This window comes from Phragmites australis, chromosome 21 (assembly GCF_958298935.1).
Source record: "Phragmites australis chromosome 21, lpPhrAust1.1, whole genome shotgun sequence".
NCBI lineage: Eukaryota > Viridiplantae > Streptophyta > Magnoliopsida > Poales > Poaceae > Phragmites > Phragmites australis.
Genome location: NC_084941.1, coordinates 10,344,348 through 10,415,467, shown reverse-complemented (window position 1 = coordinate 10,415,467; position 71,120 = coordinate 10,344,348). Strand labels below are relative to the sequence as shown.

At 45.4% G+C, this 71,120-nt stretch overlaps 3 protein-coding genes, 1 long non-coding RNA gene and 1 pseudogene across 9 annotated transcripts; 4 read left to right on the top strand and 1 right to left on the bottom strand.

The window, feature by feature from the left end:
• Positions 1-19,847: 19,847 nt before the first annotated feature.
• LOC133903381 (acylamino-acid-releasing enzyme 1) lies at positions 19,848-27,379 on the top strand. Of its 2 annotated transcripts, XM_062344737.1 has the most exons (19): positions 20,051-20,127; positions 20,517-20,584; positions 20,684-20,874; positions 20,952-21,261; positions 21,393-21,614; positions 21,701-21,925; positions 22,125-22,199; positions 22,779-22,917; positions 23,338-23,489; positions 23,578-23,660; positions 23,751-23,866; positions 23,961-24,039; positions 24,738-24,906; positions 25,054-25,114; positions 25,213-25,335; positions 26,212-26,409; positions 26,557-26,625; positions 26,791-26,867; positions 26,964-27,379. In XM_062344737.1, exons 3-19 carry the CDS (start codon positions 20,715-20,717, stop codon positions 27,028-27,030), a joined length of 2,325 nt encoding a protein of 774 aa, XP_062200721.1. In that variant the 5' UTR covers positions 20,051-20,127; positions 20,517-20,584; positions 20,684-20,714; the 3' UTR covers positions 27,031-27,379. The 2 variants fall into 2 exon arrangements, with proteins under 2 accessions (XP_062200720.1, XP_062200721.1); XM_062344736.1 differs by lacking the exon at positions 20,517-20,584 and having other exon boundaries at positions 19,848-20,127.
• A 573-nt stretch (positions 27,380-27,952) lies between these two features.
• On the top strand, positions 27,953-29,987 carry LOC133903384 (acylamino-acid-releasing enzyme 2-like; annotated as a pseudogene).
• Positions 29,988-30,238: 251 nt separating this feature from the next.
• On the top strand, positions 30,239-38,629 carry LOC133903385 (uncharacterized). Of its 5 annotated transcripts, XR_009907241.1 has the most exons (7): positions 30,252-30,300; positions 30,399-30,616; positions 37,485-37,584; positions 37,711-37,897; positions 37,972-38,040; positions 38,328-38,404; positions 38,484-38,629. It is a non-coding gene; the product is annotated as an uncharacterized LOC133903385 (long non-coding RNA). The 5 variants fall into 5 exon arrangements; XR_009907242.1 differs by lacking the exon at positions 30,252-30,300 and having other exon boundaries at positions 30,383-30,616; positions 37,485-37,581; XR_009907240.1 differs by lacking the exon at positions 30,252-30,300 and having other exon boundaries at positions 30,383-30,616.
• A 136-nt stretch (positions 38,630-38,765) lies between these two features.
• On the bottom strand, positions 38,766-45,518 carry LOC133903383 (histone acetyltransferase GCN5-like). Its single transcript, XM_062344738.1, has 13 exons — positions 44,894-45,518; positions 44,744-44,808; positions 44,571-44,651; positions 44,371-44,442; positions 43,757-43,925; positions 43,285-43,328; positions 43,074-43,173; positions 42,853-42,921; positions 40,389-40,443; positions 39,907-40,022; positions 39,576-39,669; positions 39,328-39,469; positions 38,766-39,071 (listed from the first exon to the last, which is right to left on the bottom strand). The coding sequence occupies exons 1-13, from the start codon at positions 45,353-45,355 to the stop codon at positions 39,008-39,010; spliced, it is 1,533 nt and encodes a 510-aa protein (XP_062200722.1). The 5' UTR covers positions 45,356-45,518; the 3' UTR covers positions 38,766-39,007.
• A 23,352-nt stretch (positions 45,519-68,870) lies between these two features.
• On the top strand, positions 68,871-70,035 carry LOC133903539 (chitinase 2-like). Its single transcript, XM_062344955.1, has one exon. It carries the CDS (start codon positions 68,899-68,901, stop codon positions 69,817-69,819), a length of 921 nt encoding a protein of 306 aa, XP_062200939.1. The 5' UTR covers positions 68,871-68,898; the 3' UTR covers positions 69,820-70,035.
• Positions 70,036-71,120: the final 1,085 nt, after the last annotated feature.

Genomic DNA, 71,120 nt, shown 5'->3' with positions numbered 1-71,120 from the left:
TCTTCAGGGGCAGGCTCTAGCCCCTGGGCCGCTGTGAGCTGGTCCCAGCCTCCGCCCCGGAACCTGCTCCCAAGGACTGGCCAGTTCGGTCGCTAGCCGTCGGCCGTGGTCCTCGGCGCGGGGATTGCGGGGGTGACGGCGATGAAGAGGACGAGGACAGTTGGGGGATAAACACCCAGGGACACTTCCCCTTGTCGCCCCGGCTCGGCGGCCTGCTGTCGTCGGCGGCGGCACCCCGCCCTCCATTGTCGTCCGCCCCAGGGATGTGCAGAGTCCCGGGGTCTCGACGCCCTGGGCGGTCAATAGGCCCCTTGGCGTTAAAGGCCAACATCGACTCTTGCAAAGCCGCCTGGCCCTGGTCTGCGCAAAGCGCCAGGTCCTCGCGTGGCAGGACCGTCTGTGCAAGGTCTTCAACTCCAGTCACCACCTTAAGCAGCGTTGCCAGGGCCCCCTCATCGAGGTCCCGTCCTCGCCTGCGCACATCTTCGTCAAGTCACGAGGCCCGGTGTACATCCAGGCGAAGTAGGCGCGTTCCCTTAGGGGGGCCAGCAGGTAGCGCAGGAAGTCGACGACCACCATGAGCGAGGTAAGCCCCGCCCGGCGCAGGTCTTTGATGCGGTTCAGCACCGGGCGCAGGCGAGCATCCTCCGTGGGGGCGGACTCCCAGACCGGTTTGTTGGGCTCCGCCAGTGATCGGGGCAGTGAGAGGTGATCGTGGGGACTGACGTCGACGTAGACCCAGTTTCGGTGCCAGTCGTCCCACTTACCGCGCAACACCTACGGGATGTAGGCGTCACCGAATCCCTCCCGCAGGCGGAAGTTGCAGCAGTCCACGACCTTCACGTCGTCCGGCCCCTTCTTATTCCCGGCCGCTCGAAGGATGAAGAAATGCCGAAAGAGTGCGACCAATGGTGGCACCCCCATGAACATCTCGTAGAGGTAGGTGAAGACCGCCAGGATGACTATGGAGTTTGGGCTCAGGTGGGCCAGCTGGACACCGTAAGTGTCCAGCACTTGCACGAAGAACATCGAGAACGGTGGCACCAGACCGGCGGCGACGAAGGAGGCGAAGATTACGATCTGCCCAGGCCTACACGGGGCGGACGGATGGGTGACCGGCGTCACCACCGACGCTCGTTGCTGACTAGTGGGGACCATCAGCTTTCGAACCTTCTCCGCGTCCTCCTCATTCAGGAGGCGGGACTTCGACAGGATGCCGCTGGCACTCGACGCTTCGCAACGGCCGCTTCCTGCCCTTGGCATTTTCGGGGGTGGGAAGTGCGCTGGAGGAAACTAGAGACAAAGTGCACTGAGGGCTGGAGAGAAGGCTCCCAGTGCGCAAGAAAGACAAAGGCAAGAAATGGCAACTGCAAGAATGGAGAATGAGGGGGTAACGGTTCGTTGCCCCTCCCCTTTTCTATCGCTGGGAGTTTAAACGCCTTATTCCTTGGCGCAATATGCGAGGCGCATCTTCCTCGATCTGCACGGTTGCTAGGGGCGCCTCCTGCCTCATCATCACTTTCCTCGAAAGTCGGAAGGGCACGCGCCCTTTCGGTTCCTCCTTGGGCTATACCGAGAGCATGGGCCAAAAATTTCATAGCCCACAAAGATTTTGGTACTAGGCGACAGAAAGCCACGTGGCACCAATGCTGTGATTCGGCCTCGAAGAAAAAGGGCCCCATCCGCAGTCTCTGGGCCATCGCCTGCTAATGGGCCCGGGGGCTACTATCGGTGATATGGGAACCGGGGGTTCCCGAGTCCCGAGGCTAGGACAGCACAGTGCCACATGGAGCCATCCCTCGGGGACCATCTCCCCGTAGGCCCGAGAAAAGCCAAGTCCGGGAGGAGGTGCTTGGGGCCAAGAAAAGTTGGTCCCTAAGTACCCAGAGTTCCCCGAGGACCCGAGAAGAGCCAGATCCGGGAGGAGGTGCTCGGGGCCAAGAACAGTTGGTCCCCGAGTACCCAGAGTTCCCCGAGGACTTGAGAAGGGCCAGGCCAGTAGGGGGTGCTCAGGGCCAGGAACAGTTGGTCCCCGAGTACCCAGAGTTCCGTGAGGACCTGAGAAGGGCCAGGCCGGGAGGGGTGCTCGGGGCCAGAAACAGTTGGTCCTCGAGTACCTAGAGTTCCCGAGGACCTGAGAAGCCCCTTGCCGGTGGACCCCGCAAGGGCTCCACGATGAGGTGTCTATCGGTGGGAGGCCTGATGCTGCATTTAAGGGGGATCGTGGCCGGTCACATCCAACCACTCCCCCCACGCTTATCGTACTGAGTATGTCAGTCCCTACCGCCGCCTGGCAGGGAGGCGTGGGAACAATTAATGTGACGAATCCCATTGCATGTCCTTCGTGGGGCCCATACAAGAAGATAACTTGAAGATATCGTCGATGGGCTCGAGGCGTATCGCCTGACGCCCTGCTGCGTCAGACCGTGTCAGATCTACTCTGACCGGACGGGCATGAGAGGATACTCAGTGGGTGGCCGGTGGGCCCCCCTGCACCTGCTAAAGTTGGGGCATAAAGACCGACGAGACCGTCCGAGGGGCGCGTTTTCAACCCCTGTAACATCAAACTGTAGACCTATGATGGTTGTTTTCCATTTATGGTTTACGGGAACTTGGGCCCTCGTTTTGGGCACGCCGAGCCTCCCCCTGGTAGGATAAAAAGGGGGGGGGGAGCACTTCATAGAGAGACAGACCAGAGTTAGAGACCGGCACTTGAAGCTGAAGCTAACAAGCTCTCAAGACGACCGAAGTTCAAGACTTTATAAATAGACAGAAAACCTTGTAACATAGAGATCCAGAGAAAGGCATTCCAAGGGTATTAATAACACACAAGGCATACAGGAGTAGGGTATTACGCCTCCATGCGGCTCAAACCTGTCTAAATCCCTTGCGCTTTTACTCCTACTAGCCGACGATCATTCGTCTCGCCTAAGTCCCATATATTCGCATTAACCCCACATACGAGGTATATTCAGAATAAGCCCCTCGGCTGAATCTCAAAGGGGGTCCCTCAGGATTCTCACTTGCGGTGTTCATCCACTGACAACTGTAATTCTAAACATCCTCCGGCCTCAAATGATTCATACATTTAAAACTGACAACCCTGTTTGTTTTTGACAAAAATATGACACCAATATTATCACTATCAGTTTATCACATGAACCGATAGCGATATGTCTTTGTAGATTAATAAGGTGAAACAGAAGTGATATATCACTATCGGCTCGAATTATGAACCGATAGTAACGTATCAATGCCAATTCATATCGTGGCCTAATAGTGATAGCCTATTATCACTACTATTATTGTTATGAACCGACATTGATTAGTTGGTATTGTATTATTGAGCCTTGGATCACCTTTCCCAAGCCTGAGATGAGCATTTCTTTCATTGGTGCTCGGTGCTTGAGGTGATTTTCGCTGCCACCGGCCATCAAAGGTGATTTGGTGTTTGGTGGCTTCAAAATTTGGAGGAATCCACATGCCATTCGGTGCTCCATGGTTAAAACATGTTCTACCTTTGATCTGTAGTTAGCGTTTTGATTCGTATTTACCTTTACCTTCTAATTTTCTCTAGGTTGGAAAGTAGGCATTTTTTTCATTGTGATGCATATTTATGAAGCTAGAGCTCCAATTGACCCTACATTGAAGTTTGGATCTAGTTCAATTGTTTTTATGGTGGATGAGCTCAAATGTGGAATTTTCTTTGTTCGTTCATATGGGTAATATAGATAGCTAGGTTAAAAGCTAACTAGACATATGAGTCACCTAGATCTAAGGTTTATATCTAGTTCAATTGTAGTTTATGGTAGACGAGCTCATATGTAGAATTTTTTTAGATTGTTCATATGGGTAATATAGCTAGCTAGATAGATGAGTCACCTTGATTCTTTATATTAATTTACATTAAAATTGCAATGAACTAATGTGCATATTTTAATTTTAATTAATTAACATCACATTATTAAATTTTCATTATTTAATAACTAAAATTAGATTTTTAATTGAGATTTTAATTGATTTTTATTAATTCCATGGATTTTAAATAATGAGTAAAACATTAATTGAGAGTTTAAATTTTATCAACTTTCATTAATTAATTAGCATATTATTAATTGATATTTATTAATTCAATGGATTTTAAATAATGAATAAAACATTGTGTGACCATTTTTTAATTGTAAACGGACCAAAGATGTATTTATGATGTAGACAGTCGTGGCCTAGAGTACATTAATGGCGTGTTTGCTTTCCAAAGAGCTACTATGGACTACAAGTCAAATAAGAAAGCAAAATTTATATGTTGTCTATGCATTGATTTCAAGAATGAGAAGAAGTTTTTAACCACACAGTAGATACATTCTTCACACATGATTCGCAACCACACAGTAGATACATTCACACATGATTCGAAGGAGTTTTAAGTCTCGCTATACATGTTAGACTGAGCATAGTGAACAGGTTATTCTACAAGAAGGTCATAACATTGTCGATGACAAAAAAAACTATATGCTAGCTGACATCCGATATGGTTCCGATATGCCGGCTAACATGGGGATATGGATTTGATATGCAGATTAGCAACAAAGATGATGTAGATTAGATGTTGTACGTTGGAGAAGGGGACTATTGTAACACATGGTGCTTTAGCATTCAGAGAGTAGCCCAAGTTCTCTCCTTTTTAAAAAAAATCCTAATTAAAACCAACTTAAAGTTAGGATATATGTATATATATAACATGTTGTGCCTTAAATAAGTATATAACGCACCACGCCTTAAATAAGTATTTAATGCGTCGGCCAACCCATCATCGTTGAATCAGCCCGTGATCAGAAAATATCTATTCAATGACCTAAAAATAGCCATTCTAAAACTGGAAAATCCCTATTCCTTGAAACAAAACCTTTTGCTTGACCCAAAAATCCCTATTCGTTGACCCAAAAATATATGTTTTGTGACATAAAAATATATATTGGTATGACCGAAAACATGGCTTGGCAGGACCGAAAAATATATGATGGTTCACCAATCATCGACAGCTAACGCCGTCTGTGGAGATCATGACATTATGTGTTGAAGATTCTACACAAAATATGTCGTCGACTTCGTCCAAACCTACACTGAGGTTTTCGGATGAGGGGTTCTACGACAACTTCACCCCTCCCATCGACGAACCGACGATCAATCGGGTGAATTTCAATGAAGATCGTTTTGCCGATGATTCTACCGATGAGGTAAGTCGCTTTATGGATCAATGCACCAATAACTATGGCATCGAATCAGCCCGTGAATGCCCAATTCACCACAAATCAGGACCTTCCCCTAGCAACTTCCGACAACTTGGTTTGTTGAGACACCTATCCGGAGCAATCCAATGATAAATCCAGGATGGATCTAGACACCTCCTCTAGCGGAGGTTACCCTCGAGAAGTCTTTGCCATCGGAGATAGGGGTGACGGTCTAGACAATCGTGATGATGACCCTGCAAATGTGCATGGCCCTCCTGCTCCAGGTCCGGGCGATGGCTAGCAACAGCTGGGCACACCGCCCTAGACCCTGAACCCTAACGGAGCGTAGGGTTTACCATCTCCCGATCATCAGCAAGAGGCTCAACGCTTTAGATCTGCGACAGCTTAGAGGCTCATCCTTCTACAGGAGGCCCTCATGTGTCCTCTGGCTACATATCTAACAACCCCAACTGGTAAAGGCTGGATGAACTCGGCAATCGACATGACAAAATAAGTTCTCATTCAGGCCAAGAATTCCCATCTAGCCCTAGTCGAGAAAAGCTCTAATCTGGGGAAGTCACGCAATGCCCCTTCTCAAGAAGGATCGGACTTAGAGAGGCGTAATCCCTGGAATAAGGCATCCTGAGATGACAACCGGATGACCAACCACCATAGAACCTCGCCAGTCAAAGGTCATCTGATCAATGACTTGCGTGAGGTTATCGATTAGCGGATATGCCAGAGGACACCGGTAGTGGCATCGTCCGCCCCACGACTATCTGAACGAGGGACGTCCTGGCACTATTTGAGCTGGGGCCCATCCCCGACCCCCATGGGTAAAACCCGAGGCCACTAGGATCAAGCAAGGTACCTTCAACAGGTGCCTAGCCTTTTTCTCCGGGCATGCAAAACATAAGTTGGCCAGCTAGGTTGCATCCCGAGTCGATCAAGAAGTACAATGGGAACACGAATCCTATTGAGTTCCTCCAGATCTATACCACGGCCATCCAAGTGGCTGGTGGAGACAAGATGGTAATGGCAAATTACCTTCGTACAACCCTTGAAGGGGCAGCCAATACATGGTTGACCAATCTATCACCGAGGACAATCTACTTGTGGGAGGCTTTGCGACATGTTCTAAGCTAACTTCCAGGGTACGTACATCTGCCCTAGAATGAAAAATGATCTCTACTGTTACGAGCAGACATAGAACAAAACCTTGCACGAGTTTATGTGCTGCTTCAGCAACACCCATAATACCATCCCCAAGATCAGTGACTACAATGTTATCCAAGCATTCACTCAGGGGGTTAAGAGCTAGAGATGCATTGAAGACATTGCGAGAAAGGAGCCTGAGATGGTCAAAGAGCTCATGAAGATCGTCGATAAGTCTGCCAAAGCCGAGGACATGCTCCTCTTCATCAAGGAAAAAGCCCAGGGCATCAAGCATCCTTAACCTAGGCTCGACGGTGACATGATCAAGAACAAGTGCAAGAAGAACACCAAGGGAGGTAAGGGCAAGAAAGCTAAATCTAATGAAGTTTTGGCAGATCTTCCCGTCATCCGTCTCGACAAGTGCTTTGATTATTTCTAGGGCAAGAGCTTCACCAAGCTTCGGCGAGCGTGACGGTAAGCCTTAGTGCAACCTCCATCAAACCGACAACCACACCAGGGTGGAGGTCAAGAAGGCGGCCAAAGGAAAGAAGACCCAGGTCATGGCCTACACCACCCCTGGAGTAACCGGGTCCCTGCTTATCGGCTTAATCTAGTCTGTCTCATTTAGGTTTAAGATATTAAGTCTACAATAGCTCATGGGTCGTCAATAAGTTCTATATGTCCCAAGTGTAAGTACTAAGAGTACCTTTGTAATAATAAAAATCATATTGCCTAGGAAGTCGCCTAAATTATTTTCATGCCTTATTTGTCTTTCTGCGCATCCTCATGCCCGATAAACGGGGTAAGTCTCTTCTCAGGTCCTTCACCTCAGACACGCACCCGGGGTGGCGAAAAGCTTTTCTCAACCCAAAAGGCAATATGAGCTCTCTTCGCTTTATTATGTTTTTTCTATTTAGACTACCTACCCGAAAAACTTCTCTAGGCAGACAGTTAGGGGCTTAACAAGTAGTAGGTGTTGGGAACAAAAAGCGACATATTGTGTACCCTTATCGTTATGTTGAACTCAAGGTTGTGGAAAGGCTCCTTACGCGTTCCACTAGTGATCGGAGGCTACGACGCCTTTCGCTCAAGCAAACCTAAAGTTTGTCATAATAAGGGCTCCGACTAGTGACTAGTGCGTCCTGAACTAACCAAAGGAAGAAGCAAGTAAGGTAATCATGATATATTGTTGAATGCATCCAGCACAGAGTACCCCCATCGAATGTGAAAAGCGTTTAAATTCCTACAAGTCTAACAAAAGGTACCAAGTGTTTATGGCAGACCACAAGGTAAAGAATCTATGGCGAGGATCTAATTCTGAAGTCCATTACATCCATGAAACCCTTAGCCAGCCCATTCACCTCCTCCACCTTCTGCGCTGACCACTGATCTGACTCCTCCCCAAAGCCATCGTAGAGAACATCGGCGTTGATGTTCATGAAGTGGGCCTTTAGTTGGCTAGCACAAAGGCCACTGCGTGTTCTGCACTCCACCTGGCCTGGCTTGAGGAGGTGCTCAGCCTCCTTCCCTTGGAGTCCCCCATACACCTTGGTGAGCTGGGTCGCCCAGGTGGCCTGCCTGGCTACGTCGCCATCACGACAGGATCCACCTAAATCCCTGCTCCAGGAAGCGCCTCCTGGAAGATGTTGAGGACTGTGATTAGTTGTTGTCAGGCGACTGGCATTTGGGCCCCTTCCCGGGCCATGGCTTCCTGGGTCTCAGAAAGTTTTGCAAAGCATCATGTTTAGAGCAATGAGGTGAAAAGATGGCATGTTAGAGCTATCGGATGCTTACCCTTTGTCCGGCCCACTAGTTCCGTGCACGCCTTTACCTTTTTGGTGACTTCCTGGGAAAACCAATGGTGTAGCTCATCAGCCTCCTTCTCGAATTCGGCTACTTCAGAAGTAGCCTTGTCAACGTCATTATGCAACTTACTCAAGCGATGCTAAAACAACTACACAATTTTAGGTCAGTATCTATCAGTTCATTGACTAAGATGATAACTTGCATGCAAATGCTTACCTCAAAGAGGGAATTGAAGACCAAGTTCGGGTGGGGACCCATCGTCCCTTCAACCATATCCCTCCATGTGTCTCCGGATGAATCCCGTACATCCCTTTCACGAGTGTTGAGGCGGTCTCTGGGCAGCGGTCTCTACATCCTAGCTATTGACGATCAATGCCAGGGGCTTGCTAGGCTTGCTCCCATCTCCTTTGTAGGAGGTGACAGCTAGAGCCTGAGGGGGCCGGGGCTTGGGGGCAGCAGGAGGCACTCTGAGTATCCTGCAAAAAGAGGGATTTGAATGATGTGCTCCTATCAATATAGGAAGGACATTCACGGCAACAACACATACTTGGGCCATTTCCTAACCAAGGAAGGCTTCACCGCGATCAGAATGGGTGCCGGCCTCTTGAGTGTCTTCTTGAGGTCACCACCTTCGGTGCCCGATCCCAGCGGGACTAGGGAGCTCCGCTAGACAAACCTATGACAAAAATCACCTTCACATGGTCCTGAACCGGGGCCTAATTGCACCTGAAGTCAAGCATTGTGGCTACCATGGCTCTAGTAAAATGCTCAACTTACTGGAGTTGGGACCACAACTTCGAATGTCCGAGTTGCGACTGGACCCCTTGTGGCCATCACTGGAGTTAGATCCCTGGCTAACGAAGACAGCACTAGGTCTACTGGAACTAGAAAAGATGAGGCGGCTGGCATTAGTGGACTAGAGTCACCCCCAGCGAGTCAAACTCTACAAAGAAGTCATCCCCATCTAGCGCCTCACTGCCGGCAAAGGATGAGGCCTGCGACGTGGCGCCACCACCACCGCTCCCACTCGAACCTCTACTCCCTGTATCTAGACCTCATCCGAGTCCACATCTTGGGCACCCACGTTCACAGCTTCTGGGTCGGGTTGCCCTTGTCTAAGAAGCTTTGCAGGATCGCGACAGTCGTCACTATGGTTATGACTACTCGGAAAGAAGGGAAAAATAAAAAAAATGAGAAGGTTCATGAGACTTACCAACAAGATCCTCTCTTGAACGTTAGCCTCCATCTCCACGATGGGGATCGGGACGTCCTAGCAGCTAGAGGTAGGGATTGCATCAAATAGGTGCATTGTCCTCTTTTCAGCTACCTACAGTGAAAGCATTGCAGGAAGCAACGAACAATGACAATTTTTGAGGGCTAAACTGTAGCTTCTTTAAAATGGCTACTTGTGATCAATAAATACTTGTCTCACCTTCTTTGGCCAGGTCCATCTCGGCCCAGAGTTGGCAAGCACCAGCGATCCTCGACTTCAAAGGACTCAATGATGCTTAATGAAATCCCCGGTGATGTCATACGCTATCAACTTCTTCTCCTTTAGATTTCGGAGGTCTCTAATAAGGCTCAGATGGAGGGTGGTCATCATCGGCTCTTCTGTCCAGGAGGACCTCGGCAGGGGGTGAAGGCCAGATTTGTAGTAGAACCACTTCTTGTGCCACCTTGACTAGGAGCTCTTGGAGGTGAAATCTGGTGCCGAAATCTGATGTTGTCGGCGACCTTGCTCTAGAACCCCTTCAATAGGTAAAAATACCTGAAGAGGTCGAGAGACAGGCGCAGACCAGGAAGCCCTTGCAGAAATGTGTGAAGACACTCATCATGATGATGGAGTTAGGGTTGAGGTGAATGAGTTCTAAGCTATAGAAACTCAAAACCTCAAGAGAAAAGTCGAAGGAGGGAAGCAAAAACTGTAGAGGAAGAAATCAAGAAAAATTACCTGTCAATGTAAATAATAGGGGGTCCCCTATTAGGAGGGCCCACACCGGTGAATGCCAACTGGCAGTTGATATTATGAGAACCATCCTCCCCCCCCCCCCAACGCGACCAGGTGGGGCTCGCATGACCAACTGGTCGTAGATAGAAACCCCGCAACTAGTGCTTGCTGGTCGTGAGGTAGGTACTCACCTAACCAGTCTAATTGCATTTAATGCCATCCACTCATATGTTTTTCTTCCCCTAGTAGCCTTTTGGCGGGCGAGGTCATGGGCTGGCGTAAGGCAGTGTGACCCAACCTGTAGCATTTAATGCTATGTGATGGCCTAGCAAGCGAGCATGATGGCCTGGCAGGCGAGCGTGATGGGCTTACAACTGGTGGGATGACATTTGGCAGATAGGACAGGGCATGCAACACGACCAAGGCGAGCCAGGCGTGCTAACCCCTTGTAATGATGACCTTAGTGTAGCTGTTTTTCGTCAACCATAGGGCAACCACCATTTTTGGCATGGTTTGCTTGTAATATATACGGTACACCTCACCTCCTGCTATATAAAGGGGGATGACCGGATTTGTATGGGGGGAGAGTCTAGATAAGTTCATCTAACTCATAAGGAAGTACACAAGATGTAGGGCAATTACCCCGATGGAGGCTTAAACTTGGATAAACCCTTGTGTTCTTGAGTTCCTTTGATACACACACACACCGACAGCCACTGAAAACTTTGATTACACACCCATCATCCGACATATGCTAGATATATTATCATAGATTAACCCTCGACAGTTGGCACACCAGGTAAGGGGTGCATTTTCATGTTTCAGTTAGTCTTGATAACTCTATTGGGCCATCCATGGCCAGATCCACAGCAACCGATGAGTCCTGCTCCGAGGATCCCAGTCGTCGTGTAGTATTCGTCATGGGATATGACCCAGATGAGCCCGGTGTGCTCCAAGTTTGGGTCACCAAATCGGACTCTAAAGGCTTCGAGGCTCAACGTGAAGTCTGCATTGTAGACCATGCAACTAGGGGCAGTGGAGGCCCTCGTATCTTGGACATCGTTGGGGAGCCTCAGGCCTTGCGCCTAGAGAGAAACCAGCTTGGCACCGAACATGAAGGCGCGTCAATACAGCCCCCACACGGTCCTTGGTGGCATCGCCGTCTAAGCTGTCACACCACATGAGCACTGGGGACTCACCTCTTTGCTATATGTCACCACTCCGCACTCAGCTGCTCGACTACGAGGCCATGACGCTCACATAAAATCTGTAGACCGTGCGAATGCTTCTCAGCCACCCACTGGTGGCCGTACCAGAGTGTTCGCCTATGGTACCATGGCTACATGACCTCGCCCTCTTGGTAGAGATAGCCCGATGTCAACCTATGTCAGCAAACACCATGTCAGTCGCAAGGACTAGTGATGGTGGCGATCACCAAGAATAATAGCAGGCCACGTGGCAGGAAAGATCCTGAGCTCCCTCCATAACAGGAGGTACTCAGAGACTCCCACTGTGTCGGGACAGTCCACCCAATGACCTGCGCGACTCTCATTGCAATGCGACCTCCGCGGCATGATCCAGGGCTAGATGGCCAACTGAGAGTAGGAAGATCGTGCTTGACGAGGGCAGGAAAAGGGCAAGCAGCCCTACAACTCACCCGCCGGACAGTAGGGAGGCATCAAACTTCTCCACCCAATCGCCAGGGCCACTAGACTATTGTCTCTCTCTCCTCGAGCACACTTCGCTGCCCATTAGTGAGTGACTCCCTGTTACGGGATGGGGTGCAATGCCTTATTCGCCTAGCTGTGAGAGGTGCACTTGCTACACAAGTTTCAGCTGGTCCTAGCGGAAAAATACGATGGCTCGACCAATACTAAGGAGTTCTTGCAGATTTACACCACCATGGTGCAAGCCACGGGAGGTCACACGAAAGTAATGTACAACTATTTCATGACCGCCTTGGCTGGTTCAACATGGTCCTAGCTTATGAACATCCCCTGCAAGTCAATTCACTCCTCGGAGGACTTGTGTGATCAGTTTATCACCAACTTCCAGAGGACCTATGCTCGACCAGGGGTCGAGGACGACCTATACCTGGTCAGGCAGTGATTGGGTGCGTCGCTGTGAGACTCCATCTGATGTTTCACTGAATGTTGGAATACCATTCCATGGATCACGAGTGAGTCCATGGTCATAGCATTCTAGAGGGTGGTCAGAGACCAGAAGATGGTCAAAAAGCTAGCCACCAAGAAAGTCCAAAGGACCACCGAGCTCATCGAGTTTGCAAACAAGTGCGTGTGGGCCGCTGAGGCCCGAGAGTGCCAGAGCGGCCCAAAGCCACAGCCAACTTTTGACCAGGCCGCCTGTTTCAAAGGGGTTGGTCGGAAGGAGAAAAGGAGCAAGTGCCGGGTAGGACTGCTCGATGTTATGGCGGTCGAGCAGAAAGGCCAACTACGCTGGTGCTTCGAGAAAAAGAAGGGTCAAGATTATTGCCCGATCCACTGCACAGACGCCCATGACCTGACCAAATGCAAGGTCATGCGAGGCATCATCTATAAGGAGCATGGGGAGCATAAACCCAGGTGTGATGATGATGGTGAGGATGAGGACGACCTTGACCAATTGGTGCTAGGTTTCCAGCAGGCTAATCACGTGGTCCACAGTATCTTTGGGGGCACCACAACGTATTCCTAGAACAAGGAATACAAGTCGGTGGTCTATGAAGTATGGGCGAGCATGCCGAGCCCGAGCCCGATTATGAAGTGGTCGGAGGGGCCCCTAATCTTCAGCTATACAGACCACCCCATGTGTGTGAGACGCCCTAGTCACTAGTGGTTTGAAGAGCATCGGTGCTACTTACCAGTGGCGTATTCATTTTATTCTTCGACCACAGTTCGGTAGAAACATCAATGCATATGTTGATGATGTGATCGTGAAGAGTAGGACCAAGGACGGCCTGGTCACAGACCTAGGGGGAAACGTTCAACAACCTTCGAAAGTACCGTATGAGGCTGAACCCAGAAAAATGCACGTTCAGAGTATCATTAGGAAAGTTGCCCAGCTTCCTTGTGTCTAGCCAAGGAATGGAAGTGAACCCTGACAAGATTAAGGTTGTTGACCAGATGAGATCCCTGACCAGGTTAAAGAAAGTCCAAAAATTATCAGGATGTGTGGCAGCTTTGAGCTGGTTCATCTCGAGGCTAGGAGAAAAAGGGGTTTCCGCGCTTCAAACTTCTAAACAAAAATGACCACTTCCAGTGGATGGCAGAGGTGGAGGCCACTTTCTAAGATCTCAAAAGGTACCTCTCATCGCCTCCTATACGGACTTCTGCTCGACTAGACGAGGAGCTTTTACTATATGTTGCAGCTACCCCAGGTCGCGAGTGGGGTTTTGGTCGTCAAACGAGAAGGTCTTCAACGACCAGTGTACTATGGAGGTCCTACACAACGCGAAGGCTTGGTACCCACAAGCTTAGAAGCTGACATACGCTATACTGATGGCCTCTCTCAAACTCAAACACTGCTTCTAGTCCCACAAAATCAAGGTAATCTCATCGCTGCCCATTCGAGAAATTTTCCATAGCAGGGATGTGGTAGGAAGAACATCAAAGTGGGCAGTGGAGCTCGGGGAGTTTGATATTTAGTTCATCCCCTAAACGGCTATCAAGTTCCAGACGTTGATCGAGCCCGAGTAGGAACAACGACCAGAGGTTTATGAGCATTGGACCATACATTTCAACAGATCGTTCAAGCTGAAGGGAGCGGGGGCTGGAGTGGTCCTGACTTCACCTATTGGCGACATCCTTAGGTACGTAGTTCAATTATATTTTTTGGCCACTAACAATATTACAGAGTACAAGGGCCTCTTGTTTGGAATGCAAGAAGCCTTCGCACTTGGGCTAAAGTGTCTGCTAGCGATAGGAGACTCACTACTGGTTGTGAACCAAGGGCAAAAGGAGTTTCAGTGCTCTGATCCAACAATGAAAGCATACCTCACTGAAGTAGGAAGGTCAGAGAGACGCTTTATCGGTTTCGAGGTCAAGCATATCCCTCACAAGAATAACCTCCTAGCTGATAAGCTGGCCCATCTAGCTTATTCTCGCAAACTAGTCCCAGTTGGAGTCTTTGAAGAAAGACTTACAAGGCCATCCATTATTGCCTCGGGCCAAGGTGAAGGGGATGCTTCGCTTGGAAACAGAGCACCATAGGCAACACCTCTTTTGGTGCCGTCGAACTTGGGTGGCCATCATGTGGTCGCCCTGCTCAATTTGGTTACGACTTGGATGAATCAGATCTTGGACTACCTTCAAAATCAAGCAGTTCCTAACGATGATGTGTCAGCATAAAAGGTCACACGGGAAGCCCTCAAATACTCCCTAGTAGAGGGATGCCTTTACTGCAAGGGGAGCAATGACCTTTTACTGAAATGCATCACTCAGGAAGAGGGGAGCACAGTGCTCTCTGATATCCATGGAGGCATATGTGGCAGCCACGCTGCATACTGTACTTTGGTTCAAAAAGCATTCCGACAAGGATTCTATTGGCCCACGACTCTCTAGGATGCTTGCGAGCTAGTGAAACGGTGCGAGTCATGTCAATACCATGGCTGACATACCAACCTACCAGCTTAAGCACTACATACTATATCACTCTCTAGGCTTTTCGCTATCTGGGGACTCGATATTATGGGACTGTTCTCTAAAGCTCCAGATGGTTTTGAATTCCTGTTCGTGGCAATCGACAAATTCACTAAGTGGATCCAAGTCGAGCCCGTCAGGAAAATTACCGCCACATTAGTGATTAAGTTCATACGGGGACTGGTAGTGTAGTTTCATAGTCCAAACCGTATAATTATAGACAACAGGACTCAGTTCACCAGTAGTGCCTTTCGTGTCTACAACGAAGATATCGGGACCAAGATTTGCTATGCGGGTCGGTGGCACACCCCCAAACCAATGCATAGGTCGAAAGGGTAAAATGGAATGATACTGCAAGGGAAAAACCCGGGTCTTTGATCAGCTTAAGAGCTATTCAAGACGCTGGGTGGATGAGCTCCGCACATTACTCTGGTCACTGCGAATAACCCCTAACAGGGCCATGGCCAAAACTCCTTTCTTCATTGTCATTGGCGCAAAAATAATGCTCCCCTCTCAGATCGCCCTTCAGTCTCCTCGAGTGACCACCTACTGAAACGACAACCAAATGGCGTGACGAGAGGTTGAGATAACCCTGATCGAAGAGTTCCGTGATTGTGCTCTAATTTGAGCAGCCCGATATTAGCAAAGCCTCAGATGCTATCATGACCGCAATGTGTGAGAGCGAACACTGGTCATAAATGACCTCGTCCTTAGGCAAATCCAAACTAAGGCATGCCGGAATAAGCTCTCCCTAGGAGAGGCCCTACAGGGTAGTCGATGTTACCAGACCTGGTGTGATCAAGTTAGCCATGGAGAACGGCCGTGAATTGCACACAACTCTTGGAACATAGCTCAGTTGCACAGGTTCTATGTGTAGGTTTGCTCCAAGATGAGCTTATTTCTCTATTTTACAGGGTCTTTTGGACGAGCATGGAAAATGGATTTTAAGTTTTCCAATTAAAAAAATAGACTTTCTGTTTTGCAAGATTTCCCGGAAAGGAATAGTCTCCCGCTGTCTTGTAAGTTTTTCCGATTCAAAGGCTTGAATCTACCGACCATATGGTCGGGGCTAGAGCAATTTAGATTAAGTAGTTCCTTTTTCCTGATTTTTTGTGCTGCTAATTACTTTGCTTGTTCGTTCATGTGGTGAGTACCAAACCGTTTGAGTGGGGATTCACATTGCCACTCGCGCAGTTTTAAGGATATATGCGGCTAGGGGAGACTGACCACAAAACCATAAGCCCTAACTCAGGTCAAGCGCAGGTCGCAATCGAAGGGCTTGTCGTGCCAAGTGTTGTCCTAGGTGCCACGAACCTAACTAGCGAGCGGTATGGAAGGCCTTGGTCCCTTCCCCCTAAATATAGCAAGCACTCAGAACCTACTCGCCACATGAACATATGAAAAATTTACATAAAAGCAGGTCTTTGTTTTACAAAATAATGCCTTGGGTAATCCCCAGGGCTGTTTCTAACAGTTTTATTCAGTATCCCTAGGATCCGAAGATGCCCCTCTGTGGGTCAAATCGAACGGAGCAAAGCAGAAACTGAGCTGTGTAACACCATAATTTTCAATTTTTGCCAATTTATAAAATTTGCTATAATTTATTTTGAGCTCAAACAATTTCAAAAAGGTTAAATGCTATTTTATAAAAAAGAGATCTAATTTGACATAAGAAATATTTGTATATTTTGTATTCATGCTGTTTTTAAGCATATAGGCTCTTCTATGTTTTATTGGTTTTTATTTGGTGGCTTTGGCTTTGAATTTGAGTGCTTAGTTTAAATTCAAAAGCATTTGGAATTGAAATCAAATAAAAAAAAAGAAAAGACTAAAACCTTCTGGGCTTTCTCCTCTCTCTCCCAGCCTGCCTCCGACCCATCCCGCCTCCCGCCTGGGCCGCAACCCGCGCCCGACCGTGTTTCCGTATTCTTCCGTGTCGCTGACAGGTGGACCCCACCTGTCAGGTCTTCATCTCCGAAGCGATCTTCGCTGTTGCCACGCTGTCCGAATCCGATTTCGCTACCAATCCAGAGTCCCTGGCCTCCCCGTGTCCCCTAAGCCACCTATAAATGTGCACCACCCCTCCCCTATCTGTTTTCCTCCAAAGAAGTCACCAAGTTCCAGCCAATTTCGCTGAGAGCTCGCCGCCGCTCGCCATTGCCGCCTCTTGGATAATTTGATGATTCCACTGCACCGTTGCTGTTGAGCCACCGCAAAGTTGCCGAGAAGCTTCGCGCAAGTCCAGAGAAGCTTACCAGTGCCTCTTTGTCATCATTCGTGCGTCGGAGAGCACTCTCTGTCGAGCTCCGAGCATCGCCGCCGCTATAGCACGTCGCATGGCCATCTCGTCCCCTCTCCAGATCATCTTGTGCCCGAGGTAAGCTCTGCATGCCTCGCCGATGCTTTTCCACTACTGGTCTTCACAATTCGAGGCCGGTGATGAGGTTTTTGCCCTGCTCCGGCGAGTTCACCGCCGTGTCCCGAGCTGGCACCACCGTATTCTTCTCCCTCCAGTCGCCCAACTCCTCTAAGCCGTCGGATCCGATCTGAGCGGTTCAGATTAGATCGTTGCATACCCCTTCGATAGCCTATAGCATGCTGCCACGTGTCCCTCTTTAACCCAGTCAGCCTCCATGCCTCGTCAGCGCGCCACATCACCTCCCACTTCACAAATCTCGCTGACGTGTCAGCCAGTCAGCCAGCCAGTCGGCAGCCACATAATAAATAGTGTCTTTAAATACAAAAATAATTCCAGAAATCCCTAAAAATTGGTAATTTTGCAATAAGATCCTAAACTTTTCTGTAATCACAAAAAGAGCTCTATCTTTTTACACTTAGGTCCCTAAACTTTTCCAAAATTACATATAAGTCCCTCTATTTTTACAAAAAGGTCCCTAAATTTTTTTGTTAATTACAAATTAGTCATTTTCTTTTTCAAATTAAATCCTAAAACTATTTTTAGCTTATCTTTTCCGTCGTAACTCCGTCTTAAGCGATTCTTACGCCGTTAGATTCGTTTCTCTGAGCTCTATCTTTTTAGATATGTTTTGTCTTATTATTTTTTTTGTTTTGTGCTCTATTCTTATTGTATTTTATTTGTGTACTTTTGCCGATAATTGTGCGATCAGTCGACAATATACCGAATCAATTTGAGGAACGTCAAGATCAAGAGCTAGGATACACTGAGCAGCAGGAAGGAGAAGGCAAGTGTCCTTGATCATCTTGTACCTATGTCTTTAAATGTTTTGTTTTACAAATTGCATGCAGTGTCTATTAATCTGACGGGTAGTTACCTATGTTAGGGTTTTCTCTAGTTTTTCTCTTATCATCCTTTAGAATCTAAGATGGGTTATGGTTATGTATATACGTATATATAAGTATATGTATGCATATATACGTATACATACATATGTAATTTTCTTTTTCGGGAAATTCTAGAAAATGTCGAAATGAATATTAGTTATATTAATAAATCAGCTGAAAAAAATCTAAAATGCAAAGAAAAATATCTAAAACTCAAAAAAAAATATGAAACAATTTTTTTTAGGTTAGTATTACTTTCACCTACATGTTAAAACTATATGCATGCATAAAAGTACTATTGTTTTCTCTATAATTAATTAAATGTGTTTAACATTAATAATTTCATAAATAAATATTGAAATATACAAAATTTATGAACCTAAGTTTTTTAGTCTTCTTTTGTCGTGCTCCATACAGAAAAATAAAAAATCGACGCGATGTAGGCACGCTAATCAGACTAGTATGCCCCTGGGCTCACCTCACCGAAGCATATCGATGAAGCTCATAAAAACTATGCCTGCAACAATGCACCTTCCAGCATCATCTACAATCTGACAGGGATACTGATGAAAAAATCGGGGTGTTAACACTCAGACAGCTTACTATGTCCAAGACACCAACCAAAACACCCATAGGGCCGCTTTATCTTTAGAAGAGGTAAAGAAAACACATTTCCTAACACCTTAATTAAAAAGAAGTCCAAATAGGTTATACGCATCCACATAAGCTTTAATTAAAAAGAATTTGGAATCCTACCAAATGATCCATAATTATTATTACACAAAATGATTCTAATTCAATAGGGAAACTTTTAAGAGAGAATAAAACTAAAACACTTCTATAGAATCTGGAACCCTACCAAATAGTTGATAACTATATTATTTCGTACCTCTTATCTATATCTCTGTAGTCATATGTAAAGCGACGAGAATATAGGTAGAGGCTCGTACACCCGTCTCTTCCTTTTGGATTTTTTTTTTCTCTTATTCATGATAAAGAATTATTGGGAGACTGGGGGAGGCTTATTGGCTAGAAGCGGTAAGGAGCCCTGGATCCGCCCTAAACCGTGGTTTGTAGCTCTCCTCGAGCATAATAAAGGCATGGTTCTGCCTTGACGACGAGCTAGTGCATTATAGAGGACCAACAGGTGGGCTTCCACAGTCGCCGGTGCCGTGTATTTAGTTATGAGTTAAAATGAAATGGGATAGAGCTATCTCTGTTTTTAGATGAGATGATTTTTTTTAATGAATGGAATGAACTTATTTTTTGTTTGTTGAGGGGACGAGGATAAATAGGGACGAGAATTATCAACTAAATATATCTTTTAATTTTAAATAGTAATTATTAATAATACACTAATCAACAAACACTAACGCGTATTAATGTTATTTTTATCATAATCATTACTAATTAACAATAAAATATACTAATTAACCTCGTACTCTAATGAGCCCATTAATTGTCACTAATTAGTACATTAACCCTTACAAATTCTGATTTTATTTTATATACTAATAGCTAAATACAAATATACAAATATCACTAATTATTTTACTAATAAGCATAATTAACAAAATATAGATGGCTTCGTCTCACCGATTTAGAAGGATAGCTTCATTCAACATATTAAGAGAATATTCTCAGAGATGATTTTATCTCTATTGTCCCTAAACCAAATACCACAAAACAAAAATCACTCCCTTCTATCCCACCTCATTCACCGAACCAAACACATACTTCACGAAGCCGAGAGAGTAGGCGCGGAGGAGGAGAGACAATGGCGCATGGGACGGCTCTCATCTCGTAATCCTCTCGTGTCCACGAATCACGAGGGAGCCGGAATGCAATTTGCGATAGACCAAGGGGGCTAAGGGGTAAATAAAAGGGGATGCGAAAAGATCCCAATCGAACCAATGGTGGTTTTGACCACGGCCTCCGTCGCCTGCTCCAGATTCCACTGCCGCTCCTCCGTTGCGGCCGCGGCTCTATTCCTCTCCGCCTCGTATTCTCGCGCTCGTGCTCCACCCCGCGGATCATTGCTGCGGCGCAGGCGAGCTCTCTGAAAAAAAACTTCACTTCATTTTTTTGAGATATTCTTGTAGTTGGGTTAGATTAGTTGGGTTCTTGGATTGATGTTTGTTTGCGCGGTTCTTGGTCCGGTAGTGATCCGAGTGTGCGAGAGAGATACCAGCAATTTTTTTACAAATTACAGTTTCGTTTAGTGTGCATGATTCTACCAATTTACTCGTTTCAGTTCGTGCTTCTTGTATATGGATTAGAGCAGAAGGAATCTTCTTGTGCATGATTGCTGAAGAGTTGGTGGTGCTAAGACAATGACTCGGACTCGTAAAAAATAAGTCCTGTATGATAGGGACATGGCAAATGACAAGTCTTAGATATTAATGATTGTACATGATGCATGGCTTCTTTGTCATGCAGAAATAAAGAGTCCTGCAAACTAAAGAGTTGTCTGACAAGGGCAAACTAAAACAGTCCTGCACTTGAAGGCCTGTTTGCTTCATCTCCAATACTCCTCTTTCGACGCTACATTTCGTACTTAGCTTCATCATGTGGGTGATGCTGATTTAATCTCTTTGATTGCACAGAATCAGCAAGGTATCATTACGCTCTGAAGCAATGGCTACTGCACAATCCTCTGAAACAGCATCTGACAAAGGATTGCCGCTGGGGATGGATGCGACCATGGCCGATGAGTATGCTTCCCAGTCAAAGTTGCTGCAAGAATTCGTTAAAATCCCCAGTGTTGGCAAGGCTTGGATCTTCAATTCCAAGAATGGTATGTGCTGTTGTTGCAAGTTGCAACCCAGTTTTTTTGAATTTGAGGTTTCTTAATCTTCTCTTAGTGGTCTGCAGAGAACACGTCCAAAGCAGTGGTTTCTATTGGCCAATCGGATATGTTGGCCAATAAAAGGAGACAATTCCTTCTGAATTCTTACATTTCAAAAAGTGCCTCGAAGTCTGTGGATTTCCAGTGGTCTCCCTTCCCAACTGAAATAAGCGGAGTGTCGGTAATAGTTCCATCACCATCTGGAGAAAAACTTCTGCTAGTACGGAATGCTGAGGATGATTCCCCAACAAAACTAGAGATTTGGGGGCCCTGTCAGTTGGAGAACGAGATCCATATTGCAAAGTCTGTTCATGGATCACTGTATGCTGATGAATGGTAAATTCCCCCCCTTTCTTTTTTTTCTTTTTTTTTTGGGAAAGGAAGAGAGGGAGGGAGTTATGCATTTCTTTGCTTTACCATCTCAATTTTGTCTTGTGCTGCTTGTGCTTTATGTTGCTTTGATGCAGGTTTGAAGGGGTATCATGGAACCAGGAAGAGACTTTCATAGCATATATTGCCGAGGAGCCTCCTCAATCAAAGCCAGTGTTCAATGATTACGGATACAAGAAAGAAGGCTCATCTGAAAAGGACTGCAAGAGCTGGAAGGGACAAGGGGATTGGGAGGAGACCTGGGGAGAAACCTATTCCAAGAAAAGGATACCTGCATTGTTCGTTGTCAACATTTCCAGGTATATTTCTGACCATTCTGAAGATTGAAATAGGAAATAGTTTACAAAATATTGCGTGTTTATGAGGACTGTATGTGATACTGCAGTGGTGAAGTTCGACCTGTGAAGGGCATACCTAGATCATTAAGTGTTGGCCAGGTGATTTGGGCTCCATCATCTTCATATAGCTTGGTTTTTGTTGCGTGGTCATCTGACAATGGTTTCCAAGAGACACCGAGGAAGCTTGGTATTAAATACTGCTATAACAGGCCTTGTGCTCTGTATGCTGCTCCTGATCCTTTCAGAGACGAAGCTGAGAAACCATCAACTGAGTAAGCATATCAGTCCCTTAACCACAAAATAATTATAGAAACATATTTTTGAATAAAAAATGGACAAGGTTGATGTTTGTGTTTTTCTTCATTAATTCTAATTATGTATAAGATAAATACTGAAGATATGATACACAACATGTCTCATAAGGTGTATGTTGTTTTATTTTCTGATGTCATCTTTCTATTATTGGTATAGTGGCAATAAGGGTGAAACTACAAATATGATCATGTTAACAGCAGACTTGAGCAGTGCTTTTTTCCCGCGGTTCAGGTAGGAATACTTCACTTCTTTTTGTTCAATTCTGTTCGTCGATTTAGTTTATAAATCTGAACTAGATATATTGAGAGTGACATCAGCTACACTGTTTTATCAATCTTCCATAAAGTCATCTGCCATGGTTATTGGTTTGATAAACACTTTTTCCTAAGTCGCAAACTGATTGACATTCATATTATCAGGTGTAATTTTGTGTATTTTTAATGCGTCAAAAGAAACATTAACTGTCACTATTTGAACATGATAAATCCCTATTTAGTTTAATTTTAATGTTAGAGGTTTATCATTTCCCTCTTTTTGCCACGGACCCTAGAGGCATGGACTCAGTAGATGTGAATCTTTCTGCATGACATACATTTATTGTACATTTATACTATTTTTCGTCTCGACCCTTCAATGGAAGGGTATACGTTTTTTTACAAAATTTCTGTAAGTTCGAAATTGAACTTAATTGAAAAAGTCAAGCAATTCTATTTGCTCACAATATATTTGTCCCTGGTTATATTTAGATTTTGATGCATGGACATTGACACTACATTGTAATGCGAAATAATGAAAGTTTTTATTTCATAGTCCGGATGGAAAGTATCTTATTTTCATCACAGCGAAGAGTGCTGTGGATAGTGGAGCACACAATGCCACAAATGCAATGCATAGAATTGAGTGGCCTACAGACGGGAAACTGCATGGGAGCCTTGGAGTTGCTGATGTGGTACGAGATCTTTTTGTTTCTTTACCACATTTATCTAAGTTTGGTTAAGATTTCTGCCTTTCATGTATAGCTTCAGGTCCATGGTTTGGAATTTTTCTAACGCTGTTTCTTAATAGTAGTATGATACACCGATACACCTGAAGGTGCTCTACCAATTTCCGGATACATATTTTACACATATACGCCATATCACTTTTGAGTCAGCTGTGCTGGATGAAGACATGTATTGGGCTTTTGAAGTGCCTGAATTCAACATTCATTTAAAAATGAAAACTATAGAATAAAAGAATGGTTTATATGATGCTTTGGTTCTCCTTATAGGCACTTCTAACTTCTTTGAAAAAATTATGCATATATAGATATTATATGCTCAATATATGTTATTTAATACTTTTTGAGAAAATGTTAATTATTATCTAGGTGCCCATTGTGATGTGCCCCCAAGATGGCTGTTTCCCTGGGCTTTACTGCTTTGGCTTACTTAGGGATCCATGGCTTTCTGATGGTCGAACTATGATTCTATCTTCTGTTTGGGGAAGTAAGGAAGTAATACTTTCTGTAAATGTTGTGAGGTGATTGCAAGCATCTATCTGTCCTCTGGTAGACTGGTGTGCATAGTATCAATTTGTTTATTTTTTTGTCAAATAATTTTTCCCGCAGCTGTGAAGTTTCAAGAGTTAGTCCTCAGGATTCGGATTATTCATGGAATGTTCTTGCACTTGACAAGAATAACATTCTTGCAGGTAACCCCATAATTGTAGAGGACTACTGTAGAATAACATAGTTCTGTGAGATAACTTTCCATATTTGTGTGCCTTTTCCACCTTTTCCAGTTTCCAGCAGCCTTATTACACTCCCGCAAATATACTATGGCTTTGAGGTTTCTCAGACTGAAATCCAGTGGGAGTGGCAGGAAGTTTCAACTCCATTTCCAAAGCCATCTGATAAGGTTTAGCCAAACAAAACACTGATGCCCATTTTTATTCTGAAAAAATAGTTGATGGTGTAAAGTGAGTAGTAACAATCTGTGATGTATTTTTCAGATCAGCTCCATAGTAGCAGAGCATAAGTTCAGTATACTCAAAATCCCGATTAGCAATTCTTCCGACAAACTTGCAAATGGTACGAGAACAACTCAACCCTACTTATTCCCTTTGCAGATTAAATCTAGCAAGCAAAGATACTATAATTGGATTTTTCTTTCTGACTTTATGAAGTCGTTAGTTTCTTCCTTTCTGAAGTATTTCTGCATTCTTCACTGGGCTCTGTTCCTTTTCTCGAAATCAGTACTGTGCTATCCTGGTAGGCTGGCACTCGCTTCACTGATTTTTATAAAGCACCCAAACATTTCTATATTCGAACTTTGTAATATTTGACCTACAATTTGGCCAACAATGTATGTGTTTAGTTACAGAAAAGTGATACTATTGGATTCATGTTTGAACAAAATATATATCATAAAAGGAATTCACTGTCAAATATTCAATTTTGGAGACCGTGCCAAGTCAAAAAAAAAAACACCTATAGATCTATGGAGGATAGCATACTGTGAGTTTTGATAAAATGTATCTATGTTGTATCATATCAAGGCAGAAAGGCAGCCCAAAAATGTGTTATATAACTATAAGAATGGCTCTTGTAGCTTTTGAAAGTCCACTGTCCAACTCTACCTGGTCATGCTAGCTATTTTTGAAATATAATTTATAAGAACTCTCCCACTATTGAATTCCTTTGATACTCCTTCACCAATTTATTATAAGAATTTCTGCAGAAATTTTGCTGAAATGCTCTTTCTCACCATATTTTTTTTATCTATTCAGGGGCTAAGCTGCCTTTTGAGGCTATTTTTGTGTCGCATAAGGATTCTGCTAGTAGTCCAACGATTGTTGTTCTTCATGGTGGACCACACACAGTTTACCCATCAAGTTATTCAAAATCCTTGGCTTTTCTTTTTTCGCAGGGATATAATCTTCTTGTTGTGAACTACAGGTGAGTTATTTCATCTTGCTAGTGATTTGTATATTTGAGCTAATGGATAGCTCAATCGCTTTCTCTTTTCTGTGTTCTGTTTATTAACATTTGCATGGGAAATACACTCTTTTTATCACTAACATGCATGCACATTCTGTTGCTTAGGGGTTCATTAGGCTTTGGGGAAGAAGCACTGCAATCCCTTCCTGGCAATATTGGTTCTCAGGTGCACGGTTATTGGTGTATTTCCCTATTTTAAGATTATTTTTGCAAAATGCCAAAATCTATCATTAACCATGTCGTTCCGTGCTAACCTACGAGCAGGATGTGAATGATGTGTTGACGGCTTTGGACTTTGTTATAAAGAAAGGACTAATAGATCCATCAAAAGTCGCAGTAGTTGGAGGTTCACATGGAGGTTTCTTGACCACTCATTTGATCGGCCAGGTTCTTTGATTGTGTTTGTTCTTCTGTTTTTATTCATCTATGCAATCACTCATTGTGTTCAGAGTTCATATTTTGAATCAAGATTATTATTGTTATTTTCCTAATCATTTCATAAGTATTTGGCCATTATCTTGTTGCACATTTTGAATTACATGGATGCCTTTGGAGTTTGGACATCGGTAACTTAAGAGTCATGCCTCCAGCAAATTTATTGGTCTTTTAGCCTTCATAATTCATAAAGCTCCTAGTTTTGAGAAATGTATTACAAACTTACATTTTTGTGAGAAAAATTGTAATTTGTAAAGGGGAGTATCCATGCTAACAAAGCTAGGCATAATGAGTATTGATCAGTGAACCATACTCTGTCCGTGACTTCGGTAATTGAATTTATTAGGAAAACTTAGGATGATGTCAGGTCAAATTACTTTATGGAAATGATACCTAGCAGGACGATGCTGAGTAGAGAACACGTCCAAAGAAATACTCCAATGCATGCCGGTATTTAGAAAAGGGGAGATTAAAACCACTGCTTTCCATGAGTAACTGAATTGTGGTGACACACCAGTTAGATATGCTTTTGCTGTCACATGATTATAAAGTTTGTGCAGCAATATCCTTATGTAACTGTTATACTATTTTTGGCCAAATCTCTAGGAGTTGAGTTTTAATGTTTGCATAGAATTGTTCCTTGCCAGAAAAAGCAAGAAATCCGTACTGCCTCCGGGGGTTATGTCTAGAATTTTTCTTTCATGACATTCAGATTCCAGGATTCGAAGAGCTCAAGGCGCATAGCCTTATATACATCACATGGACTTATTTATTTATCAAGTTTCTTGGCTAACACATTGTTACATGCACATATTTGATTGACTGCAGGCTCCAAACACATTTGTTGCAGCAGCTGCTCGAAATCCTGTATGTAACTTATCATTGATGGTTGGTACCACTGACATCCCTGATTGGTGCTTTGTCGAGATTTATGGAAGAGAAGGGAAAAACTACTTCTCAGAGTCTCCTTCAGTAGACGATCTTTGTCAATTCCACCAAAAATCACCAATATCACATATTTCAAAGGTACATGTGTGGATTCTACATTTTTCATACAAGAACAGTTTCTGAAATCTGTGCTTGAGAGAAGAGTAGAGTTCACACATGCAAAGGAAGATACTCTGTGAGGATGTTATGAGTTGTCAATTGCTTGACTAGTTTAGCAATCTGCAGGTTAAGACGCCAACACTCTTTCTCCTTGGAGCTCAAGATCTCCGAGTTCCTGTTTCTAATGGCCTACAGGTATCTCCTTGTGCTTCTGTACCTATGTAGGCTATAGGAGGTCTGTTCGACAACGAGGGAAATTTTGTCTCATATTGTTCAGCTGTATACGGTGCTTCTATTCGGCTTTTTTTTTTTCCCGTACATGCTTTGCTTTATACTTAACTCTTGTTGCAATATTTTCAGTATGCAAGGGCATTGAAGGAGAGGGGAATTGAATCCAAAACTATTGTCTTCCCAGAAGATATCCATGGAATTGACAAGTTAGTTGCTTTTTAGTTTTAGTTTTTATTCCATGATTTCCACACACTTCTTACAACATCCGAGATCTGACTATATCACCCCCTCCCCTGGTGCAGGCCACAGTCTGATTTCGAAAGCTTCCTCAACATAGGGGTTTGGTTCAAGAAGCACATGAGCAAATAAACATTAGGGATCTCCTACCACATTCGTGATGTACTTTTTTATTGTTAATAAATGCTTGTAATTGGGTCAAAGAAGCCAAAAGCATTGTTCACTCGCCCTTTCTGATGCTGTGAAGTTGGAATAATTCTTATAGATGTAGATCTATTGATTAGAAGATTGTGTTCATCCTAGTATGGATTCTGGATTGCCAAACATCTAATAGCTAAAACAAGTGATGCCTTTTTTATGAACTGCTAAAAATCCACCTTGTAATATCTGGATAGCACTGATCTATAGCATCCGATGCACTAGAAGTGCTTATCTATACAGCAATTACTTTTGACTAGTAATGAGAAAAAGAGTTACATGACCCAGCTCACTGCTGTTTAGATTTCAGACTCATGGAAATGGTGTGATCACCTGTTCAACTTCTGCTTGTCTATATATACATTTCTAAAGTAATATCGCTATTAAAATCGCATCTATATCCCTTAAAGTTGCCTTGTTAATCCTATGGACTTCAATTTCTAGCAAAATGACATATTTAAGTTTAACCTGATATGTTAAAAACTAAAGTTGCATTGATAATATGAATAAAAGGACAAAAAGATAAAGTTGGATAGGCATCTTGTGCATTCTTTATGAGTGGTGGATGCAGAAATGACCCTACCTTGTTGTTTGATTCCCTTTGTCTTGTGCCTGTGGTGGTATATATGGCCTTTAAGACATTTGAGGTTTCTTTTTGTTATTTTTAACTAGTATCTGAAGACCTTGGTGATAAGCTGGCACAAAGCAAAAAAAATTGGTGCCATCTGATCAAACGCTATGATAGGGTGTTATTGAGAATATATAGTAGGAGAGGATCTTTCCAAAGGTTCTGGTAGACTCAACTACTTCCCATGGTGTTGCTACTTCACTGCAAAAGCCGAAAATCCATGTAAGCACTCTCCCTTCTCTCTGTCTCCCTCAAAGGCTGCTACAGTTCTTGTTTGATTTTGGTTTTTGATGCTATGGTCTTCCTCAATTTTACTGCTCAAGAGTTTCTTCCTTCTGTACTCAGCTTGACCCGCTTATTCGCTTACTGTTGCTCAAGATGAGCTCATGTCTACTGTGATCAATTTAGCCTAGTGAGTAGAATTAGTTGATATCTGAGTTCAACTAATGTTTATACTCATGTAGTTGGTGAAATTGAGAAGATACGTGCAATAGAAGAAACTGTATCTACTTAGTCCCAGGCAGGCATTACCATCTTTTCTCCCAATTGTCATCTTAGATGTTCCAGGCCTTCAGATCTTTTCTTGAATTTGGTACATTGAAATGCCAGTTTTTCAATGGAATTCATGAATAGGTGGAACTATTGTTTGTTTTTTAAATCAAATTGGATCAGAACCTTAACGCTTCAAACTTTTCAAAGCAATTGTAATAGTAAGTCTGGAACCACAGAAGAGTTCAGGTGAGATTGAGTAGTGTGCTCTAGGCAGATGATGGCTTTGCACTGTTGTCCATACTTTGCATGTGCTCTCATGTATCGAAAGAAAATTTACTTGAGCCCTCCTGTAACATGCGTGACATATCTATCTTTGTGAAAATGCAGATTTAGCTTAGCCTAGTAGATCGTGTCCCTCCCATCAGTCATAGAAGTGTGCAAGTTTTCTTTGGAGAAGGAAAATCCTCTTGTAATGTATGCAATGACATCTGAAGAATATGCTTCCCAATCCAAGTTACTGCAAGAATTCACCAACGTCCCGAGCATTGAGAGTGCTTGGGTTTTCAAAACCAACAACAGTACGAACGTGGAATTCTCATTATACTTTATTCATAATCATCATTTAATTCTCTTGAAATTTGTATCAAGCTGGCATAAATAGTACTTGCTTCATGATCGCAGAAGACAGATCCAATGCAGTGTTTTCCATTAGCCAGCCAAACCTACTGGCGAACAGCAGCAGAAAATATATTCTGTATTCTCATGTTACGAGAGCTGAGGCCAGCTCACTGGATTTCCAATGGTTTCCTTTCCCCCATTGAAATGACTGGAGTGTCAGTCATCGTCCCATCTCCTTCGAGATCAAGGCTTCTTGTAGTGCGGAACGGAGAGAGAGGTTCCCCTACGAAGCTTGAAATTGTTGATCAGTCACATGTGGAGAAGGATATAAATGTAGATCATTCTATGCATGGTCCGCTTTATACCGATCAATGGTAAGAAAAACTAAAAGTACAATATAATGGCTGCATTTATCATTACAGTCGCCTTTCTTTCCATGAGTATAGTGACATGGCACCACAACATTATTCTTGTTGGCGCAGGTTTCATGGGATTTCCTTGAATCAAGAAGAGACCTTGATAGCATACATCGCTGAAGCACCACCCCAACCAAAGCCAGTTTTCAATGATTCCGAATATATGAAGGAAGGTTCTTCTGAGAAAGACCGTAGTAGCTGGATATTGGGAAGAGGACTGGGGTGAAGCTAGGGATGAAAACGGAAACGATATATATCGGTTTTCCGGGGCTCGTTTTTGAAGAGTTCCGACCGTAGCAGCCGGAAATGATATACCGAAGAAATGGAAATGGAAATGGTATTACGTCCCGGAAATGGAAGTGTAAATGATTTTGGGCTCTTCTGATCGTTTCCGTGTTTTTTCGTATTTAGCCGGTAATTATCGTATTTTAAGCTCGGTAATTACCGTTTTACACCCTCATATCTGAAGGCCCACATCCACAAGCATCCCAATCTATATAAATCTATGTCAAGTCTAAACTATTATGTATCTATGTTAAGTCTGAACTAAAAACTATATGTAATATGTCTATCTTGTTGTATGTTAGCATGTTGCGATGTTCTGGTGTCTGGTTGTATACTTCAGTACTTGTGTGTTTGTTTGACCTGTCATAAGTCAAACATGTATGGTATTCTTACTCAAGTTAAACATTTGATATTATCCTCATAGTGTGTTTGTGTGTAATCATCGATCAATTGACTTGATCCTATACATGGTGCATGGGCGTGATTGCGAGTAGCGTTACGCCAGTGTTTATCATTCTATAATTTTGATTTCCGATCGATACCAGCTTGTTTCCATTCTGACAATATCGTTATCGATGTTCCCGTAATATCGACGCCGTATTCGTTTCTGGCACTATCGTTTTCGATTTCGCTTTCGAGAAAAAATATGAAAGTGAAAATGGTGAAAGCTTCTTCCGATCGTTTCCGACTGTTTTCATCCCTAGTGAAGCATACTAAAAAAAGGGAGACCCTCATTGTTTGTTCTCAACATTGCCACATTGCCAGGTCTTTCCCGCGCCTACTAATCTGCACATCAATATATAGACCATAGATCCGATAATATGACTTATTAAATCTAAGACCCGTTGTTGTACCTGCTGAAGGCATTGCAAGATCATTGAGTATTGGCCAAGTTGTTTAGGCTCCACCATCCTCAAGTGGATGTCAAAAAGTATTTGGTTTTCGTTGGATGGTTAGAGCACAGTGGGTTTCAGAGCACAGCTAGAAAACTAGGTATCAAGTACTGTTCTAACAGGCCATGTGCTCTTTATGCAATTCCTTGCCCTTTTGAAGGACCAGATGCTAACAATACACCAGCTAGGTGAGCATCCACCATTAAAATCACAACTTGTGTAGTTTGTACAATTACAGAGTGTCGATGATTGGTGAACTACCGATCTTATGAATTTGTATAATAGCTTTGAGATGTTTTGAGTAGACGAATTATAGGAAAAACACAAAGGAATTTTTATACAAGTTCAGGCCTTAATTAGGATAATAACTCTACGTTCTGTTTGTCTTATATTGAACAGAGCCTGTTACAAAGAGGGTGTGGTTAGCCTAGATGGATCTAAATCTAGTCGGCGACTTTTTTGCTCGGGCTGCTCTTGTTGTGATGGCTTATATTCGCTTCTAATGGATCTCAATTTGGCCTTCTCCGCAGGAGCTTCAGGCTCTGTGTGTGTGTGTATATATATATATATATATATATATATATATATATATATATATATATATATATATATATATATATATATATATATATATATATATATATATATATATATATATATATATATATATAGGGGTATCGTACGTCCTCCGGAGTCTTTCTTCTATTCTTAGAGATAAACTTCTCTAGTTACGAGATACCTTGGGCTCCTGTGGGTGGTTTTATTTCATTCAGGGATCCTTTTTTCTGGAGATAGAGATATACCCTGAGAATCACGAGGAACCTTAGGGCAACCGGATATGGTAGTTACCCAATAGTCATTGTCAAGCCCTCCATTAGTACGTGAAATGAGGCTTCGACGAATCAAGTGCATGGCCAGTAAAGATAAGTTTTTGTCTAGCCGCGTCATCGAGTAAGACTCGGGTTTCTGATTAGGGTGAAGCATCTAACCGAATTTTCTAGGTTCTTAGATCATATACATGGGATTCCGACCACCTTTGAGTTCTCAAGAGAATCCTTGAGAAGGTGTTCCCTCTGAGTAGTTTTCTAATCGGCTCGAAAGAATCTTCTCGTCCTTGCAGAAGTACGAGGGAGATAAGACTCATCACTGGCTAGGCTTGGATGTTGAACCATTGTAGCGGAAATTTTGCGTAGTGATGAAGAGATTACCTGTAGTGAGCACAACAAAGTTATCGTCTTGTCTTTTCAACTACCTAGAGTGCTCTGAGAAACCCAATGGACCTATAAAAACCCCTAGGTGCTGGAGCTTGGCTTCACCACACCTCGATCTGATCATGGATCCTCCTCCTTCACCTGACTGTTCTCCTTCTCCCGAGTACTCTCATCTTACTTCGTTGTCGTCTCCCCCCGAATCTGGTTTGGTGGTGGAGGTTATCGACATCTCTGACGAGAAGGCAGAAGAGAAGGCGGCGTCTCGTGGCGTTCCTGTTAAAGGCGGCAAGCCCTCGGCATCTTTAGGGGTGTCTCCAGTCCAAGACGAAGTGGATTGGGTCCTTTTGGATGCGAAAATAGAGGAAGAAGAGGTGACAACTAAGGTGGAGGAAGAGGAGGCGTCCGACAATGTTTCCGTTAAAGACAACAAGATGACGGCCACTTCATCCTCTCTGTCCTCGTGTTATTCCGGTGGGGACAGTCAGAGGGAGTAGCCGGAGCAGTGACACCGACGATGCCGGTGGGAGAGCCCATGCCTCTCCCAATCCGCGTTGTTGTCGGAGATGTTGATGATCTTTGGCTGCAGCACCGGCGAGTTCAGCAGGGTGCTAGAGCGTCAATGACCTTATCCTCTCCGTGGGTGTCGATGGCTGGGAGAGGATATTTTTAGGAAGTCTTCACGAAGGACTCAACCTTACAACCAGAGGTTGTTTTGGAGCTTCTGGTTGTGAAGGTTACATATGAGATGAATGTGCTTTTGTGCAAGGACTTTACAGATAAAGAAGTGTCTGATGCGCTGTTTCAAATAGGGCCAATAAAATCCCAAGGACCCAATGGTTTCTCGATGCATTTTTACCAAATAAATTAGGATAATCTGAAGAAAGAAGTCACATCTGTTGTACTTATATTTTTCAGAGATGGTGTAATGCCACATGAGGTGAATGGCACTGCTATTGTTCTTATACCGAAGATCGCTCTGTTTGAGAGCCTTAAGGATTTTTGACCAATAAGTTTATACAATGTCTTGTATAAGATCGTATCAAAGTGCCTCGTCAATCGACTTTGACCTTTGTTGGAGGAAATTATTTTAGAGAATCAAAGTGCTTTCATGCCGGTAAGATTGATCTTTGATAATGCCATAGTGGTGTTTGAATGCCTTCATTTTATACAGCAAGACATTGATAACGAGGTGGCGTTTTGTGCGTACAAGTTGGACCTATCCAAGGTGTATGATCATGTTGATTGAGTTTTTTTGGAGCGTGCTATGCTCAAATTGGGTTTCTCAGAGCAATGGATTAGATGGGTGATGTAGTGTGTGACAACTGCTAAGTACTCTATAAAATTCAATGGAAGACTTCTCCAGCAGTTTTCCCCATCGAGAGGACTACGCCAAGGTGATCCTATGTCATTGTTCCTTTTCCTTTTGATGGCGGACTCTTTCTCTGTTTTGATCCAAGATGTAGTGTCGTCGAGGGGTTTCAACCCATTCACAATTAGCTCGAACACGCCAGTGGTGTCACATCTGCTTTTCGTGGATGACACTCTGCTATTCTTTAATGTTGCACCGGCTCAAGCAACAATTTTTCAAGATTCTTTGCAGCGGTATGCACTAAGCACGGGTTAGCTCATAAACCCGCTAAATGCTCAATGCTTTTTGGTGAGTCTTGCCTGGCTGGAGTCCAAGAGGAAGTGAAAACTATTCTTAATGTTACACAAGTGGATTTTGAGGCAAAATACTTAGGCCTGCCAGTTCCTGAAGGAAGAATGAATAGAGGAAAATTCCAAACTTTGCAAGCTAAGATGATCAAAAGATTGGTGGATTAGGGAGAGAAATATGTGTCAAGTGGTGTCAAGGAAGTGTTAATAAAATCCGTAGTTCAAGCCCTGCCAACGTATGTGATGAGTGTGTTTAAGCTTCTCGTGTCTGTTTGTGATGACCTAACAAAGTTGATGAGAAGTTTTTGGTGGCATATGGAGAACATCAAGCACAAGATGCACTGGGTTATTTGATGTGCTTCGTGGAATTTCTAAAGAAGATCGATGTAGGGTGCTACTACTTATCTAGAGGATATGGCAATTGAGAAATGATACAACCCATGGGAAGTGGAATCCACCAATTGAAGTGACAAGGAAGTATCTATGCAGCTACTACGATACACTGGTCCAAATCTGACAACATGATGGAAGAGATTTACTCATAGGCAGGCAGGTGACTGGCCAAGAGCGATCGAATGCTCAACTCTCAAAGACTCTGTATGATAGTTTTTGACCCCCTAGCCTCACCTAGAACCAGGGTGGGTGGCAATATCCACGGATGGCTCATATTCCAACGGCATCGCAGGTTCTGGGGTCATTATCAGGAATTCTGCAGGTGAGGTCTTGGTGTCAGCTCGACGCTATTTCCTTCATTGTTCAAAAGCATTTGAAGCTAAAGTCCATGTGGCTAAAAGGCCTCACGCTGACGATGCACCACACAAACCAGTCGATAGTTCTTTAGTCGCACTATGAGGTGTTGTTGCGGGGCCCAAAGGCACGTCCATGGACATATCAAGTGCATGCCATCTCATCAAGGAGCTAAGAATGTGAAAGGATCAGTGACATTCTAAGAGGGGGTGGATTAGGACACCTAAAACTAAACGACTCCAAAAATTTCACAAGATAAACCTATATGAATTTCTATCTAAATGTGTTCTACGTTCATTTAGTGTGTCTACTCTATCATTCAAAAAAGGTTTGCAACATATAGCCAATCCTAACAAATTACTCTAGGAAGATTAACACGCAAAGGATAGATTACAAGAAGTAAATGCGGAAATACAAATAAGGTAGAGAGAGCAAACTCGGCACAAGAGATTTTTATCCTATGATATCGATGGCATAAACGTCACTCCTAGTCCATGTTAAAGCAGCCACCTAGGCTATAGCTCTCGGACGTCACCCGGTCATGGCCTTTGGGTCACTAAGGCCTTAAGTAGGTTGAGCCACTAAGCCACCAAGGTAAGATATCACCATAAGCATCTATTTCGATCACTTGTCGTTGTCTTCACATTGGAACTTGAGCCACCAAGGAAATAGTCTCTGCGTCCCCATACAAGCGTCTTGATGCCGCTCCACACAAAATCAGAGAGTCAATAAGCTTGAGCCACTAAGGCTAAAGATGCCAGCGAGTTACCAAGACTCTAAGGTGCTGACACACCACTTGGTACAATGTAGGATCACTTCTTGATCCCCTCTCTAGGCAGCAGCATCTAGCAATAACTCTCTCTAGGCCTATCAGCACTAATCACTATCGAATCATGTGCTTAATTGACTTTATGATCACTTTAAGAACTTTGGTGGCTTGGATGTTTTCTCAAGTGTCTATAAACTTTCTTGGACTCCAGTGCATTCAAATAGCCGAGTGGGGGGGTATTTATAGCTTCAAACCCGCGCACTAGTCGTTGCTCCAACAGTCATAAAAGGCTGTGAACACCGGATGATCTGGTGTCAATAAGTACAAACACCGGACTATTATGTGTGTACAACAGTAGAAAACTAGCCGTTGAAACTCCATTCAAACTCATTGTCAACACCGAATATTCTGGTGTAACCTTGAACTCTATCATCGGGCTACCCGGTGTGTATACTTCAACCGACGGAGCCACTTCTTATGCACTGTTCATCGTCCGACGTGTAGATCTTCAGGACACCGGACCATCCGACGTGTATTCTCACGCCAAACTAGCCGTTGAGACCTTCTCCTAGAAAATACTCCGGTGCAACTATCTGGCGTGTACACCTCTGAACACCGGACCATCTGACGTGTAGATCTTCAGTCTTCAATAGTTCTCTGGATAAATGCTCCGATGTGTATATCCGCTCTGAGCATTGGACCATCCGGTGTGTACAAATCTATCTACTGAGAAATACACATCTCTTGCAAAACACTCTGATGTGCACATCTGTAGGGATCGGTGACGTCCTAAGAGGGGGGTGAATTAGGACACTTAAAAACTATTTTGGCTCCAGAAATAACACAAGATAAACCTATATCATTTTTTTATCTAAATGTGCTTTAGATTTATCTAGTGTGTTTACTCTACCGATCAAAGCGCTTGCAACCTATTTAAGAAGGTAAATTGCAAGTAAGTAAATGCGGAAACGTAAATGAGGTAGAGAGACAAACTCGGCATGAGGGATTTTTATCGTGTGGTATCAGTGGCACACAAGTCACCCCTAGTCCATGTTGGAGCTCCACAAAGGATATGCTCCCGGTCGTCAAGTCTCTTCCGGTCACGGCTCTTGAGATGCCAAGTCACCAAGACAAGGCCTCAAGCATGATGAACCACCAAGCCACCAAGGTGAGGTCTCACCACTAACCTCTCTTCCGGTCACTTGTACGCTGTCTTCACTTCGGAGCTTTAGTCACAAAGACAAGGGCCTCCGTGTCCCTGCACAATTCTCTTGTCACCGCTCCACACCAAGTCGGAGGGTCAACAAGTTACCGGTGAGTCACCAAGACTCCAAGGTGCTAGCGTACCTCTTGGTACACGTTTGGATCACTCTTTGATCCGCACTTTAGGTTGCAGCACCTAGCAACTCTTTTCTCTAGGCCTATAAGCACTAATCACTCACTAATGGTGTGCTTAGTTGCCTTAGATGAACACTTTATGCTCTTAGATGGCTTGGATGTCTTCTTAGGTATACAAGGGTTTCTCTGTACTCCAGCAACATCAAATGAATGAGTGGAGGAGTATTTATAGCCTCAACCCCGTAGACTAGCGTTATCCCAACGGCTCACATATTCTGTAAACACCGGATGATCCGGCGTTAACAGAGGTACAAGCACTGGACCATCTGGTGTATACATTCTCAGAAACTAGCCGTAGGAACTCCACTCAGAGTTCTTTTGAACACCGGGTTGTCCAATGTAATCTTCAATCCATCACCGGACTATCCGATGAGTACACTTGAGCCTTCTCATCTTCGACAACCTCTCTGTGTAAATTGCTCTAGCGTTCATTGTTTTCATCGCCGGACCTTCCGGTGTGTTGAACTTCTCCTTTTCTGGATTTTCCACACTTTCTGTTAAATTCTCCGGTGAAGCCTCCGGTGTGCATCACTTCATCACCAGACTATACGGTGAGTAGATCTTCGATCTTCTGCGTTTGGATTCTTCTCTGCAAGAATTAGTCCGGTGTACATCTATTCTGATCGCTGAACCTTCTGGTAAGTGCAATCCATTCTGACTCCTTCTGACAGAATTGCTCTGGCGTGTACATTCTATATCATCGGATCATCCGTGAGGCAAATTGCCTCTAGACATTATGCTCCGATGAGTGCAATTCTTCTAGCGTCGGACCTTTCGTGAGAATAATTTCTCTGGGATTTTTTCCAATTCAATCAAACTTCGTCCCGGCTGCGGTTGCTTCTTCATGTATTGTATTCATGAGACCTACTAATATATATTCTTGATAAACATATTAGACCCATTGACTACGTTGTCATTAATCAAAAAATGACAATCATAGCCTAATAGATCTATTTTTGCTACAACATCACCTTAACACCGGATTAAATGGTGTGTTGACTTGACACCACTTCTAAGTCAAAATACTCGAGTGTGAATTCTTGCTGAACATCGCATCATCCGGTGTGTTATCTTTTCTGAACACCGGACCATCCTGTGAGTGTAATCTTATCTGAACTCATTCAATTCAATTTTTCTTGAGTTCAGCTTCGGTAACTTCTTCATGTATAACATCTATAAAATCTATTAAAACATATACTTAACAAACATATTAGTCATATGAACTATATTATCATTAATCATATACATGCCTTAAAAGAGTCATGTTCACTATAGAAGGAAGATCAAAGGAGGTGGAGAGCTTATACTCGAGAAAGTAAACCATAACCAAAACAAAGCTGCAGATTTGTTAGCAAATTTTCAAGGACGAGTCGTGGTATAGATGTTCTGTTACTTTACTCTTCGAATTATATCACAACGGCAATCACAGCGGATTGTAACCTTATTCATGAGTAATAAAGCTCTTTTATTCCCCGCAAAAAAAAAATGTTACTGGCTGCAGGCTCCAGATAAATTTGCCGTGGCAGCTGCTCGGAATCCTGACTGCAACCTGTCGTTGATGGTTGGCACCACTGACCTCCCAGATTGGTGTTACATGGTGTCCTGTGGAACTGAAGCGAAGCAATATGCCTCTGAATCCACTTCACCTGATCACCTTCGCCTCTTCTATCAGAGCTCATATTTCGAAAGTATGTTTCCTGTCTCAACCACCAGGTAAATTATCATTTGCTGGATGGTTCATTTAACTTTGCTGATTGTGCAGGTGAAAGCGCCCCATCTTGTGCTTCTTGGCAGAGCAGATCTTCGAGTACCCATTTCTAATGGCCTACAGGTATGTTAACAGCTGTTGAGATTTGCTTCAGAAGTTATAACCCGTCATGGAAAGAATTGGTAACAGATTTATTGAGATGCAAGTCTATACTCTACAACTACACACTGATCTCAAGTTTCATGCGAGCGTTGTAAAATGAAAAGAAAATTAGCTGGTCATATTTGTGCCATAATGTGCCCAAAATTTTCACACTTGGTCGATGAAGTACTAATTTGTCTCTGCATTGCTGCCCTATCTCGGTTTCGCTTATGCCACTTGTTTAACTGCTTGTTTTCTGATAATTTCAGTACGCAAGGGCCCTAAGAGAAAGATGAGGCGAGGTCAAAATCACGATGTTCCCAGAAGACATGCATGAAATCAATATGTAAGCCAATGAAAACTAAGCTCATTTCAGTTCTTCCGCTTTTGAATGGGGTTTCGATTTTGGTGTTTGTTCTATGCAGACCGCGGCCCCATTTCGAGAGCTTCCTCAACATCGGAGGATGGTTCAACAAGCATCTGAAATAGGTGAAATGCAGCAGCGTGAAACAGATTCTGGTGGTTCATCGAGTTGAGAAACAACTAGCCGCCCATCTAGGCTTTTGTCCACAAGGGCCTTGAAAGAACTCTGAGAACTGTATTACATTAAAATCGTTGCTCCAGTTCGCTCATGGAAGTAGTTATAAACTGTTAGCTACTTAGCTATTGCTTTAATCCATGACTAAGCATCTTTTACTCATCGGAGCTGGAAAATAAATAAATAAAAATATTAGGTGATTCACTGGAATTCTTTAGTCTCTAATTGTATGAACACTGCTAGTAGGCCAGGTTGCGCCACAGTATGTAAAATCATGGTATGTACTACTGATTCATGAGAAAATGCTACACTAACAATTCATTGACGTACAGCACAACCGGCACAAACGGCGAGGCAACTACTAAAACAAATTAACAATTTTACAACATGCGCCCATGTCCGTACGCCAGTCTAGCTCTTGGTTGAGGCTTGCGTAAGCTGTGAAGAGATTTTGCCTGAGAAGAAATTTTCAAGCCTGCATGACCAAAAGGAACGAAATCAATCAGATTTAAGATGAATATTATGCCATTTAAGATATCGGAGAGCATGGTTGATTATACAGGTTAAATAATGTGAAACATAAAAGAATTGATAAAACAGTTAACCAGAAAATTATCCAGAAACCAAACTGTGACAACCCAGTTCCCAACTTACTGGCCAGGAACATACATATGTCCCTGGCTCTGAGAACAAAGAACATACCAAGATAAGGTCCTTAGTTTACCACTCACCGTGTGGCACATTTGTAATAGATAGTGTCAGGAGAGTTGTAGGTTCTTGCATTGTTGAACATTCTCTTCATGTCGGCTACAAACATCTCTAAGGTCACATAATACTGCTCTGCCTCGACTCTTCTTGACATTGTCCTCAAATCTGCAGGCAGGCATGTGTTTAAACACTGGTTCACTTAAATAACATGCATCATTGCTTGGAAAAGGTGGGATATGTAAGGAAATATAGCGTTGTAATTTGAACTCACCAATAGGATCTTTGATAATGTCATAATAGTCTGGAACATCACGTGAATCCACCGGCTCTTTGAATGGCCAAGCATCAGCATGTTCATTCATACCCTGAAACATGGGAAATCTTTATTAGAGGTAGAAAACTATCTGATGTCGATTTATTAATTTTACACCAGAAGAAATTAAGGTTTTTTTTATTGCTGATTTAGTGATTTGCCGCATTTTTGGAACAGGAGGTTGCATAAATGTATGGTGGGTAAATCAAGGTACATGTTTATTCAATACAATCAAGGACCAAGTAACTTAAATGCCATCTGCTAAGATTTGTGCAGATAAAAGACTTGCCTTCAACAATATCCGCATAAGGCTAGTAAGCTGTTGTCTGTAAGTATTATAATCTGGGGAAAAGGCTGAACGTGATTTGGAATGACCCCACTGATCAGGTGTCCACCCAGCTTCCCCTGCATCACATTAATGGCTCAGATGAGACTTGCATCGTTACAAAATCAGCAGGAAAGACAAAATTAGTATGCTAAAAATGGAAACAGATAGACACAGTTTTTTTCTTAGAAAACAAATATTGTAATATTTAACAGTTCCTGGTATGAACTGCTATGAAGCTATTATTTGTTTGAGATTTTCAAAACATGCCAACAGCCCAACACTAATGCAATTGGATATTTATCAGTTGGAGATAATTCAACACGCAGCATGTTTAGAAAAGAGGGAATTACCGAATTAAGCAACAGCATCCAAGATAGTCCTAACAAAACATGGTCATAGAGGGTGAACAACATAAAACAGGTTTGCATAGAATAGTAACTTACTCAGACCAGGGATGTCCTCTGGTTTCATCAGTCTCCTTGGAATACCAGCCTCTTTCTACAAATAATGAAATATAATTATTAAACATGTTTATACCGACCTGACTGACAAAAGTGTGTGTAGCAGGGTAAGGAACAACATCTAAAAGATAAATTATATCTGATTATCTTCACTGCGCATTAGTGCTACCTAGCATACACACAAAAAGAACAAGATAAAAAGAGACAAACTACTAACCAGAAACTAAAATCTCATATTGTCCCCTAAAAAAATTGCCATTACCTAACAAGATGCATGGAGGCATGCCTCATTCATACCAAGGTGTGTGTATATAGAAAACTAGTATGTACTCCCGGGAGTATGTGAGTACATACTCCCGGTTCGATCCATAGTTGATAGATTAATTAATTTTTTGCCACTCTAACGGATGGCACATGCCCAAAAGCCATCCACTCAAGATCATGTGCCAAAATGCTACTTGGGCCCCACAAAACACTCTCGTTTGCCACTTTGACCCCTTTTTCCACCGCCACCTAGAATTTTTATTTTTTTACCCTTGCCAATGTGGAATCTCACGGGAAATGTCCACTCTACCCTCGAGCTTGTTCGCTCCCGGTCTCAGGATGTTTGGTGCGGCGCGGCTCCCCAGTGGCCGGCCATGCTGCGAAGGATGGTGTCCGACCCGGCCTCAAACTCCTCCAGCAGGGGTAGGGAGGCCAGGCCCCGCGACGGTGCCGTGCTATTCGCCGTGCCACGGTTATTTGTCTGGTTTGCCCAAAAGCACGCACCGGACGGTGAGTCATCGCGGAGCCCGACGTCCCCACTGGACCGTAAGGCGCTCTTGCTCCGACCGTCGCGTGCACCGAGGACCTAGGAAGCGGAGCCGATGGGGTGCGGCCTCATTGACACCCTCGACAGCGACCCCAAGAACTGCCTGCTCAGCCCGTCCCGACCTGGTCCGATCTCGCCGACGACATTCACAATGATGAATCGGCCAACTGAGGGCATCAACAAAATCAGCACACGATGGGGAACTCATTTGGGTGGGTCTCGGTCCGCGAGCCCAACCAGAGCTTGACCGGTGGTACATGCCATGGCACGGCGGAGTCTGGCCCCCGTGGAGAGCCGCGCCAACGACAGGCCGAGGCCGAGGTAGTGCGCACAAAACATGCCAGACACAAGAGGAAGCTCATCGTGGATTGAAATCGGAAGAAGTTAGGACATGACAACGCGTCAGTGAAGTGGCGGAGAGGCTCGCTAGCGCCGGGGAAGAAGACAGGTGCGGAGCTCAATTCAGCCGGAAGACGATGGGATTTGCATGGGAATCGGTCGAAGAAGACCCTAGCGACCTTCCTCCACAATTCTCTTGGCTGGCACTAGCGAATCTATGCTCAGCGGCGCAAGATTTGGCGGCGGCAGTGTGGAGCTCAGTGGCACAACCGAGAGAGAAGACGACAACTCAAGCGCCTTGCAGCGAACGACACAATAGCTACCACCAGGCACCCCCACACCTCGGCCGGCGTACGGCTGGGCTGCTCCAAGCAGCGACGGTGCCCTCCCGGCCGAGCCGCTCCATGCGTCGACCGCCGCACATGAACAAGACGAGGCCCCCCCGCACCTCGTCCGACTTGGTCCGACCGCGCAAAGCGAGCAGCCGAGGGGGCAGAGTGGACATTTCACATTCATTCCAACGTCGGCAGGGTCCAAAAAAAATAAAAAATGCCACATGGTGGGGGAAAAGACCTCAAAGTGGCAAAGTAAGTTTTGTTGGGACCCAGGTGGCATTTTGGCACAACATCTCGAGTGGGTGGCTTTTGGAAATGTACCATCCGCTAGAGTGGCAAAAAATTAATTAGCCCATAGTTGATCATGTTATAACTGAAATATATACTACTTTCTGACATGTATATACTATTTTGAGATGTATATACTTATTTATAAGTAAAATATATATATTTCTGAGATGTATATACTACTTTTTAAGATGTACATACTCATTTATAAACACCCATTAGAGGAAGAGTATGTACACCTGGGAGTACATAAAAGGCTTCCTATATATATACTTCACTTATAAAGAAGTATATACATCGTAAAAAGTAATATATACATCTTAGAAAAAAGTATACACTTCACTTATAAAGAAGTATACACATCTCAGAAAATAGTATAGACATCTCAGAAAGTAATATATATATCTCAGAAAATAGTATATACTTCAGTTATAACAGGATCAACTATGGATCGAGCCGTGAGTAAGTAAGTATGTAAGTGTATGTATGTATGTATGAGTAGGTAATCGATATGAGGCATGTTTTTCAAAGATATCAACTACATAGTCCCTTTGTACTTAGCACCCTAGCAGTTGTCCCTGCCACCAAGTTCCTCCAAAGCACAAACCTAAAGGGAGGTTATTTAGATCAAACACATCCCAAAATAGTTGAGGCCACACGAGAAAAAGCTAACCTTTTGAAAATCAATTCCAGAATAAACAATATGGCAGTTCGAAAGCTCTCTGATCTTCTCATCAATGGCCTGCGGAGCAGAAATACAGTGAATTACCAAAAAAAAAAAACTGTGTGGACTTATTGTCAACGGTTAATTGGAGAAGCATTCAAGACAACCGAAAAATTATGAGCTGGCGGCATCCTGTTCATGTTTGGGCAGCCAGTAACCTGTCACTTTACCTGCCTTTGACGCCGGATCATTGTTGCCAGATCAACGTATGGCAGCTTTGGATCAATTTTACACTCCATTAATATTCCTCCATCATAATCTTTAATGTACCTAGAACCAGCAAACTATTAAGCTCAACATGGGCAAGGTAGACCCCTATAATAAACTTTGATCACATGGAACAATATTATCGAAAAAAGATATTGTGCATAACAGGCTTACCCGTGCCATCTTTCTTTGTCCAACGTGATCTCCTTTGTGAAACCCTAGAGATTGCAAATACCAAAGTCCAAAGTAAGGAAAAGACAAACAAAATATATATTTCTGCAATACATTTTTTTGCCAGCAAGTATAAAATTAATGTTTTGGAAATCATGCCTAAGATAATTAATCTATACCTGACAAAGAAACAGCTTGCAGATAAATTGAACAGCAAAAGTTCTAACTAGATGAAAAGATTGTCAGAAAACATTGGGCACAACATTGCTTACACAGAACCTTCAGTCGAACCCATCAATACTCAATAACCTTCTAAACCATCAAGATGTCTTTTAGTATCTATGAATTATATCTACTTTGTGAGGTTAAAGTATATATCATACAAGTCGCTTCAAAAAGTTTTCAACACTAACACATAAATACATGAAATTTTAAGAAATAGATTATATACAAGTGCAAGGTCAGACAGCCACACCTGCTTTACAAAATAACCAACAGCATTGTTATCTGCATAGGTTAAGAAATGTGTGAGCCCATCAGCATCTCGTGCATGTTGCTTCAAATGATTCATTAACCTTGTTCCATAGCCTTTAACTTGCTCATCAGCTGTAATAGCACAAAATGCTATTTCTCCAAACCTCTGGCTATGATTACCAAAAGAAAAATTAGCAAACTAGTTTATTATTTAAATATATAATTAGGACACTATTTTATGCAGCAGAAAAGGAACATCTCTAACAAAGTGCAGAACATAGATGATAAAAGAAAATCAATCGCGAGAGAAACAAAAGCATACACATACCTCTATCCTACATTCTAACTTGCCAACTTCTTTAAGATCATCAAACAGTGGATTCCGTAAATAAGCGTGATTTTACAATGTAATATAATTATTACAAATTAAAATTAACTCAGATATATGGAACTGGTTGCAATTGGCAGCCATTTACTTTCACTTGTAAAGAGTTATCAGATCTTCAAATAGAATGAAAAATAGCACATATGAAATTTGATGAATTGACCATTACGAACAAACATAAATATACCATATCATCATAATAAACACTAGCACTTAAGTGGCAGCATTACCTGGCATAAGGGCGGTAAGTAATGCCTCCTACGACAATGTTATTCCGGATAACCATCATTGACTTGTGAGTTCTGTGAAACATGGTACAAGCAGTTACTACCACTGAAGAGATATAATCTTATTCTGGATTCCAAGAAAAAGTGAGCCACAGTGACTATATGTAAATTCTAACCCACAGGCACATTACATTGGGCATTACCTATCCATAACGAGGCGCACAATATATTCTTTGGGCATATTAGGAAGCTGACGTGCGAAGATATTCTTCAGACCTACCAACCTGGGGAAGACACAGCAATCAACAAAAACTAGCGGCTTGTCGCCAAACAGTGTTGTGAGAAGTGTTAGGACCAAATGAACTAGCATACGCACCAGATCATGTGTTCATCGACCCCATCGTTAGAATAGCAGAGAAATTTCAGCCTTCCGGAATCTTCCTGCAGAACATATTCAAATGTCTCAGCCACATTCTAATCAACTGACACCATCAAACGGCCGGGAAAAGCGAGATTAAGTCTTGACCTCGCGCTTGAGGCCCTCTTCACGGGCGCTGTACGCGCCGCCGGTCTGGAGGTTATCCGTGAATAGCCCCTTGGCGTCCTCCTTTTCGTAACCGGTGGCCGCGGAGCCGGGGTCCGGCTTGAGGGCTGCCGCGGCGGCGGCGGCGGCAGCAGATACTGTCGAGGAATCTGGCTTCGGGGGGCGGCCAGAGGAGGATCCGCCCGGTGCGCCGTCGAGGCGCGCGGCGGTGAACGTATGGAGCGAGTCGTCGTCGTCATCGTCAGAGTGGGAGGATGACGGGGAGGACGGACGGGAGGGAGAAGAGGGCGCGGTGGAGGGTGAAGACGGTGCGGTGGTGTCGTCGTCCTCGTCGGCTGTGGCGTCGGAGAGCGACGACGGCGGGAGCTTCCGCTTGCGGTGAGAGGCTCCGCCGCCGGACGCCGCGCCGGAGTGGGACGGCGACGGTGCCGCGAGGCCGTCCATGCGCGTGAGGGGGTTCTAGAAGGTTCTCGGGGTTAGGGTTTTGCGGAGATCTGGGAGCTGGGGAATCTTCGAGGCCGTCCGCTGTTCGTGATGCGAAACAGGGAGAGGATCGCTTCTGCCCCTGTTTGTCTCACTGACAAGTGGGACCGTAGCGAATTGGCCTTCTCACTGCTGTTGGGACCCAAGATACGAGTTACGTCGACTTCCCGTGAAAGCGGAAATCTGTAATACGTAATGTTTTTAAGTATGCGTCTTCGGCGTGAAGTCTCGTGGGCTTCTCCCTCACGTTTGAGCGGCGGGACAGGCAAGAGGTTTGACCCGTAGGATGGCAGTGGCGGCGACAGCACGAGGAGGAACCTGGTGACGTGTTCTTCTGTTATCTGATATCTATATCAATTTTTTATTGAATTGGACATCTCAGTCTGAGTTGGATTCTAACATCATGTTGAATTCTGATTTGTATTTGATGTGTCTAATTTTTCTTTATTAAATCGAATATTTAAATTTAAGTCGGATTTTAACACCCGTATCCGTGTTTAGGTAACAATTGCTTCGTGTTTGTATACAAAATCAAGATGTTTTAAGAATCGAATGAGGCCATGCTGTAAGGATGTTACGTATTTCATTTTATTGTGCACTTCAATATCCGTTGAGCTGACTCTAAGCGTTGCTGTTTCTTCACACGGTAACCTTCCCATTTATTTTCAGTTCATCAGGTCTTGCAAGAAATAGGTACGAGTTGCAAAAAGGAAACCTTTTTCAGGGCAATATTTAACAACAAAAAAAGTTAACTGCTTTTCTATAGTCATGTATTGGACTTGTAATGTCTTTATGCATTTTGATTGGTTGTAGCTGTTGTTCCTAGCCATAGTTCATCCAGAGAGGTGGGCTTTCAGCATGCTGTGCTATTGTTTATGTTGTGGAGAAAAACAGCTACATTGTTACATCAATCAGGATTAGGAACATTGGTGGGCTTCTTTTCTATCTTAGACACATTCAGAGAACATGTCGTCCCTCTTGTGCTTCCAGAAGCATAGTAGTCAGGGGCAGAGGCAGCAGGTGGCTAGCCTGGGTCAGGGCCCCCCAACATGAAAAAAAAAAATTATACCTCTGACTTTCTATCCCATATCATAACAAATAAACTGTAATGGTTGCTCACATAAGATCTTAGGAAGAAAAGAATCTAAACTTCTCTTATTCTATTCCCAGGCTCCCAGCACAAGCTACCAGGCCATGGCCATACGTTTCGTCCCCAAATCCTCCTCCAGTCCTCCATCTCGAACCCCCCATGGAGCACAACAGTCAAGCTCTTCCGGTCTCCACCCCTAGCTTTTCTCCTCCTCTTAGGCCTTAGCAGACTTTTGGGCAAGCTTCTTCCGGTCTCCTCCCCTGACTTTTCTCCTCTTCTTAGGCCTTAGCAGACTTTTGGGCGCAAAAAAAAGCCAAAAACAGGTACAAATCCTTGTGACCTTGCTCTCAAATCCCTCTTTCTCTTCTAATTTTGATACGTACTATATATATGTCGTATTTCTTTATAGATCTAGTTTCTTTTTTATTTTGGCATCTCAATTCCCCAAATATGATAAGAAATAGGCAGATTTTGATATGAACTATATATTGCAGTTGCACACTTACACTCACTTGGATAGTTGACCGGTGTTTAATCTAAATATCTAATAGTTGTTGGTTGGTCAATCTTTTCAGGATAATTATGGCTACAAATAAAAGAAAGGCATCAACACTTCATTCTTTTTTTAAGAAGAAAGATAGAGTTGATGATATATTGGGACAAAACAGCTTGATTCTTTCTGGTCCTCACTTGGATGAACAAGACCAAGAAGAGACTCCAATACAACAAACACCACCTCAAGTTCAAAGTGATAATAATGTTGATTCTAGTGTTTTGGTAGTAGAAAGAGATCCAAGTATTCGTTGCCAAATTTGGGATCATCCTCCTAATGATCAAGAACAAGCTCGCCATGCATACATGAAGCATGGACCATTTCAATTTCACAAGGACATATACCCTCCTTCTAGTTCAACAAAACATCCACGCAGGTTTCAGTATCATTGGTTCAAGGCTTTCCCTTGGTTGGAATATTCACCTACAAAAGATGCACCTTGGAAAGTTGGGTCTGATGTGTTTACTGTCCAAGGTTTCAATCACTGGAAAAGAGTAAATGATGGAAATAAATGTGCCTTTCTAACTCACATGGGAAAAGATTGTAACTCGGCTCATAATTATGCTGTCAGATGTGATGATAATCTATAGAATCGGCTATATCATATTGAGGAATTACTGGAGAAGAAAACAGAGGAAGAAATCAAGAGGAATAGGCTGTGGTTTAGAGCAACAATTGATGCATTGCGATGGTTAGCATTTCAAGCTTGTCCCTTTCGGGGATATGATGAAGGTATGGGTTCAAAGAACCAAGGTAATTTTCTTGAAATGGTGAAAATGTTAGCTTCTTATGATGAGGAAGTCGGTGCTGTTGTCCTAGGAAATGCTCCTCTAAATGCTAAATATACCTCACCATCAATTCAAAAAGAAATTCTGCATATTATTGCTTCTAATGTGCAAAGTGCAATTCGTAAAGAAATTGGTGATGCAAAGTTTTGCTTGCTTATTGATGAATCAAGAGATGAATCCAAAAGAGAGCAAATGGCACTTGTTCTTCGTTTTGTTGATAAATATGGTTTCCTTCGAGAACGTTTTCTTGATCTTATTCATGTTCCTGATACATCTTCAGCTACTTAAAAAAAGAGCTATCTTCTGTTTCATCTCATCATCGATTGGATGTTCACAATATTCGAGGGCAAGGATACGATGGTGCTAGTAACATGCGTGGGGAGTGGAATGGACTACAAACTAAGTCCATGGAAGAGTGTCCTTATACATATTATGTTCACTGTTTTGCTCATCAATTGCAGTTAGCTCTTGTTGCTTCATCTAAAGAAGTAGCCAAAGTTCATAACTTTTTTGATCATCTTGCTCTTGCTGTCAATACTGTTATATCTTCTAGTAAGAGAAATGGTGAGCTTCATGTTAATCAAGTAGCTGAAATGGAGCATCTCATTGAACTTAGTGAGCTTGAAACTGGAAGTGGAGCTAATCAAATTGGAACTTTGCAACGACTTTGTCACACCAGGTGGAGTTCTCACTATGCTTCTATTTGCAGCCTTTTGAAATTGTACAAGGCTACATTCTTGGTACTAAAAAATATTGCTACTACTAGAGGGTCAGGTTCTTCACCTACAACACGAGCAAAGGCTGTTGGGGCTGTTAAATTGATGATGTCATTTGACTTTGTATTTATTTTGCATGTTATGAAAGAACTCACGGAAATCACAGACATGCTATGAAAAAGTTGCAACAGAAATCTCAAGATATTGTGAATGCCATGGATAATGTTAGCACTACAAGAAGGCTAATTCAAGAGCTTAGAGATAATGGTTGGACTAAACTTATAAGTGATGTGATGCTATTTTGTGTGAAACATAGAATTACAACTCCAAATTTGAATGACTTATATGTTGACTTCATCTGATCTCGTGTAGAGGATGAGACTACAGTGGAGCATCATTATCAATATGACATTTTTACTGTTGCTATTGATCAACAAGCACATGAGTTGAATTCTAGGTTTAGCAAACAAGCAATAGAGCTTCTCATTCTTTGCACTTCTTTGGACCCCTAAGGACTCATTCAGTTCATTGAAAATTGATGATGTGTGTTCTCTAGTGTCTGTAACACAGGAATCAGGGGTCCCCGAGTCCTAAGGTCAGAACAGCAGAGTGCCACGTGGCGCCCTCTCCCCGAGGGACGAGAAGACCAAGTTCCGGGTGAGGGTGCTCGGGGCTATGAACAGTGGTCCCCGAGCACTCGGTTCCCTGAGGACCAAGAAAGGGCATATCCGGGAGAGAGTGCTCGGAGCGGCGAACAGTGGCCCTTGAGTACTCGGTTCCCCGAGGGTCTGAGAAGTTCTTCGCCGGTGGCCCCCACAGGGGTCGAGCGGTGAGGTGTCAGTTGGTGAGAGGCCTGATGCTGCATTTAAGAGGGCGCGTAGCCTGTCACTTCCAACTGCTCCCCCCACGCTTTATGTCAGTCCCTGCCACGGCCTGGCAGGGAGGCTTGGGGATATTTAATGCACAGGTCCCATCGCGCAACATCTGGTGCGCCTCGGGGTAATATCGCGAAGCCCAAAGCGCCCTACCTGCCACCCTGCGGTGTCAGGCTTGTTCTGACTGGTCAGGCACGCCGGGCTGCTCGGTGGCTGCCCGATGGGCCCTCCCCGTGGCGCCCATTGAAGAATGGCATGATGACGAACAAGACCGGACGGGGCGCGTTTTCAACCCTCCCCGTCACCTCGCGCAGCAGCCTATGATGGTTGCTTTCCATTTATGGTGCCTTGGAACTTGCGCCATCCCTTTCTGGGCACGCTACCGCCCCGGCGGGTATATATGCCGGGCGGGCTCACCGAAGAACGAGGCGGGACAGTAGCCAAGTGAAGCACAGACAAGTTGGACAACAACGAAGCCAGAAGCATAGATTAGCCGAAGAACTAAGAGCACGAAGCTCTAGACTAGACAAATATTCTTGTAACCAAGTGAACACTCAGAGAGACATTCTCAGAGCATTTATAGCATACACACAGGAGTAGGGTGTTATGCTCAGTGTGGCCCGAACCTGTCTAAAAATCGTCTGAGCATTTACTACTTCCTGCATCCGATCATTCCATTCCACCTGCATCTCATTTACGCCCATTTATTTCACCCGCAAAACAGATTCAGAATCATCCCCCCGGTCGAATCTCAAAGGGGGTCCCTCCGGATCCCTGCTTGAGGAGTTCACCCTCCGACAGCTGGCGCGTCAGGTAGGGGGTTGCATCCTTGAATTTGTTTTGTCCTCTGCAAAAAAAAATGGCAGGTGGACATCATTTCCGACGCACCGGCTCCAGCTCCAGTGAAGAAATGGAGCCCCTTGCTCAAGAGGCCCCAGTCTCTGTTGCTCCTCAGCAGCAGCCACGGTCCGCCCGCACGGTACTCCCCTCTCATGGGGACAATGGCGCTGGGCCCAGCAGGGCCGCCACCGACGTTGCAGGCGTGCCGCCCAACCCTCAGCAAGCGGCGGACACTCCTGCCGCGAGATCCACGTCTGGACAACATTGGGCGCCGTTTCGGCGTAGGCTGGCGTTCAGCGACGCCAGTCCTGGGAGCGCGCTGCTTGCGGCGCAAGCGCTCCTCAGGCACCCGCCTGTCCAGGCGGCGGGGGAAACCCTAGAAGGCCGCTAGCTCCAGGAGGTGGCCGCTCTAGTGGGCACGGCTCACTGGCAGGTGCTGGCTGAAAGCTCCCGTGCCACCTCCCACCGCGGCGCAACCAAAGCCGGTCCATCCACGGGTGGCAGCCGAACCGGCCGGGGGGCCTCCAAGCGGAGTGCCGCCCCCTGGTCACAACCGGAGCTCAGGACCTTCGCTTACATCTCAACGAGCGGAGGGCCGTCGAAGATGCGCGCGTCACCCTTGAGCGCCAACGGGAGTCCCGGCACGAGGCCGAGGCAGAGGAACATGCCTCCTCTATGCCGGCCCATGACCTTCGGTGTTCCCCGGCACGCCGGCGTTCACCGCCCAAGGACGCTGCCCGCGCTACAGGGTACGGCACAGGCTGCTGCGCCTTCACCAGTGAGCTCCGTCGGGTCAACTGGCCCACGAAGTTCATGCCGGAACTGCCGGAGAAGTACGACAGGTCCATCGACCCTGTCGAGTTCCTCCAGATCTACACCACTACCATCCAAGCGGCGGGCAGCAGTAAAAAGGTGATGGCCAATTATTTCCACGTAGCCTTGAGGGGCTCTGCCCGTTCTTGGTTTATGAACTTACCCCCAGGATCCATCGGCTCCTGGGATGACCTCTGCCACCAGTTTGTGGCTAATTTTCAGGGCACATTCACGCGCCCCGCCCTAGAGTGCGACCTCCACGCCGTAAAACAGCAGGAGGGGGAGACGCTGCGGCACTTCATACAGCGCTTCAGTCAGGTCCGCAACACCATCCCGCGGATAACCCCCCCACGCCATTATCGTCGCGTTCCGGTAGGGTGTCCGCGATGAGCGGATGCTCGAGAAGCTAGGCACGCACGAAGTCGAGACCACCACGGAACTCTTCGCCTTGGCCGACAAGTGCGCAAAGGTGGCAGAGGCTCGAGCATGGCATGTTCCGCGCCCTGAGCAACCCGCTGCCGATCAACCAGGTCCTTCCCGCTCTGATAGGCGGAAAAAGAAAATTAGAAGAAGGCGCGAGGCTGTCCCTATCATGCCGGCTCAAGGCCCTGCCCGTAGGCCGGCAGAGGGCCCCGACCGTCGGTCGGTGCGCCGGGCGGCCGCCGACAGAAGGCCCGCTCCCGGGAGGGCTCTGGCTCCCACGAGGGCTCCTACTCCCGCAAGGGCCCCCGCTCCTGCGAGGTCCGAGCCGGGAAAGTGGTGCCAGATCCACCAAACTGAGTGGCATGACCTCACGGAGTGCCGCTCGGTCAAAGGCCTCATCGAGCGGCGCTAAAAGGACCGCGAAGAGCGCCGAAGAGACGACAGCGATAGAGCCGCCCCCAAGAACCAAGAGCTCGGGTTCCAGGAGCCTGAGCACACCGTCGCCTTCATCGACGGAGGCGCATACACGCCCTCCTCCCACCGCTGTATCAAGACCATGCGGCGCAGGATGTGCTCGGTGACCCCGAGCACGGAGGCCGCAAGGCCCCTGAAGTGGTCAGACTCCCCGATCACGTTCAATCTGGCGGACCACCCCACAAGTACTGTAGGTGTAGGGTGACTACCCCTGGTAGTGTCCCCCACAATCTGCAATGTAAAGGTCAGCAGAGTGCTGATCGACGGGGGAGCAGGCCTACACCTCCTCTCTGGGAGGCCTTCGAGAAGCTGCAGGTGCCCTCCAGGCGCCTAAAGCCGTTGCTCCCCTTCTACGGGGTGACACCAGGGCATACCCTACCCCTCGGGCAGGTCGAGCTGCCTGTAACATTCGAGAGCCGGGACAATTTTCGGACGGAGAACGTCTTCTTCGATGTCGCGGAAGTCCCCCTCCCCTACAACGCCATTCTTGGGCGCCCGATGCTCGCTCGGTTCATGGTGGTCACACACTATGCATACCTCACGGTTAAGATGCCGGGCCCTGCAGGCCCCATCTCCGTGCCAGTCGAGACCGGCAGCGCCGTCTTCTGCGCCGAGCAGCTTTACTCGGCCTTGGTCTCTACTCGGGTCGAGGTCGAAGGACACCCAGGGGGCCCGGGACCCTCTTCATCCAAACCCTGACTCGTTGCCGACGCCTCCGTTCCTACGAAGGAGGTCGTGGTGGGCGAAGACGCTTCCCAGGTCGTCCGAATCGGCGGTGACCTGGGCGGCAAATAGGAAAGCACGCTCTTTGTCTTTCTCCAGGCTAACGTCGACGTGTTTGCATGGCAGCCGTCCGATATGCCCAGGATCCCTAAGGAGGTGATCGAGCACCACCTTGTTGTGCACTCGGACGCACAGCTGGTGAGACAGAAAGTCCGGCGGCAGGCGCCCGAGCGCCAAGAGTTCATCCGGGAGCAAATTAGCAAGCTCTTTGACGCCGACTTCATCTAAGAAGTCCTCCATCCAGAGTGGCTGGCGAACCCAGTCATCGTCCCGAAGGCCAACGGCAAGCTCCGCATGTGTGTCGACTACACTGACCTAAACAAGGCTTGTCCAAAAGATCCTTTTCCTTTACCCCGCATAGATCAAATTATAGATGCCACCACGGGGTGCGATCTTTTATGTTTTCTAGATGCAAATTCTGATTATCACCAAATCCGCATGGCCATAGAGGACGAGGAAAAAACTTCTTTTACCACTCCGGTGGGGACTTATTGTTATGTGTCAATGCCATTTGGTTTGCGCAACGCTGGGTCTTCTTTCCAGCGCACCGTGTGCATTACCCTTGATTCGCAAGTTGGCCGCAACGTCGAGGCTTACATCAACGATCTCGTGGTCAAGTCCTGAGACTGCGCCACCTTGCTGGAAGATCTAGCTGAGACTTTCAACAGTCTCCGCACTACCCGCTTGAAGCTCAACCCCAAGAAGTGCATCTTCAGGGTGCCTGCGTGCAAGCTCCTCGGTTTCTTGCTATCTAGCCGAGGAATCGAGGCCAACCCAAAGAAGATCTGGGCAATCGAGCAAATGCGACCCCCGGCTCGACTCAAGGAAGTCCAGCGTCTCACCGGCTGCATGGCGACCCTGGGGCGCTTTATCTCCAAGCTCGGGGAGCGAGGACTCCCCTTCTTCAAACTCTTGAAGAAGACCGATCACTTTAACTGGACGCCGGAGGCCGAGCAGGCCTTCCACGACTTAAAGAAGTACCTCACCTCACCGCCTGTACTGGTGGCCCCTTCCGAGGGCGAGCCTTTATTGCTTTACGTCTCGGCCACTCCTCAGGTCGTGAGCATGGTACTGGTGGTGGAGCGTGATGAGTGCTCGGGGCAAGGTGCTGGGTCCCAGCTCCCGGCCGCCCCCGAGCAGTCTCTAGTTCTCGTGGCTCCTCCCGAGCAGGGAGTCGAGCCCAAGCACCTGGCTCCTCCCGACCAGGGAGTCGAGCCCGAGCAGCAGGCATCTCCCAATCAGGGAGTCGAGCCCGAGCACTCGGCCAGCCCCGACCACGGCGCTGAGCTCGGGGGCTGTGACAAGCCCTCGGGTGAAGCCCCAGTCCGGGCCCACCGTGTACAGCGAACGGTGTACTTTATCAGTAAAGTCCTTCAAGACGCCAAGACAAGGTACCCCCAAGCCCAGAAGCTGCTCTATGCCATGCTCGTCGCTTCTCGGAAGCTGCACCACTACTTTCAGGCGCACAAGGTCTCGGTGGTTACTATGTATCCACTGGGGCCGATCCTCCGAAACTGAGAAGGCACTGGGCGCATCGTCAAGAGGGCGGTGGAGTTGGCGGAGTTCGATCTGCACTTCGTCAGCCGTCAGGCAATCAAAAGCCAGGCGCTCTCTGACTTCGTGGTAGAGTGGACGCCCGTCCCTGAGATCGATCATGAAGAAATTTCTGCCTATCCTGGGCACAATGCGCCCAGGTACATGATTATGCACTTCGACGGCTCCCTCACGCTGAAAGGCGCGAGGGCTGAAGTGGTTCTCACCTCCCCAACAGGTGAAGTACTCCGGTACGTCGTGCAGCTGCATTTCCAAGCAACTAACAACATGGCGGAGTATGAGGGCATCATCGCTAGCCTCCGAGCCGCAGTGGGCCTTGGGATTCGTCGCCTGCTGGTCCAGGGAGATCCCAGCTGGTGGTCAACCAAGTGTCCAAAGAATACCAGTGCACGGATCCTCAGATGGCGGCGTACGTGGCGGAAGTCAGGAGGCTGGAGAGGCACTTCGACGGTCTGGAGCTGCGGTACATATCTCACCGCGACAACGCTCTGGCTGATGACCTCTCTCGCCTGGCCTCTTCCCGGGCGCGCGTCCCTGCCGTAGCCTTTGAAGAAAGGCTCACATGGCCTTCCGTCCTGCCTGCTGACCAGGATGAAGGGGAACCCTCGAGCCTAGTTGAGGGAACCCAGGCGGCGCCCTCAGCAGGGAATCCCGTCAGGGTGCCGCCACCCGATGAGTGCGCTGCGCTTGTCGGCGGTTCTCAAGATGCCTCGTGGATCGACGAGATCCGAGGGTACTTGAAAGAAAATATCCTTCCCGGGGATGATGCCTCTGATGAGAGGATTGCACGGCAGTCCAAACGCTAAGCTATAGTAGATAGGGGTCTCTACCGGCGCGGCACGGACGGTGTCCTCCTGAAATGCATCACCCGGGCAAAAGGCGGTGAGCTTCTCACTGAGATCCACGAGGGCGAGTGCGGTGGCCATGCATCGTTCTGCACGCTAGTCGGGAAGGCCTTCCGGCAAGGTTTCTACTGGCCAACAGCTCTGCAGGACACTTTCGAGTTGTTCGGCGCTGCAGGGCATGCCTGTTCCACGCAAAGCAGATTCACCAGCTAGCTCAAGCCCTTCATACCATCCCCCTGTCATGGCCCTTCGCGGTCTGGGGGCTGTACATCCTGGGTCCATTCCCTCAAGCAATCGGGGCTATGAGTACCTCTACGTCGCCATCGATAAGTTCACCAAGTGGCCAGAGGCGGTCCCAGTCATCAAGGTTACCAAGAACACGGCGCTTCAGTTCATCCGTAGTATCACAAGTTACTTCGGCGTCCCGAACAGAATCATCACCGATAATGGCACTCAATTCACCAGTGCCGTGTTTGGGGACTACTGCGAGGACCTCGGCATCAAGCTTTGCTTCGCCTCTGTTGCTCATCCTCGAAGCAATGGGCAGGTCGAGCGTGCAAATGCTGAGATACTGAAGGGGCTGAAAACCCGAACCTACGACGTGCTCGTGAAGCATGGGAAAGGGTGGATCGATGAGCTACCTACTGTGCTATGGCCCAACCAAACCACGCTAAGCCGCGCCACCGGGGAGACTCCATTCTTCATCGTGTACAGCGCTGAGGCAATCCTCCCCTCCGAGCTCACTCTTGGCTCCCCTCGGGTGTATGCCTACTCCGAAGGTGAACAGGAACAACGAAAGAGCGACGACATCGACTACTTGGAGGAGCGTCGGCGACATGCCGCCGTCCGAGCAGCCAGATACCAACAAAGCCTGCGGCGCTATCATCAGCGTCACATCCGGGCCCGGTCACTCGAGGTTGGGGATCTAGTTCTCCGACGCGCTCAATCGCGCGAAGGAAAGAATAAACTGTCCCCTATGTGGGAAGGCTCGTTCCGGCTGGCTGAGGAGGATGGGTAGCCGCTCCCAAACGCGTGGAACATCGAGTATCTGGGCAAGTTCTATCCCTAGGTGGACTTGTTTGTGCTCGGACCAACCAGGCCGGGGTCCCTCCCGCCCAAGTTGGCCGGGTGCTATCACCAACCATGTAAGTTACCACTTCTGTACAAAATTGTCAATATACGCTCTTATTTCAAATTTCAAAATTTTCTCTCTGGAATCCATATGTTTAATCTGTTCGGTGAGATGCTCGATTGTGCGAGAAAAACACGCTCTCTCATTTTTCCCGTTGATAAAAATGAATCCTGATCGGTATGCGCGCAGGCAGTTGCCGCTGACCTAAGTCTGTTGTGGTAGGCTGTAGTGTCCGGTGCCATGGCAGTACCCCGAGCATCACCGAGCCTCTGGGGTTCTCGGGTAATCCTACCGCTTGAGCAAAGAGTGGTCGGGACCGCCTAGGCCCCAGGGGCGGGCTGTCGGTGCTCGGTCTAGTCAGTCCTATCCTGGGCGCCACCGAACCATAGGATCTCTTGGTTATGCCTCTGTCTGTATACTTCACCAGTCTGGGTATTCGAGAGGTCTCAGGTCAAAAATGAGAGTAGTCTATAATGAGTACCGCACTAACAGAGCGCACCAAACAAGGAATTTTTTCCTATTTTTCTTAAGCTTACAGATCAACAATCAAGAATAAAGCAGCCCAACCGCAAGGGCCTCAGTGCCTAGGGCACTGCTCGAGCCTATGGGGTCCTCGGGTAGTCCTACCACTCGGGCATGAGTGGTTGGGACCGCCTAGCCCCTAGCTCCCTCTCATGCTTTCCAGTGCTCGGGTACTCCGTACGAGGGAACCAAGTTCCCGGGTACCCCGAGCTCAGAGCGCATACCCCTCCTGGATCGATCGGCCGAAAAGCTGACAGCTGTCCGGTGAGTGACTAAAGTCATATGAATTTACATTCTTACTTACTCCGTAAACTATTGTTCCTGAGTTATCCTTGGGACCCTCGCATTCTAATCTGTTCGGTGAGATGGTCTCCTCGCGCACAAAACCCTGCCCACGTGCTCGCTTTTTCCGGAACGACAGAACAGACAGTAGTCAGGTGTACCGTACGAACAATGATATTTGACCAAAGTCCTTCATGGTGGTCATGGTGTTCGGCCAGCTTGGCCGTACCCCGGGCACTACTGAGTCCCTGGGGTTCTCGGGTAATCCTACTGCTTGAGCAAAGAGTTGTCGGGACTGCCTAGACCCTGGGGGCGGGCTGTCGGTGCTCGGTCTAGTCCGTCCTAGCCCGGACACCACCAAACCGTGGGGACTCTTGGTCGTATTTCCGCCCGCACGTGTCTCCGGTTTGCTTGTTTGAGAGGTCGCAAAGTGGAAAAGTGTTCGCTGGTCATGGCGTGCTCCGTGCTGGATCGACCTATCTCCCCAGCAAGGAAGTCTGTGCCTTTGTCTCTTGACTTAGCAGCTGCGGACTCACGAGGGCTCGAGGGCTGAACTCGCGGATTGGTCCGACTACTCGTGCAATGAGTGGTCGGGGCGACTTCGCTCTTGGGGAAGGAAGATCGGGCTCGATCCGGCTAAGTACTTCTCGGGGCGTCAAGTGGAAAGCGAAAAATGACATCAAGACAAGCATTGGAGTTTCGATCTCGAAGAAAGGCTTCTATTATATTCAAAAAGAACCATTCTGAGGGGATCACTCCCATATTTACAACAGTCAAAAAACAAAAATCTAGTCTAAGTCGGCGGGCTCTGAAGGCGGCGAGGAGGCTTCGCTGCTACTGCCGCTGCTCGGTTCCGGCGGTGGCTCCCGCGTGAAGCATGCCGCCACCTCGGTGGCGACGCCCCAGGCAGCTTCTCGGGTGGCCGCTTCCTCGGCCTCGACCACTCCCTGTCGGACCGGTTCCAGCGAGAAGGTGGGGTCTCGGCTTCGGTAGCAGGCAAAGACGTGCTCGGCCACTGCCTAGGCCAGAGCGCACCCCTCCCGGGATGCCAACTCCTGCACGGCCCTCGGGAGAGCCTTGAGGCGCCGACCGATCTCTTCGAAGCCGAGGGCGAGGTGGCCGATGGTCTCTTGGTCCATCCCCTTTCTCTCCCACGTTGACGCGCCCGAGCCCGGCTACCCTCACGGACCTCCGTGCCTGACGAAGGATGTCTTGCATCATCATCTTCACGTTGGCCCGCTCGGCCACGACGGTCTCGAACTCGTCCCTCGCAATCTGTAGCCGTTCCTCGAGGCTGATCCCCTCGGCTGTGCTGGTCGGGACGCCGCTGGTGGTCGGGGCTTTGGCTTGTCCCCGCTTCACCTGCTCGATTAAGGCAGCAAGGGCCCGCTCCCGAGCGGCCAACTTGGCCTCCCATTTGGCGGCCTGCTCCTCCCGAGCAGTAGGCAGCCTCCGCTTCGCGCCTTGAAATCTGCTCCTCCCTGGCGTCTTGAGCCATCGCCGTGATTTCGACATCGGTCTTACGGATCGCGACCTCCTCCTCCCGATGGTTGACTTCGGCATGACCACGCTCGAGCTCGTCGCTCCGGCGGGCTAAGTCTGCCCGGGCGGTCTCCACAAACTTCTCGAGCTGGCCGATTGCCTCTTCCCGAGCTCGGACCAGCCGCTCCCGAGCAAGTACCTCCGCGGCCTACCACCGCGAGGCCTGCTCAATGCGGCTGGCCTCCTCCTGCGCGGTAATAGCTTCATCGTGCACCTCCTCCAATGCCTCCCGCTCCTCGGCCATCGCGTGCATTGCCCTCACGTGGGTTGCTCGGGCCGAGGCGATACGGGCCTCCAGGAGCCGGCCAACCTCTTCTAGCCGCCCCCTCTCTTCGACAAGGGCGGCATGGTCCCTTTCGAGCTCCTCTCGCTCCGCCACCACAGCCGCCTCTAGTCACCCGATAACCTCCCGGGCGCTTCCGAGCACGTCCGAGAGGGGTTCCGGGGCCTGCCTTGACGACGGCCGGGCGGTGGGTCCCATGCGAGCCCTCTCAGCAGAGGCGCTTGGGGTCCTCGATGACTGCCACGTCGGTGCCGCCCTCACCGCGACCACTTCCGCCGCGGCCACTTGCTCCGCCCTCGAAGTGCTCGGGGCGGGCTCGTATGGCGTCAGCTGCTCGGGCGCGGCCGCTGCCCTCGGCTCAGGGCAGGGCGGCGCCTGCGGCTCCGGTTCCACCGGCACTATCGGCTCAGGTGCAGGCACGCTCGGCTCGGGAGCGGGGGCCGGCCTTGGCGCCTCTGGTCGCCTCTGGCCACCTCTGGTCTCCGGCGAGGTCCTTGGGCGGCCTGAAAACAGAAAAGGTCAGTACCCTAAACTGATATCCGGGCGAACGCACTCGGGAGAAGAGAAGGACTTACGTAGACTTCGGTCCGCGGTATTGCCACCGGGACTCTAGAATTTTGAAGTCCGGGCCCTACGGCTTCGGCCCGGGGTCCGCCTTCCTCCTCTTCGGCGAGGGGCTCTGGCCCCCGGGCCGTTGAGGGGCCACCGTGGAGCCTTCCTCCAACGGCGGGTCGGCCCGAGCGCCCGCTGTAGCGCTGCCGGCCTGACCTTGGTCTTCGGGCTCCTGTGCCCTGGACCTGGCCTCCGTCGCGGACTCCGCACCCAACGAATGGCCGCCCCGGCCTCCCTCCTTCGCGCCGCCCACCGCCGGCCGCTACCGTGGAGGTGACGGCGACGACGAAGACGATTGCTGGGGCACGAACGCCCGTGGGCGTTTTTCTTTGTCCCCCGGGGTCGCCGCCCCGCTACCGGCGGCGCCTCTACCGCCGACCTGATGGCTGCAGCCTGCAGCAGCTCCATGGCCGGCCTGCGGCCTGCTGCCCTCGGCGCCCCTGCCGCCCGCGACGTCCCTGCCGCCGGTCCGCTGCGTGCTGCCCGCCTACCAACTACAAATAGCCTAATCGAACCCATTGATCAACAATCAACTTAAGAAAAATTCCAAAAGATGCAGACTGATGACTAGGACCTATTTTAGCGACAGTAAACTTAAGAACCAAAAGGCAAAAGTCCACTAAGATCATATAGATACATATTTTGTCGAGTTACAAAATTAAAAAGAACCTCGATATCACATCATGAAGAAGTAAAAGATAGTCAATTAAAAGGAAAAATTATATTTAGAAAATAGAAAATAAAAAATAATGTAGAAAATCATATAAAAGGCTATTTGTGCAATCGTTCGGGCCAGCCATCTAGAAAAAATCCTTAAATCAAAAAAACAACACACCTCAACCATAAGAAAAAAACAATGAGACAAAAGAAAATATTGGGACTCTATATAAAATAGAATATTGTATTAAAAAGATATGAAATTTGCGTCAGCCATTGAGGACCTGAATTTTTTAAATAAAACAATTAGCAAAACAAAGGGATCTCACTGGTCCTTAAATCAGAAAAATTTCGAGAAGAAGAGGACAGACTATACTTATTTGATAATGCTATATTTTAACTTTGCATATGAACTGAAATTATTACAGTTGCATATGATACAACTATATCTTTAATTATAGACATTTGACATGTATTTAATTATAATGGCACCTTTCATCGCAGAAGTTATAAACTTACAATTCTATAATGAAAGGACCATATACTCAATTCTAGCTGTGCAATTGCACGGGCTATTCGACTAGTTTATATTAGAAGTCTGAAACGGATTCATTGTGCTTCATTGCTTCCCAGTATTGGCCTTATAAAAATCCACATATCAGTATTCGATACCGTATCGGATACGAATAATCCTCGGATATGCTCAAATATGTATCCGAGACGTATAAGAGATTTTCATGATTTACGAGTAAATAAAATAATTCCGATACTTCTCGGATACCTCTATGATACCTACCGACTAAAAACCCTCTGATACCTCAGCCCTGTTGCCCCTCCCTCACATACCTGCCCCCACCCCCACATGTCTGCCCCTGCGTTCAGATCTCGCCTCCACCACCTCTGCTTGCCGTCGAACCTCGCCACCAGCCATTGCTCGCCCCACAACAGATGTACCTCCTGGCCGTTGCCCCTCCTTGTGAGGTCGTCATCGCACACGCACCCAGATCTCATCGCCCCCACCACCGGCCGTTGCCCCATAAGACATGCGCTCTGGCCCCACCTTCACTCATCGCCACCCCAACCTCCACCGCCGTCTGCCGCTCGCCCCTCTAGCCTCTGGTGAGGCCATCGTAGCCCCTCTGGTGAGTGAGTCCGCCGCCCTTCTCTTTTCTGCTATTGAATTCTACAACGTATTTTTGCATGTGTCTTGCCCTTGTGAATACGCGAATCTGTATTTTTCATTCTTATTATATATATAGTTGTATGCATGTATTAGTGTTTTTGAAAAAATGGCGTATCGAATTATCACCGTATCACATATCCGTATCACCGTATCCGTGCATCCTAGTTGATATGTAATAGACCAACCAAAACTCAATTGATATCTGCTTTTAAAGCCATTATCTTAATGTTGTAGATTATATTATATATTCTTCACATATTGCCTTATCAGATTCCATTTTCTAGAAACAGTTCAGCTCTGCAATGCCTTAGTATTGTTTGTGTAGATTTGCCATCCTTAAGGTTTCCTGATGACGGTGCATAGTCTTTTGTTCTCTCTCAGGTTTTTATACAATCTGTCAAGACCCTAACCTCGGGTTCCTCTCTGCTTCATGTATCAGTCTCTGGATCAAATAGCTAATACGCACATAATTCAACATAATGGTATCAAATGCGTACTTTGAGTAGAATAATTACCTAAATCGAGCGAATGATGCCTCGTAGACTAGGATCCATGGCTAACTAGTCAGGCAGAAGAGCCTACAATGGAACGAAGCGACACAAAGCGGAACAACTCAATGCCACAGGCAACTCGGGTGTGGACACAATTTTAGACTTTTTCTTTTTAACTTCATCTGGGTTGAGGTTAATCTCTATCTCAACAATCTGAATGCAGCAAGACTGAGTATAGAAGGTACTAAACGCCCCAGCCAAAACAGTTTTCATCCATTTTACACACCACCCGCACTACAACGCATGTGGTGTGTAGAGACACTATTTTTCTAAAGTGTCGCAGGTAGTGTCTCTTTGAATGAAGAGACAAATTTATAAATGTCAATATGTTCCATAAGACATTTGGTAGAGACACAATATTATCCCTATATGATAGAAATATATTGTAAAAATATGATACTTTTATAGTGACCAATCCTTGAACTCAAGACCTCATGCAGTCACAAGTATATGCATAATCTCTATTAGCTAGCCAACTCAACCTCACATCATTTCTTGCTTAAATGTATGATATAATTGTTATGAGTAGTTCATTACATGCCTCAAACATCAAAATAGTGTCTCAAATTATATCTCTACGACATAATGTCACATTAAAAATGCCTAAAAAATTTCTCTATGTAATTTTGTATTGATATTTTGGAAAATGTCTTAAAAAGATCCCTTTATAGTTTAAAATGTCTCATGTATTGTCTCTATACTTGAGACATCTTTTAAAGTACCATAAGAAATGTCTTTACATGATTATATGTCATATCGTAGGACAAATCAAATATCATCTTTACAAAAGTGTCTCTACATGAGGTTTTTGTTGAAGTGCCACCAAAACCATTTTTACCTTTTTTACATACCACCCATCATATCCCACACCTCATCAAGGATTCCATAATCACCAAAGAGTCATGACATATGAGTTGAATTGATTAATCAGTTAAGTGATATCTTAGAAGAGATGTATTCCATCCTAAGCATGCTAGATATCAAGACATCGTCCGATGTTAATATAAATAATGACAGGTAAATCTTAGGGTGATATGTGTTCTGAATAAGATATTTAAGGCATGATAATTATTTGATAGGATTTAACTACTGCAAGCAATTGAAAATAGCACAATACATAGCACATGCAATAATAAGTCACATTTAAGTTGATCAATTTACATTTATTGAAAACATGGGCTCAACATGATCAAGGAGATAGAAATTGCCTTAACGAAGGTCAATTCTTGATTGGTCCTGCCATTCGAGTATCCCGAGTTCTTCATCATCGGTTCTTGCCTTCAGTTTCTTCAGACGATTGGAAACTCTTAGGTACTCAAAACTAACATAAAGAGTCTAGCGAGGCTATCTAGATAAATCAGGTCAAGTTGTAACTAGTTGTTTTATTAACTTAAGAGAAAGCCAAATTAAGTCATGATTAACTAGGTGAGCTTCTATTAGCTTAACTGTCAGAAAGTGACAGCTAATATTCTCTACGTGTAGGTGAGTACATGTGTACAGACATATACGCATGTGTGATACTTACGTTTATATGTATGTAAGCTTGTATACATATATATGTAAGTATAACTCTAGGTGATTATATGTACTTAAGTGTCAGATTAATTATTCTAATCTATAACAATGATTATCTAGTAATTAATCTTAATTACCTAGTGTTTCTTAATTACCACTCTAATTAAGCTATAAACTATTGCTATCATAAAAGAATGCATGTAATTAATTAACTAGATTAAACCATTCTTTAAATCTAATTATTGCTTATAAAAGGGTAATTAATTAATTAATTACTAACGTTAAATTATTCTATTATATTCTAATGACTAGTATTTATTTATCTAAGTAGCTACACAGGTTAACTTATTATATTAATTATACTAAAATTAAACTATAGCCTATAGCAAGAAACAACAATTTATTCTAAACATTAATTAAAAGCAACCTTTAGTTTATTCTAAAAATTATTCTAATTAGTAGAAGGATTATTCTATACTCAAGCTAGGTTAACATATGTGACTAAACTATGATTATAACCTAAACATGGTTATTAAATTAACTAAACTTCATTTATTAAAAGATGAAATCTATTTCTAGGTTAAACGCTGTGACGTGAATAATTACTGGACAAGAAAAAATACAAGAGCTCCAAAAATTATAAGATTTGGCAGAGAGATAGATTTTGATTTTAGAGGAATATCAACGAAAGAATCGCCAGAATCAGAGTATGGAGGAGATATGATTCTCAAAAGATTTGTTGAAAAGGATAATTTTTGAAAAAAGAAAAAGGGCACTATTCTGCGGACTCGGCTTGAGGGGTGTCCACTGTGGACCGTCCTCGATAGACTGAAGTGCGTATTGTGTAGTGGACACAGTCCACAGCTTATAGATCGAGGAGGGGCTTGGTGGCTGGTCCACCGTGGACCATGCCAGTGGACCATGGAGCGAGTTTCGTTTGATGGGGTCCACACATAAGTGTGAGGCCAAAGAGATAAGGCCATGGGATTTTTTTGGAAAATTCCTTATTTGTCATTAAGAATTTTAGGTCTTCCCTCCATACCATCGAAAATTTTACCCTTCCTTATTTACCATCGATTTTATCTTTCTTTCCTTCCTCACCACTCCATGAGTCCTCCGGCAGTTCTCCTAATGAAAAACACTGTTCATAGTTACTTTTTATGGGTACTATTCAATGGCCTTTTGTTAAAAAAAATTAGTGGTCTTCTGTTTCTCTAAAAATCTTAAATTTTTTTATGCATTTTATAATCCATGTGTAATCTATTTTAATTAGGATTCATCTAAAAAGCATATGTAGAATTTAAACTAAAATTCACCAAAAAAGACTACTTTATAATTTCTAACAATTGTTAGGGCCTCAAATAAAATCTAAGAATCTAGAAAAATTCACTAATATTCTTATTATGTGATAAACTAATTTCTAAAATTATTTATAGTCCTAGTTTATACGGTGAATAAGTAAGTTCACTTGTAATGCTCCATGTATATGTATTTTTATCATTGCATACGATAAAAGTAGTCTTTTTTGGGAATTTTAGTTTAATACATAGATTTTTTGGATGAATTTAATTAAAATAAGTTTCACATGTATTATGGAACACGTAAAAAAATTCTAGGATTTTTAAGAAAGAAAATACCATTGATTTTTTGAGAAACGGAAGGCCGTTATGTACTGTGAACAATATCCGTAAACAATAACCGCGAACTATGTTTTCTGATGGGAGAACTGCCGGAGGACTCGCGGAGGTGCTAGGTAATAAAGATAAAATTGATGGTAGATAAGGGTAAAATTTTCGATGGTATAGAGGGAAGACTCAAAAAATTTTATGGCAAATAAGGAATTTGTCCATTTTTGTGTGTGCAGCGGCTCGGGAGAGAGAGAGAGGGACCGGAGGGAGAGAGGGAGGAGCGACAGGGGAGAAGTTTCTGGGCGAAGGGGGATGGCCTGAGCTCACCGGTGGTGGACTCCAGCCAAGCGGCTTCTCGGCTGAGCAGAGGAGGAAGGGCACAGGGAGGGAGAGAGGCGCCAGAGAGGGTGATCGGGGGGCATGAGAGGAAGAGAGGGAGGGAGTCGGCGACAGTGGTCTCTTCTCCCGGGTGGCTGCTTGGGACACAAGCCAATGAGGAAGACAAGGTGGCTGGTCGAGACAGCGCGCGGGTGGCGAAGGCTGCGACGGCGCGTTGGTGGTGAAGGGTCGGACAACGCGCGGGTGCTGAAGGGCGCGGCGTGGCGGCAGTGTGCACGACGGCAGCTGCACGCGGGAACAACACCACGGACCGGGCCAACGGGATGGCACGGTGCGGCGCGCACGGCGGCACGGCATGCTGGCCTGAGATGGGAGCCCGGGTCTCGTCGGTGAGAGGGCATGGGCGCGGTGAGGCTTCTCAGTCGAGCGGTTTTCGGCAGCGAGAGCGCAGGGGCGTGGCACGATGACGACACACATGGTGGCTCAGCAGGGAAGGGCCGGCCGGCTGTGTGATGCACGTGCCAGCAGGGCTGTTGGCTTGGCTTCTCAGTGGGGAGGCTGGGATAGTGGAAGGAACAGAGGAGGGAGATGAACTCATCGGCATCAGGTGAGGCTCGGGTGGCGACGTGGGACGACGCAGCGGAGTCTGTGGGCAGCCGAGGGCACCGGGCTCTATTTCTCAGCTCACCGGCATGTTGCTCTGCTATGTGATGTGGCGGTGGGCTGGTGTGTGTATGCTCGGTGCTGTGTGTTTGTGAATGCTTGTGTGTGTGTGTGTGCAAGTGAAGGGTGGGGAGAGAGGAGCAGACGGGTTAGGGAGGGCTGCTGCTCTGTTTTGGGGAAGAAAAGGAAGGCAAGTTTGCCTTTGCTACTCCGGTGAAAAGATCAGAGTGAGGGGTGGTGTGAATGTGGCCGGCGGCTAGGACTTTTGGTCGGTGAGCAGCTGTCTGGTGGCAGGGAGAGAGATCGAGAGAGAGAGGGAGAGAGGACAGAGGGAGAGAGGGAGAGATTGTGAGAGAGGCAAGATTTGAGTGACAATTCAAAATTAATGAAATCAAAATTGAACTGGATTTATAATGATTCAATTTGAATAAATTGAACTTGAATTGAGTTGGGGTAATTCAAATTGTATTTGAATTAGAATTTGGCATTATTTTGGAATGAGGGTTTGAATTATGAGAATCGAACTTGCACCAAGATTTGAATCAAATTGAATTGAATCCGTGAAGTGATTAATTTGGAAAGCATTTGAGTATATCTCGAACGATTCAAATTTGCATTTGCATACGAAATCGATGAGTATTTGGATCGAGTTTGGCTTTGGATAGGATTTGAGATAAAGGAAGAGATGGGAGATTATTCCAGGGTTCGATATAAATTCAGATAGAAATATTTGAATTTGAAACTGATTTGAATTGAGCCTGGATATCAAACTAAGATTTGAATTTGGCGGAGATCGAATTTGATTATAGGAAAAAAACTTGAATTATGGATTTAAGATAGATTGGAAGATTGGTATTCTATGATCGAATTGGATTAGGAAAAAGCTGAAAAGAACTAAAACATATTCGAATTTGAGAAACATTCAAATTCAAATTGCCGCACCAAGAAATAAGGACATCGAGAAAGCAAAAATGCAATTGCTCGATTTAATGCAGGTTTAAATTTAGAGATCGAACCTGGTAAATTTTGGAATTCATAGTCCAATAACAATATACATGTATATGCACATACATACAAACACATACTCCCTCCAGTTTTTAATACATGACGTTCCGATCGGAGGTTGCAGTTCAATTAACGAAGCAGGTTACAGTATCCGAAACGTCAATTATTCCGGGTCAGAGGGATTATATATTTCCTGAATCTTATATTGGCTTTATTAATTTTAAAAAATAAATAGAAGTGGATTTTGGCTATTTTCTAAATGCTAAAATGCAAGGTGTTACACAATCATTTGGGCTTTAATTCACAAAACGCAATGCAAACGGGCAAGTTTCGTGGTCAAGGCTAGCTTGTGATGGCAACTACAAGAATATAAATCAATTTTTCATAATGGATCTGCTCTTTACGTAGTGAGGCAACCATGCTGAGGGCCCTCTTCAGGTAAGTGATGCTTCTGCCAATCAATAGGTGCTACATCATCATATTCTATTTGGTGGATGTCTTCTTAAGTCTCTATAGAAATGCTTTGCTTGTCTGAATAATGTTGTCATGTCCTTTTCAATGTATTGTTTTTCATATTCTGAGCCAAAGTTGGTAGCCTCAAAGCAGAATACATAATAGCAGGCCTAACTCTTGGACCTTATCTCGGTTCATGGGTAATCCATTGAAATAGTCTAACTTAGTAGCTGTCCTTTCCTTTTCTCTTGTCACTGTAGCTAAGAAGAGGAGAGAAAGTAAAGGATTTATTCCAAGGCAACTAGATCAAACAAGAACAAACTTTTTTTCCTGGTACCTTAGCTAAATTCCAAGGCAAGACAGTGATGGATTTGACCTCTGAAGTCAACTATAAGTTTGGTTATGTACCTAGCCTGTCATTGTATCTTCTTGAAGTGCCCCAATAAGATTTGTTTGTACGATTTAGTCAGTTTTCTGACCTGTTGCCAGATTTTTAAACATCAGATTGGGCAGATTTTTCGTTGCCGGCTAATTGCAAGATCAAAGACTACACCTAACGTTTAGAACGTTATAATCTTAATATTTGTATTCTCTTTACCGATTGTTTTATACTACTCCCCGGTTACAAATAGTATGTGTATTTTTTTTAGAAAAGTTAAATTTTATATACTTTGACTAATATTTAATCAAATTATAATAATATCTAGTGTATAAAAATTATACAACTAGATTTATAATTTAAAATAATTTTAATTATATAGTTTTAGCTATAAATGATACATTTTATGAGAAAATTTTAGTTAAAATTTAACTTCGAAGATAAAAAAAAATATGTATATTATTTTTGAATGGTGGAAGTAGTACTAATATATCCTCAATATCCATTGAATGCATAGCCAATCAAGAGTCAGCTATTGAGAGCACGTTAAGGACATATTCTTTTAGGCTTTTGCTTGTCTTTTCTGCTGCCAAATACAAGAAGTTCAAACAAACAGGATTATTAAAAAGTGATTTTTAGATAAGTCAGAAATCTGCTTTTAAGAAATAAACTAGAAGCTAATAAATTAATTGAGAGTAATTTTTCTGAAAGATGATACATTAAAAAATTAAAAATTTATTATAGAAGTCAACAACTATAATAAAAAACAGCTTCTAAAAAAACTAAAAACACAACTTAAAAAAAAAGCAAAAGTCTAAATAAACAGACCTAAATTACGGCTTCCTCCGTCGACCTTCACTGCACCATTTATTTTCTGATTAAAAAAACTAATCTTCATGGACATTAGCCGGCCGGCCGCAAGAAAAATTATAAATACATCCTTTTGTAGCTACAGCTCCTCCAACTAAGCAGTGCAAACCGGTTCTCCTCTACAAAAACTACCAATGAGCTACTCAAAGCTCATTGCAGTAGTTTTTCTCCCTCTTCTGCTTGCCCTCCATGTTCCAATGACCACTGCAGCAAATTCCAACCTCTTCCGGGACTACATCGGCGCGATCTTTAATGGCGTTCAGTTCAGCGACGTGCCCATCAACCCGAAGGTTCAGTTCGACTTCATCCTTGCCTTCGTCATCGACTACACCACAGCCACGGAGCCGCCTTCTCCGACCAATGGCCAGTTCAACATCTTCTGGCAAAGCACCGTCCTCACCCCCTCCGCGGTTGCTGCGATCAAGCAGAACAACCCGAACGTGAGGGTGGCCGTCAGCCTCGGCGGCGCCACCGTGAACAACAGGCCGGTGTTCTTCAACATCACCTCCGTCGACTCCTGGGTCCAGAACGCCGTCTCTTCCCTCACCAGCATAATCCAGCAGTACAACCTGGACGGCATCGACATCGACTACGAGCAGTTCCAGGCCGACCCGGCCACCTTCGCCGAGTGCATAGGCCGCCTCGTGACGACGCTCAAGAGCAACGGGGTGATCAAGTTTGCGTCGATCGCGCCGTTCGACGACGCCGACGTGCAGCGCCATTACCAAGCTCTGTGGGCGACTTATGGGAGCGTGATAGACTACATCAACTTCCAGTTCTATGCTTACAGCTCGAGCACAACCGTGTCGCAGTATGTTAACTTCTTCAACAACCAGATTGTCAACTACCCTGGAGGCAATATCCTGGCCAGCTTCACCACGGCGCCGACGACAACCTCGGTGCCAATTGATACAGCGCTCAGCGCTTGCCAGACTCTGCAGTCACAAGGAAAGCTCTACGGAATCTTCATCTGGGCAGCAGATTATTCTAAGAGCCAAGGGTTCAAGTACGAAATACAAGCACAGGCACTGTTGGCCAACACCACCAGCCTCTAGCTAGCTTCATTGTTGTCCAGTTAGAATTTTCTTCAAGTCCTAATATGGAATAAAATGTCACAGATTACTGGAGCAAGAATGGAGAATAAAATCCCATTGTAATGCAGCTATGTCTGTGATCCTTTCTTCAGATAGTGAATGTGCTCTTCAAATTGTCCATTCTGCAAAATTTGTATCTAGTGAGCGACCAACCTTGTTAGCAACTTTAAATTGTGCTTGATAATCTATTCTAATCTGTATGCTTTGCTTCCTTTGCTTTTCTTTTCTCCGAAATCATGGTTGCCCATTTGTTCAGAAACTCTAATAACAGTCGAACGTTTTTTTAGATGCTTCACTTTAGTCCTTTAATACTCTTTGAGATTCAGTTGTTTTTGCCAGGTCCAAACTTGTTGTCAGATTTGAATCCAAACATGATGTTGTTTGCTCCTACCCATTCATGTTCCTGATCTTTGTATTTGGTTGATTTTGTTTCTCTTTTTCAGTAGTCATGCCGTCCTTTAGTTGGATTTTTTAGGCCTTACCAGAGAGCGGTGACTTCGCCGATCACTTCTCCACCGTTTGTGTTTCTCGATGCTGTGCTTTTCTTCAACATACCTTCCTCTCTGGTGACTTCTCTGGTTTTGTGGCATCTTGTCTGGAGTTCGGTGGATGTCGAAGATTTCTTCTTCTAAGACGACTTTGTGCCGTTTTTTCCTTTGGCTCCTGCTTATAGTAATGCAGAGTTATCAGCTTTTTATGTTTGATTGTTGCAGAGGCCCTTGATGAGCTAGTTTCCCACAATTAGGTGCTGTTTTTGCTAGAGCTTAGTTTGGAAGTTTCAGTTTCTTCCCTGTTGGGCTATATACTTGATTTACCAGAAATCCTGCCGAGTCTTAGTGGGTCTAGATTCCACGATAAGTTCCGAGAAATGGAGGAAATGATGCATTCAGAGTTCGCATAATTGAAAGAAAGAGGAACTATGGAGGTTGTGACAGAAAGAAAGCACGTTTTGATTTTTTTTTCACTAGCTCTTCTTTGTCAACGCTACTAAGGACGACGCCTCGCTGAACCGACTTGGATCTAAACTACGATTCAGATCGAGTCTTACCGAAATACAGCTGAAAGTGTAAAAATGAGATTACCGACTAAACCGTCTTAACAAATTTCTTACGAAATCGATGATCTTCTCCTATTTGGATCACACGACGTACCTTAAAACTCAAGCAGAAGAAAAAATAGAGAGAAGTTTTAACAAGAAAAATCGTGACAACACGACTCCACGGATGTTATATAAACCATAGATTCTATTTCAGATCAATCTA

What these genes read in the sequence shown, in the direction of transcription:
- LOC133903381 (XM_062344736.1), top strand. Translation starts at nt 19,991, where the DNA reads ATGGTGGTTTTGACCACGGCCTCCGTCGCCTGCTCCAGATTCCACTGC. An exon ending in GCCTTGGAGTTGCTGATGTG is followed by an intron (nt 22,918 to 23,337) that starts GTACGAGATCTT and finishes ATTATTATCTAG; the next exon opens with GTGCCCATTGTGATGTGCCC. An exon ending in TTCCAAAGCCATCTGATAAG is followed by an intron (nt 23,867 to 23,960) that starts GTTTAGCCAAAC and finishes TGTATTTTTCAG; the next exon opens with ATCAGCTCCATAGTAGCAGA.
- LOC133903383 (XM_062344738.1), bottom strand. Translation starts at nt 45,355, where the DNA reads ATGGACGGCCTCGCGGCACCGTCGCCGTCCCACTCCGGCGCGGCGTCC. An exon ending in AAGAGGGCCTCAAGCGCGAG is followed by an intron (nt 44,809 to 44,893) that starts GTCAAGACTTAA and finishes TATGTTCTGCAG; the next exon opens with GAAGATTCCGGAAGGCTGAA. An exon ending in TATTACAAATGTGCCACACG is followed by an intron (nt 39,072 to 39,327) that starts GTGAGTGGTAAA and finishes TTGGTCATGCAG; the next exon opens with GCTTGAAAATTTCTTCTCAG.
- LOC133903539 (XM_062344955.1), top strand. Translation starts at nt 68,899, where the DNA reads ATGAGCTACTCAAAGCTCATTGCAGTAGTTTTTCTCCCTCTTCTGCTT.